The following is a 72,089-nucleotide window of genomic DNA, read 5'->3' as shown; positions in this document are numbered from 1 at the left end:
AACACGAGAAGTAGTTCTCTCTTTACACAACATATACGCTTTGTTCTTAGACTTGAGATTGTCGCATGTACTCAAGATGTGGATCGACTTACTTAGGGGCTATCAAACGCTACGCCGTAACAGGGTAGTTATAAAGGTAGCTTTTGGGTTTGTCAAGAAGCATGCTATGAGACATGGTCAATCAAGATGGGATTTGCCCCTCTCTGATTGAGAATAATATCTCTGGGCCCCTCGAGTAATCGGATCCGAAAATGCATGGCCATGCTACGTACGGTTAAGAGTTAACCTACAAAGGGATTCCGAATCATAGGATCGAGAAAGAGCGGTCGGCTTGAAGCTAGACCAAATATCATGAGGCAAAGGGAATAGCATGTATATAATGTTGTGATGGTTCATCTGATATGATCTTCGTGTGCGTATAGGAGTTGGCACGTCTTGCTAGAGGCCGCTACCGACTATTGGGTCGAGTAGGAGTACTCGGGCCATGTCTATACTTATCTGAACCCATAGGGTCACATACTTAAGGGGCTGGAAGCCCAATTCGGATGTGATCCGAGTTGGATTAGGTTTAGAAATACTAATGGGCCTCGGACCCAGAGGCCCGTAAGGAACCTCTATAAATAGAGGGGTGGGGGCGCCCTAGGGTTTATACCTTTTTGGCGAAACACATCTGCTGCGCCTCCCACGCCCTCACCTGTTGCAACTCATAGACCTAGCAGTCCGGCTTGTGACGCTTCCTCCCTGCACGTGTGGATACCTTGGAGGTGTTGCGCCTGCAGCACTTCGATGAGCCACGACGAGCCGACGATGAGCCGCGGCACGAGGGCGATCTTGCTGCACGTGGACGAGCTGCTGAGGAGCTGCTGGACGTCGACATGATCGACTACGTATGACTACGCTGATCGACTTCGCTGCATCGACGCGAATCTACATCTTCTGCATCAGTGCGTCGAGTGGTAATCCCGTGATCCTTATACGACAGTTTTCCTAGTTTACGCGGTAGAAAATTTTGATTTGCGCTAGTGTAGCCTACCTCGTATTCCTACACTTCGACGATTCCCTCAAGCCTGAAGGCGTCGGTGCAGGAGTACTCTTGATCTCTCCAAAAGGTGAACAGGTCAAATATGTTCTCCAGATCTTTTGGGAAGTCTCAAACAATGAAGCTGAGTACAAAGCACTTTTACATGGCCTTCGTCTCACAATATCACTCGGTATCAAACGACTACTGGTATATGGTGACTTTGCTAGTCGTCATTAACCAAGTCAATGATGAGTGGGATCGCAACAAGGATAACATGAACGCCTACTGCAAGGAAGTATGCAAGCTAGAGAATAAGTTCTCAGGCCTTGAGTTTCACCATGTCTTCCGCGACAACAACGTAGCCACTGATGTCTTATCAAAAATGGGCTCAACTCGAGTAGAAGTTTCAGCAGGCATTTTTGCACATGAGTTTCGCAAGCCTTGTATACCAGAACAAGCTACTCCAGCAACTACCAACAGCAAACCTCTAGAACCCTACCAATAGATCATGATGATCAAAGATGACTGGAGATCACCGTTCATCGATTACATCAAAGAACAAAAGCTACCATTCTCACAACGAGGAAAGAGCTACGTTCTAGTCAGAGATAAGCTCTACAGAAAGAGTGCATCTTCAGGGATACTCATGAAATGTGTCACCTAGGAAGAAGGTCAAGAAATACACAAAGGAATATGTGGTAATCTTGCCTTTTCACGAATGATCGTAGGCAAAGCTTTCAGAGCAGGCTTCTACTGGCCCATGGCATTGGCCGACGCAAAACAGCTAGTCCACAGATGCCAGAGCTGCCAATTATTCGCCAAGCAACAACATGTCCCCGCCTACAAGCTCATCACAATACCTCCAACATGGTTCTTTGCATGTTGGGGGCTTGACATGATTGGTCCACTCCCAACTGCGTTAGGAGGGTTCAATCGAGTACTCGTAGCCATTGACAAGTTCACCAATTGGATTGAAGTCAAACCTGTTACTTGCCCAAAGGTCAACTAAGTCCTCGACTTCCTGGATGAGATCGTACATCGCTACAGTTTCCCCAACAGGATCATCAATTATTTAGGATCCATTTTCAACAATCACGACTTCTGGGAATACTATGAGAATAGTGGAATTGATGTACGATATGTCTCTATCGCTCACCCAAGGGCCAACGGCCAAGTCGAGCGTGCCAACGGCATGTTACTCGAAGATCTCAAGAAAAGACTGCATGACATCGCCAACACAAATGGACGCAAATGGCTCAAAGAACTACCCAATGTTCCGTGGGGACTACACACTCAACCATGCAAGCCTACTGGGCACTCTCCCTACTTTCTCGTATATGGGTCAGAGACCATCCTCCCTGCAGATGTCATGTGGCAATCTCCCGTAGTTGAGCAGTATGACGAAGGAATATTAGAAGAAACAAGGCACCTAGACCTGACAGAGGATCTTGGAATATAGAGCATCTGTGTCGCTACTACCCATAGCAGACTACAAGACATATACCCGGGTCTTCACCCACAATTTATTAAACAACAAAGTTCTTTGGCAAACACTATCCTTGCCTCTGCTCAGCTATTCACAGCCACTCAAGCTCTTCAGCTCTGCGAGCCCCAGCGCTCCGCCTTTGACTTGATTCCATCAAGTCTCTTCAAGTTATCACAACTCGTCGGCTATTCATAGCCACTCGAGCTCTTCAGCTCTGCGAGCCCCAACGCTCCACCTTTGACTTGATTCGATCAAGTCTCTTTGAGTTATCACAACTCATCAACTATTCGCAGCCACTCGAGCTCTTCAGCTCTATGAGCCCCAGGGCTCCGCTCTTGACATGTTTTCATCAAGTCTCTTTGAGTTATCACAACTCGGTGGCTATTCACAGCCACTCAAACTGTTCAACTCTACAAGTTTCAATGCTCTCTCGCCGACTCGTCTCTACAAGACTAAGCAGTTTCACAAAGCCACGACTCACTATGCTACAACGCTCCATGATAACAAGCCATGACTATGGTGCTAGTCACTTGTCTTCCAAAGGCACAAAAACTACCGCAACCATCAGTTATGGAGTACTCAAACTCATACTTGCATTTTTTGCATTAACGAAACTCTGCAGGATTACAATCGACTACCCAATGGAGTCGGGGTATACAAAATACAACACAATAGCACAACAACGACTGCAAGCAACCACTGGCAGTTAGAACAGAAGTCCCAGACTTTTACTATATCACAAGGATACACGAGCCTGGCGACTGCCCGACTACCAAGGTGCAAGCTGTGTCAAAATGCAGAACCTGCACATGAGGAAGCTACAGCTGTACCCTGATCCCTCCCCCTAACAACCGGAAACCAGGTACTCCTTCACTGCCGCTCCCTCGACGGCGACAGGATGAATACCCGACGCAGGATCAGGAAGAAAAGCACCAGGAAGATGAAGTGCACTCTCCGAAGCTGCTCCGTGGACAGCTTTAGTGCACAAGTCCTTACCGTATGCCACACCTGCACCTCTAATCAGGGAGCTGGATAAAGATCGCAGAGCTCATCATCCTTCACCCACAAGTTCCGGCATGGACTGAGCTGGATCGCGAGTTGCAAGATGAGGCACACGGCAAACCCTCCTACGAGGATTCTTCTAGCATCGCAGCTATCCCTACGAGCATAAAAGTCTGTGGAGGGAAGGTGGCTCTAATCTATGAGGAATCTTCTAGCACCGAGGCGCTCATTGGAAGCTCTCTACTATCAAACAACAGTAACTAAAGCAAGCCATCACTATACTGAAGGGCATGATCTTGGTCGAATACCTAGGAGCTCATTTATAGCTGAAAGGCTGCAACTGCCAACTACTTGTAGTTACTGCCCGCTCATGACGATTAGCATGAGACACTAACAAGGGTCAAACAGACGACTTAACTCCACGCATGTGACCACACTGAGCATAACGGACAAAAGTGAAAAGCGTACATGTGCATCCTCTGAAGTACAAAGCAATAATAGCTACATTACCCTCACCAGCAACTCCAATAATTGAAGACCACACCGGATACTACGACTACTTGGTTACTCGGATATTTTTTTCCCGACTACGAGGTCAAACAACAAAGATCATCGATCATATCAGAATTTAAATTTCTCAAAGCAAGATTTACATGACTGAGTTCAAGTACAGCCACAAGTGTTCAGCAAAAAATACAACACGAGTTCAAATGACTAGGGTTCCTCCAAAGATACGAACTCGGTCATCCTTGCCGCAACGGGCTCAGCCTCCTCAAGATACTGCGCATAGGCATCCTCTGTGCAGTTCCATCTCCAGCCGCCAACAAGTTTGCCCTCAGGTAATATGACTTACCACTACAAGGACTTGCTTGCAGATAGTCTTACACACTCTAGCAACTCTACCTAGGGCAGCTCTTAGTCTCTCAACTAGAGAGCGAGGCTCAGCATCATCTTCGGGTGGAGCAATGGCGTTGACTGCATCCTGAGCAGCACTAGTCAACTCTTGGAGATCACTTTCCAGCCTCTCCACAGTTCTAGCATGGCCTCTACAGGACACCATAGCCAACGCCAACATCACTCCCATCTGATCCTTTCTATCCCTCTCGCACTCATACGACGCTCGAGTATCAGCCAGTGATGCCCTAAGGCGGGCAGCCTCATCGACTAACCGGTCGTGAGCATTTCTCCAGTCAAGCAGCTGGCTACTCGCAGCAGCCTCCTTGCTTTTGAGCTCTACGCCAAAACACCACACAGATCAGAATCTATGACTACGATTAAACATACTCAACAACTATGAGTACTCACCTTGATATCTCTGGTTCAAAGATCTATAGCGATTCTCCAGCCGCTCCTGAAGGACTTCATGATCATTCCTTTCAATTGCGAATGATATAGCGGCCTCCTCATGAACTTTCAAGGAATCTATAAGACGGCGACACTCTTGCTCTAGTTGCGCTACCCGCTGTGTAGGTTCACTGCGCTCCTGAAGAGCTCGAGTATTTTTCTGGGTCTTATCATACAGATCCTACAACAACACAACACAATCATCAAGGCTTGTCAAAAATATAATTAGTCGAAGAAAATGGGTTACACACACCTGAAAGCTCTGGATAGCTCTCTTGATCTCCGACTCTGGTGGCAGCTCGAGTACTGGACCCCCAGTGCTGTTGGCAACTTGAGGCTCCGGCTCTTTACTCACAACAGACCCTGACAAGAAAAATCAAGGTTAGCTACTAGGTACAAGGGAACTCCCCTTCAATAACATATCTACTCCAGTAACATACCTGTTGTGCCGACTTAGCCCACTCCTGTCGCAACAACTAGTGCCAAGGCATCAACACTACTCGCACTCACAGTCGATGAAACTTCAGCCGTTGTAGGTGGCACACCTCCAGAACTCTCGGGGATTGAAAGGCCCTCCACTGAGCGGATGACCTCCTGTAGCATATTCAAGTGCATCACCCATAGTCAAGTCGACTATGGGCCCAGAAATGGTAGTCGACGGACCAGCCTCAACCTCCGCCCCCACCTCAACGTGAATAATGTCTTCGGCATCCCTAGACCGATCAAGTCTAATGATTACCATCTGGCTATAGAGTACAAAAATCATTAAACAAAAGAAAAGACTACACAAGTCCTTACCAGGCTGATCACGGCAGCAGACGAACACACCTCTTTTCGACTACCACTGGCTGAATACTCGGCACCGGCACCACAGGACCCATGGGAGGAAAGTCCTCCACTCTTTCACCAAGTCCTGAAAGAACCAAGGTTGAGATTACATATGCACGACTACCAGAACAGATCGCGTACTCACCACCATTAACATCCTCGAGCAACGAGGCGTCAGCAGCCACTTCTGGTGTCTTTACAGTGTCTGCCACTCCATCGGCCGACAGCTCTAATACCTCGTTCACTGAAGCCGTGGCCTCATCACCTACTGGGTTAGTAGCCTACCCGGGGGCTCCCAGCTCAGAGGCTCCCAGCTCGGAGGCTACCTGCTCGGGGGCTGCTGAACCTAAGTTTGAAGGCGCCTCCTCCACGAGTAGCTCTTCAACGGCCACAACACTCGCAGCCGCATCTCTAGCAATTGTGACTACTTCAGCTGAAGTAGCCTCATCATCACCAAAAATCAAGTCGGCGGCCTTTTCAACATACAGACTAACATCATCAGTATTCTGCAAGCAATACAACTAAGTCAACAAGAAACTCAAAGTCCTCAAACAATTACAACGCACGACTACGTACCTTTCTACCGTGTGACCCCTCGGGGGTCAAATCCGAAGCAGTCGTAGCATGCGGAGTAGCGGCTTTTTTCCGCACTACTCGGCGTCTCTTAGCTGGAGGAGCGGAAGGCGCATCTTCAGTATTACCCTCGGCTACCTCCTTATCCTCGGACAGCGTGGGCAAGAAACCAAGCAGCACCCGGGACTACAAACCACCAAACAACATTGTTACTCGGAAAGTACTAGTTGTCAAATCAACCAACTACATCTTCGACTACACAAAATGAACAAACAAAAGCAAAAATACCTTTACCGGCCCATACCAACCGCCGAACTGCCGGAGGACTCCTGGGAGTACTGGCACTCCTTGATAGTTCTTGAAGAACTTACCCAACAATGCCTCCATGTTGTCGTCGGATACGTCTTCAGGGGACATACGCGACGGGTCATCAAAACCCGTGTACTCGAAGCCCCAATGAGCATGCTGCTGCAGGGGCTGAACTTTGCGCTTAAGGAAACTGGCGGCTACATTGATCCCAGTCAACCCTAAAGATCTCAACTTAGAAATCTGTAACAACAAGTCGGTGATCTCATGGGTATCCTTAGGCTTAGTCACCTAGTTGTCCGCATATTTTGGAGCATGGCCGGTGACTACTAGCAAGACAGGATCATGGTTGCCAATATAAAACCACCTCTTCTTCCAATCACTGTGGGAATCAGGCAGATCGTAGTCAAGATACGCACCTGAGTTTCTCAACTGAAACCCAGCTCCTCCAAAGACTTCTGTCCTAGTCGCGTTGGGTTGTGGTTTACACCAAAACAATTTCCTAAACAAATCCAGACTAGGCAAAACACCCAAGTACACTTCGCATAGGTGTACAAAGATAGCCATATGCAACACACCATTTGGATTCAAATGGACTACCTGAAGATTATAATACTTGAGAATACCTTTGAAGAAGTCAGAGGTAGGCACCGCCAGGCCTCTTGACAAAGTGAGCCAGCATCACCGTCTCCTTGGGGTGTTCTTCGAATTGCCACGCATTTCCATATGCGGGCCTCCACTAAAGCTCCACCTTTGGTTGGAGAAGCTTTGCATTAACCAAGGCCTGAACTGCCGGCTCCTTCATCACAGAGTGCTGCCAGGTGACCCCAGGAGGCGGCGGCGCAGTCTGGTTCGTCGAGCCACACTTGGGTGCTGGCAACTCGGGCTCTTTGCCCTTCTTGGATCTGGATCTCAACTTGCTAGTGGTCGCGGCCTCCCCCTGTATCTTCTCAGGTTTCTTGCCCATCTTCTTGGTACGCATCAACTAATCTTGAGGAAAAAAGGGGGAGAAAAAAGCCACTGCGATTTCTCTTCAAAAGATTGGGCGGGGCAACAATGGCAGCAGCGGCGCAAATAGGAGCAGCGGCACTAAGGTTGCAAAAAGGGTGCCAATTGCAGATCTGCTTCAGGTGTGCCAGTAATTAGTGCTGGGCCCCCCTATTATATCAGCAACATTTCCAGATTCCACCCATTAATCAAGCAACGGTTAGATACAACTCAGATTTACCACCATATAGTGTCCAACGGCTACTCTAACCAAGACATTGATCCCTTCACCGACTATAAGTAGTCATCCAAGTGCTCAGGGGCTGCGTATACCGTACCTGTTGGAAAATTTTCTTTTTTTGAAGACTAAGACAAGTCAAAGCCTGATTCTTCGATTCAAACTAAGGCTCGAGGGCTACTCCATATGGAGTGCGATTGTCATCGCACCACCATATAAAAAGTTTCAAGATAGACTACTCGAAGCAAACATCGAGAACTACTAAGAGTACCTTCTAGTCATGCGACAGCTCCAGTACTCGAAGGTTAGCCGCATCGAGAAGTACTCCAGAAGCACCAGGAGGAATTCGAGCAACATCTTCAAGCACTCGGAGCTGTTCCTCTCGACTACAAAGTACTCGGGGGCTTGTCGACTAGGCACCCCCGGGCCCACAAGAAGACTTGTACGGACCCACTCAAGGGAACGTACCTGAAACCTACTCGGATATGAAGACTACTCTGCAAGGCGTGTAGGCTTCATGGACTTCCCGACGACTAGTCGGGTCCTAAGGAAACTATTCTACCAAGTTAGAGTAGGACTCTGTAATGTACTCGACTAGGACTCTTGCCCTATAACCCTGCTTCCCCGACTATATAAGGGCGGGCATGGACCCCCTCCAGACAACAAAGAACGAAGAACAAGATCAATACAATCGACACATAGGGTGTAGGGTATTATGTGATCTAGCGGCCCGAACCTGTCTAAATCATGTTCCTTGCATCACCATCAACTCCTTGATTCCCGACGACACCTACCGCACAAAAGACCACCTTGGGTACTCCCTAAGTGGGTTGCTGATCTAAAACACCGACAGGTACTCCTTCTAACTAGCATTTGTAGTGTTCGTCTGTGTGGTGGAACCGCCCAACATAAACTGGTTTAAATGCGCCTAATCACTGTCGATACAGCAATTATCCGAAACGCACTTAAAACAATATAAGTCCGGTCGTCCGTCGAGTGTCCCTAGGACTCCTCGAATGATCCACGTCACGTCTCATAGCCATACACCAGGATTGTTTCCGCGATGGGAAAGCATCAACAAATATTACATTTTTACATACATACACGAGGTACGAGTTATTACAAGACATAGTTTGAAATAAACTTAACAGTGCAGGTCAGACAGAGGTTCTAGGAATTTAACATAAACGGGTTCAGGTGGGAGATGAGCATTCAAAGATTTCTTCTAAGAGTATTGCGAGACTCGTAACAATACCCTAGTTTTTCGGGGCTCCCTCCTCGGTGGACTCCTGTGGTGCTTCTGAAAACAACCACAAGGGATAACCCTGAGTACGGGGTACTCAGCAAGGCTTACCTGACTAACCAATATAATATTCTTTCCTGGACTATATGATAGCTTTTTGGGTGTACTGGTTGACACACCTTTTGCCAAAGAGCTTACTAAAATTTCGTCCTTAGCTTTATCTTTTATTACACTTAAGTTATTACCTATTCATTCTAAATGATGACAAAAATAACCATTTTTGCAAACAACAAGGTAATAAGTCATACACCAAAACATTAGTGGAAAGATATTGTATTCATGAATTTATACAACGATGCTCAACAGTGATCAAGTGCATTCATAACCGAGAATTGCGACGATTCGGATTTAATTACATCCTGCAGGAGAGTACCCTGATGACTAGTTATGTACGACTGTCCAGGTCGTACGCAACGACCTTTCGATTAGCAAAACCAAGGATTGGGACTAAGACTACCCGGACCCAGGGACGCACCCTCACATGGGACCCCACGTCTGACCCGATTGCCATGTGAGTTTCAGGCTACGCCCCTGCCAATCTCTAGCACGTCAAGCACGGGTACAAAGTATTCCCGATCACAGGGTTTACTAATCTACCGGGCTTTACTGGTCCCATACCCAATAAGTGATCAGATGTCATTCACTTGATCAAAGCTTAAGACAACGATTGGGCCTTAACCAAATTAATCTAGCAGACAAAACTACATCCTTAGCTTCTGTCCGCTTTTTAACTTTCAAGCTACCTTTCCATAAAATAGTATGTATGACCCAACATTTCATCTTAAGGTTTGGTAAACAAATTATTTAGGCAACTAAGCATTTCTAGACTTGGGTTACTTACTAAATGTTTTGAACAAGTGGCAAAGATGTCCTTAAAACAAGGTATGATAATGCACAAGAATGGGTTTCAATCAAATCCTAGACTTAGTGCATTCATATAGAAAATAACCGATAATTGGACACATGAAATAATATTACCAAAATAAGTAGGTATAATGCACCGGGGCTTGCCTTGTTCTGTAAAAAAGTTAGCACTGTCTGAAGGATTGGTCTCGTAGGGGACCAACTCAATGATCTCTTCGAACTCCGGAGATCCTTCTGAAAATTCCGAGAAATCCTCTTCCGGTGCTTCGGTGTCTATGATTAAGCATATGCAGGGGTTAGTAATGCAACTTTTTGAATACACAACTATACAACTTTCCTTCATCATAAAGTTGCAAGCCAACAAGGAACTATACAATTTATCATGATAAAGTTGCAAGCCAACACACAAAAACCCGAAAAGATTAACCCACTATTTTTATTTCCTTTACTAACCTTACCTAAGGCTCTTTCTTTTATTTTTCAAAAACGTTATAATTATTTTCTAGTCTTGAAACCTAATTTCCTATGAGTTAACAATAATTTGTGATTATGAAAATATTATTCCATATTTTATGCATTTCATAAAGATTAAGTATTTATTTAAATACCATAAAAGAAAGGCATTAAACAAATACCTAAATTTTTATTATTTTTCCTAGGGTATAAAAATTTTAATGCATAAAGGAAAATAAAACAATCCTAACAAAATTGGTTTCACTAATTTTGGGCACCCCTAGAAATTTCTGTGATTTAAATGGTGATAACCGGATTTAATCTATTATTCTATAAAAGGAAATCTACATTTTCCCTTGAAAAACCCCCGGCCTACTTTTCTCACGCATCCTCTTCCTACCCCCTCTCTCTTACGCTGGGCCTGCAGCTCGGACCCACCCTTTTCCTATTCACTCTACCCGTCGGCCTATTTCCTCCTCTGCTGGGCTCACTGGACCGTTTTCTTTCCCTCACCTCCTTTCCTTTACTTCATGCCGGCCCACGGCCCACCCTTCCTTTTCCTTTTTCTTTCCGCGCCACTGGCCTGCCTTACCGGCTTACCGGCCTGCTGGACCTCACGAGCCCCCGGCCTCTTTTCTCCAACGGCCGCCCGCAAAGGCACTTGGGCCAACTAGACTCTCAGTCCACTTAAACGTCATCGCCCGGCCGCCCTCCTTCTTCTCCTATCCTCCCTGACACGCGGGTCCCCCTAACACCAGAGCTTTCTTCCTTCTCGCGCCAAAACCCGAGCGCGGCAAGGGGCGGCGCGGCTCGCCGGCCGGCGTTCCACCGGTGACGGGGCTAGGCCGGGGAAGCATCCCCATGCCCTAGCGCACCTATGCGCGGCGGTAGCTCCCCGGGAGGTGGCTGGAGCCATTCTCTCCACGGCGGCGGGCGGCGGCGCTAACGGCCGGCCGTGACTAAGCACGACGACGGCGCGGCCTACCCTATTGACTACACCTACAGCTTCCTAGTACCCCAAGGAACTACCTACGACTGACCACCAGAACGATGGCAAGGAGGTACTCACCGTGAGCAGGAGGTGCGGTGGTGGCGAACAGAAACGACGGCGGTGTAGGGCACGTCGGCAGAGGGACTGGGGAACAAGCTGCTAGGGTTGTTGGTGGGTGTGAGTGGAGGTGTGGACGGAAGGAATCGACGAGAGCTGCGGTGTGGTGGAGGAATTTTGCTCGGCGGCGGCGGCGTGACAGAGAAGGCGGCAGCGGTAAAAAGGACAGGCGGTAAGCGACGGCGGCAGGAGTGGTAGATATATGAAGTTTTTACAGTGCGCATGGTCGACACCGTGGCCTAGCTATGGACTTGTGTGGCGCGGAGGTGGCCTAGCTGTTGAGCTGGACAGCGGGGCAGGAGCACCGGCGGTGACACGTCGTGCTCTGCTGTGTCGCCCCCCCCCCCTCCCCTTGTTTTTCTGACGCTCGAACTTCAAATCCCAATTACGGTTGATTTTGAATCCGACGGTCTCAAAGGCCTTTAAGCAATGTTGCAGATAATCTCGAGCTCTTCAACTTTTATTTTGACTCTTGCCCGAGATAAACATCCCCACATGGTCGAATTTTGAATTCTTTCCTCCATTTAACTGGATCCCCTTGAATACCCTATCAGTTCGACAGTCACTTGATCAGAGTCATTTACCCGTCTTTGAAAATACTTTCAGTGGCCTAAACTCCTTCTTTTTAGTCCAACTTCCATCCATTCGTGTTCTACAACTTTCAAAGATTCCATTTTTCTCATAAACACCTATACCCTTTGCACTACATGTTTCTGAAATTTGCTCCAAACTCAGCCATTTATCACTATTTTCAGACTTAGGAAAATTGCTGATTCAGTGACTTAGCTGAAAATGGCAGAGTGCCAACTTTAGGCCCTAATTTAAATTTGTTCCCTTTGTGGTTCCTGATCAACAACACCCTGGTATTCTTGTCCAAAGTCTATACTTCAATATTGTATAGTTGTCTTGATCCATTTATTTGGAAAATTTAGCAGAAATCAATTTCCAAAATGGACATTGGTGCTGTTTTTCTGAAAATACTATTGTCGGACAATGAACAGTACACTTCGCTTTTTGATTTTTCCTTTGGTTTTCTTGAGATGTTCAAGACCAGGTTTTTGTCTCCAATCTTGATCTCCAAGTTCTAAACACTCTTATCCTTCCATTCCATATTTTTGCCCAATTTTTCTAAATTTTGAATTCAAAATTCAAATTTCGGTCAAATTTGACTCGAATTTGACTTTTAGCCAATTTCTTCTCCCTTTCTCCATAATTTGGCTTTTGGCTTTTCTTAGTTACCTTTGATGACTTAAAACACCAGGTGTTACAACCTCTCCCCCTTAACAGAATCTCGTCCCGAGATTCCAGGGGTTAAATTCTTGGTTTTAAGAATGGAAAGGAAACTGCGTCAGGTCAAACATCTTTCTCTTTTCTGTACAAGGAAAATGGGGTGGTGGCTTTTGTTCATCTGATCTTGATAGTTTCAAACAGCTCGGGATATTTGGACTCTAGGTCTTCAGCCGGTTCCCAAGTAGCTTCATCTAGAGTATGATTCTTCCATTGTACCTTGTAAAATGTAATACTCCGAGTTCGGGTATCTCTTGTCTTCCGATCCAGTATTTTAATAGGCCATTCTTCGTAGGTCAGGTCTGACTCGAGCTCAATTTTTGGATCTTCTAGAATCTCTTCTGGAACTCTTAAGCACTTCTTAAGCTAGGACACATGAAATACATCATGTATAGAAGTAAGTTGGTCTAGTAACGAAAGCTTGTATGCCACCGGACCCTTTCGTTCCAGAATCTCATAAGGACCAATATATCTTGGGGCTAGTTTACCCTTTATTCCAAAATGTTGTACTCCTTTCATCGGGGATACCTTCAGGTACACAAAGTCTCCGATGTAAAATTCCAAAGTCTGTCTCCTTTTATCTGAATAACTCTTTTGTCGAGACTGGGCTATTTCTAAATGTTCATGAATCTTCCGGACCTTTTCTTCAGTTTCCATAACCAAATCTAATCCCACCTACTTCCGACCAATTCAAGGAGGTTCGGCATCTTCGACCATACAAGGCTTCGAAAGGTGCCATTTTAATACTAGCTTGATAGCTATTATTATAGGAGAACTCGGCAAGGGGCAAACATTCATCCCATAGCTTAGAGAAGGTAAGGACACAAGCCCGTAACATGTCTTCCAAGATTTGGTTGACTCTCTCTGTCTGTCCCCCTGTTTGAGGATGATAGGCCGAGCTTCTGATTAGAGTAGTTCCCATGTCTTTTTGCAGTTGTTCCCAAAATCTGGAAACAAACTGGGAGCCTCGATCGGAGATAATTGTCTTTGGTACTCCGTGCAAAGATATGATCCGGGCTATATAGATCTTTGCATATGTCGACACTGGATATGTAGTCTTGACGGGGATGAAATGGGCTGACTTAGTAAGTCGGTCGACAATAACCCATATGGAATCATACCCCTTTGAAGTAGTAGGCAATCCAACTATGAAATCCATGGAAATATCCTCCCATTTCCAGGCAGGGATTTCCGAAGGTTGAAGCAAACCCACCGACTTTTGTAGAATTGGTTTAACTCTCCGGCAGGTATCGCATTCGGCTACATACCTTGCAATTTCAGGTTTCATCCTAGCCCACCAGAATCTTTGCTTTAAATCTTGGTACATTTTGTTGCTTCCGAGATGAATGGCAAACTGAGATAAGTGTGCTTCGTCCAAGATCAACTTTCTTAGGCTTTCATCCTTAGGAACCACTATCCTTTTCTTGAAATATAGTCCCCCATCCTCTTCTTGAGTGAGTTCAGAAATCTTTCCTTCTGCTTTCTGTTGATAAAGTACCTTGATCCAAGGATCTTCTTTTTGGGCTGTTATGACTCTTCCTTTTAGGGTGTCTTGCACAATAATGTTCTGGAGGGCACCTTGTTTTACTATTTCCAAGCTTCAATCTTCTAATTCTTCACACAGGGTTTTAAGGTTAGATGGAACAGTAGTACAGTGGCATTGGGCCCTTCTACTCAAAGCATCAGCCACCACATTGGCCTTACCTGGATGGTAGTGGATTTCCAACTTATAATCTTTAATTAGCTCCAGCCACCGTCTCTGCCTCATATTCAAGTCCATTTGAGTGAAAATGTACTTTAAGCTTTTGTGGTCAGTAAAGATACGACATTCACTACCTAAGAGATAGTGTCGCCATATCTTTAATGCATGGACTACAGCGGCAAGCTCTAAATCATGGGTAGGGTAATGCTCTTCATGATGCTTCAGTTGACGAGAAGCATAAGCAATAACTCTGCCTTCTTGCATAAGAACACACCCTATCCCTGTCCCTGAGGTGTCATAGTACATGTCAAAGGGCTTCTCTAAATCAGGTTGAGCTAGTACTGGAGCTGTAGTTAGTAGCTTCTTTAATGTTTGAAATGATTCTTCACATTCGAGGCTCCACCCGAATTTCACTTCTTTCTTTAACAGTTCCGTGATTGGCTTGGAAATTTTTGAGAAGTTAGGGATGAACCTACGGTAATACCCGGCCATTCCTAAGAAACTCCTCACTTGATGAACAGAGGTTGGTGGTTTCCAATCCAATATGTCCTTGACTTTTCCGGGGTCTACTTCAATCCCTTTTTCGGACAAAACGTGCCTAAGGAATGGAACTTTCTTTAACCAGAATTCAAATTTACTGAACTTGGCATATAACTGGTGTTCCCGGAGTCTATTTAGAACAATACGCAGGTATTGCGCATGTTCCTCTTCATTTTTAGAAAAGACGAGGATATCATCTATAAAGACGACCACAAATTTATCTAATTCTGGCATGAATACCGAATTCATGAAGTACATAAAATGCGCTGGGGCATTTGTTAGTCCGAAAGACATAACCAAGTATTCATATAATCCATATCGGGTTGAAAAGGCTGTTTTAGGTATATCTTCGGGCTTTATCTTAATCTGATGATATCCTGACCGAAGGTTGATTTTTGAAAAGACCTTGGCTCCAGCTAGTTGATCAAATAACAAGTCAATCCGTGCTAACGGATACTTGTTCTTAATGGTTACCACATTCAAAGGGCGGTAATCCACACACAACGTCAATGTGCCATCTTTCTTTTTAACAAATAGTGCAGGGCAGCCCCATGGTGAAGTGCTAGGTCGGACAAAACCTTTATCTAGCAATTCTTGGAGTTGGACTTTTAATTCTGCTAACTCCTTAGGTGGCATCCAATATGGCCTTCTTGAGATAGGAGCAGTGCCAGGTTCTAACTCAATAGTAAATTCTACCGCTCTATTAGGCGGTAGTCTAAGGAGATCTTCTGGAAACACATCTACGAACTCGTTAACCACTGGAATAGATTCTAGAGTCACTGCTCTAGTCTTTTTAACCATCTGATCTAGACAAGGATGAGCGGGTAATTGGAGCTTAAAAGGATGGCCTCGGTCATCTTTCATATTAATGACCCGGTTATCCATATCAATATGAACTTTATGTTCCTTCATCCAATTTACCCCCAAAATAATATCTATTCCTTGATCTTCCAGAATTAAAGGAGAAGCACCCACCTTATTTCCTTCTAAATTCAAAATCACATTGCGAGCTACCTGATTTGTATTTTGCGTAGCTCCAGTAGCTTGAATAGCATATTTGACATTTAAGGTGTGCACTTCTAGTTGGTGTTGCTTAACAAACTCTCTACTTATAAAAGTATGCGATGCACCTGAATCAAATAGAATCATGGTAGGATAATCATTAACAAGGTACATACCTGCCAGAATAGGTTCACCTTCTGGAATCTCCTCCACATTCATATAGTGAGCTTGCCCCGTCTTGGTATTTAGAAATTTGCGGCGAACAAACTTTTGTCCGGTGCCCTGACCAGAGGTTTAAGCCCTCAAATTCACGTTTCCCCCAGCTTTGGGAAAATGACAGTCCCGGGCAAAGTGTCCCGACTTTCCACAGTTAAAACAAACCTGTGGATTTCCTTGAGGAGTAGGGCCGCGAAACCCAAGAGGCGGTGCATTCCCAGGATGAGGAGTATTAGTAGGATTTCTGACATTCCAGGGCTGAAATGGCCTCTGCTGAAAAGAAGGCCGATAAGCAGGTCAAGGAGGACCTCGGTATACTACCTTCATCCTCTATGGGGCATTCCTGAAGGTTCCAAAAGAAATGTTCTTCCTCTTCAAAGATTCTTCTTTCTTCAAAGTTTCATCAAAATTCTCATTTTCTCTTCTGCAGTAATGGCTGTGCTTACCGCAGAACTATAATCAGCAAAGGTGCAGGTGGACAACTTTTCCTGCATCCGTGCATTGAGCCCGCGAAGGTAACAATCTCTCTTTATAGACTCCGTGTTAACATGTTCCGGTGCATACTGGGCCAAGTGATCAAACTCATTGGTGTAATCCAGAATACTATGAGTCCCTTGTTGCAGCCCTAGAAATTGCTCCAGCTTCATTTGCATAATTCCTTCTAGCACAAACTATGTTCGGAAGGCTTCCTTGAAGTTTTCCCAAGTCACCTCCCTTCCGACAGGTTGCCTTGCCAAATAGCTGGTCCACCAGGTCCCAGCGGGACCCTGGAGTTGGAGTCCAGCAAACTCCGCCTTCTAGGTGGTGGTGCACTGGGGAATCATCCAAAATTTCTGCTCCATCGTCTGAAGCCATTCATTAGCCTCTAGTGGGTGCTCGGCTTTCAGGAATATCGGAGGACGAGTTTCCAGAAATTGGGTGTAAGATACACCATGTTCTGGATCCCATCGGTTTCCACCGTTTCCAGTGTTTTGCACAATCATCTGAAGCAGTCGAGCCTGTTCGGCTCCTGAATTTATGAGGCTGGCTATGGCATCAACCAGCGTTGGGGCTCTGGGTAAGTTTTCCTCGTGGCCCCCTGACCCCGAAGCTCGAGGACCTCTCGGATCCGTCATGCTGTCAAAATCAAACAAAGTATTAATATCTAAGTCATAGTTTGCCAACAGTTCCATGAGCATGCTAGTATTTCACACATCACAACATGACTATTGTAATTACACACAAACCACACCTATATACATTATTATTTATATTACATGACCCGGAGTTGGTTTTTACAAAACCACCACACTACTCCGTCCCACTGCGTTTATTTTACATAACTACACCACACACTTCTTGGTCATGATCTTGCCTCAGCCATCATAGGGATAGATGCCTAACTCTTCAGCATTTATTCCTAGCCGGGCCATCGCAGCCTGCAGAATATCCTGGTCCACCGTCATTAGTGTCTGTCCTAGAGGAGCGACAGGTGGGGGCTGATTTACTGAATTCTCACTTTCCGACTCTAGTCCGGGGTCACTTGAAGTGTAGGAGGTATATGATGCAGAAGTGCTGACACCAGAATTTCCCTCCATTTCTTCTGGATCTTCTTCTTCTTCCCCGCCTTCCTGCTCGGCTTCACCCCACTATTGCATAGGTCCATAGCCTTGTGGATCTAACCCGTCTGCATTTGCATGCCTAGGCAAAGTGATGGTTTTCCATTGGAGCTTCATCCAGATCATCTTCCATATCGACATCAAAACCTTCTAAATTTTCATGAGCATACAAGTCGATCTCGGGAGCTGCAGGTGGAGCCATATCACCCTCCACACCTACAATATCCACCAATTGATCTGCTTCTTCTGGGATTGGCGGTTGTGGTTCTTCTGGTGGTGGAGGCGGTGGAACGTTTACTATGTTCTGGGCAGGTACTTGAGCTTGGATTTCTTCTAAGGCTAGACGAAGAGATAATATTTCGTCCAGCTGCTGAAATCTCTCCGCCTCAAGCCTGTTAACATTGGATTCAGCCTCTTCTTTTGCCCTGTCAGTTGGGATACGAGGTAGGCTACACTAGCGTAAATCAAAATTTCTACCGCGTATAACCAGGAAGAACTGCCGTATAAGGATCACGGGATTACCACTCGACGCACTACTGGTGCGGAAGATGTAGATATGCGTCGATGCAGTGAAGACGATCACGTAGTCGTACGTAGTCGATCAACGTAGTCGTACGTAGTCGATCGCGTCACGTCCAGCAGCTCCTCAGCAGATCATCCACGTGCAGCAAGATCGCCTCCGGTGCCGCGGCTCGTCGTCGGCTCGTCGTGGCTCGTCGATGGCTCGTCCAAGTGCTGCAGGCGCAACACCTCCAAGGTATCCACACGTGTAGGGAGGAAGCGTCGCAAGCCGGACTGCTAGATCCGCGAGTTGCAACAGGCGAGGGCGTGGGAGGCGCGGCAGGTGTGTTTCGCCAAAAGGTGTCAACCCTAGGGCGCCCCCACCCCTCTATTTATAGAGGTTCCTGATGGGCCTCTGGATCCGAGGCCCATTAGTACTCCTAAACCTAATCCAACTCGGATCTGATCCGAATTGGGCTTCCAGCCCCTTAAGTGTGTGACCCTATGGGTTCGGATACGTATAGACATGGCCCGAGTACTCCTACTCGGCCCAATAGTCGGTAGCGGCCTCTAGCAAGACGTGCCAACTCCTATACGCACACGAAGATCATATCAGACGAACCATCACAACATAATATACATGCTATTCCCTTTGCCTCACGATATTTGGTCTAGCTTCAAGCCGACCGCTCTTTCTCGATCCTGTGATTCGGAATCCCTTTGTAGGTTAACTCTTAACCGTACGTAGCATGGCCATGCATTTTCGGATCCGATCACTCGAGGGGCTCAGAGATATCACTCTCAATAAGAGAGGAGCAAATCCCATCTTGACTGACCATGTCTCATAGCATGCTTCTTGACAAACCCGAAAGCTACCTTTATAACTACCCTGTTACGGCGTAGCGTTTGATAGCCCCTAAGTAGGTCGATCCACATCTAGAATACATGCGACAGTCTCAGGTCTAAGGACAAAGCGTATATGTTGTTTAAAGAGAGAACTACTTCTCGTGTTGGGTCAGTCCTAGCACATGTCTCCACATGTGTCCACATTATTAGTTCAACATCTCCATGTCCATGACTTGTGAAACATAGTCATCAACTAATACATGTGCTAGTCTAATATTCATGTGTGTCCTCACATGAACTCCGACTAGGGACAACTTTAGAATAACCATACAAGTAAAGAGTTTCACATACAATTCACATAATTGCAAATCAATTCAAGTAGCCTTCAATGGATATTCAATGAACACAATATACAAATCATGGATACAAATGGAATATCATCATCTCTATGATTGCCTCTAGGGCATACCTCCAACAGTCTCCCACTTGCACTAGAGTCAATCTAGAAGGTACCTAATACCCATAGCTCTTACATGCGCATCATGCTTAGCTTGCGGGAGTGGTTTTGTCAACGGATCAGAAATGTTCAGATCCGTGTGTATTTTGCATATCTTGATCTCACCCCGGTTAACGAAGTCTCGAATGAGATGAAATCGCCGCATTACGTGTTTGTTCTTCTGGTGGTTCCTTGGCTCCTTTGCTTGCGCAATTGCCCCATTGTTATCACAGTAGAGATTCAATGGGCTGGACGCATTCGGGAACACACCAAGCTCAATGAGGAAATTCCTTATCCAAACACCTTCCTTCGCGGCTTCCGAAGCCGCGATGTACTCGGCTTCTGTCGTAGAATCGGCCACCGTCTCCTGCTTGGAACTCTTCCAACTAACAGCACCACCATTCAGCGTGAACACAAATCCTGATTGTGACTTAGAATCATCTCTGTCGGTTTGGAAACTAGCATCGGTGTAACCTGTTACAACGAGCTCCTCCTGACCTCCATAGACGAGGAACATATCTTTAGTCCTTCTCAAGTACTTAAGAATGTTTTTCACCGCTGTCCAGTGACTCTCACCTGGATCAGATTGGTGTCTGCTTGTCATACTTAGCGCATATGAAACATATGGGCGAGTACTTATCATTGCATACATGATAGAACCAATAGCCGAGGCATATGGCACTCTACTCATGCGATCCCGCTCATCAGCAGTCGAAGGACACTGAGTCTTGCTGAGATGTATGCCATGTGACATAGGCAAGAACCCTTTCTTTGCCTCTTCCATGCTGAACCGCTTCAACACTTTGTCAATGTAAGTATCTTGGCTTAAACCTATAAGCCTTCTCGATCTATCTCTATAGATCTTAATGCACAGAATATATGCCGCTTCCCCTAAGTCCTTCATTGAAAAACTATTTTTCAGTGAAGTCTTTACGGACTCAAGCATAGGAATGTTATTTCCAATCAGTAATATGTCATCCACATATAAGATTAGAAATACTACAGAGCTCCCACTAACCTTCTTGTAAACACAAGACTCTTCTTCGTTCTTGGTGAAGTCAAACCCTTTGACCACTTCATCAAAACAAATGTTCCAACTCCTAGATGCTTGCTTCAATCCATAAATGGATCTATGAAGCTTGCATACCTTTCCAGCATTTTTCGGATCGATAAAACCCTCGGGCTGTATCATATACACGTCCTCAGCTAGGTTTCCATTCAGGAAAGCTGTCTTGACATCCATCTGCCATATCTCATAATCGAAATATGCAGCTATAGATAGAATAATCCGAATGGACTTAAGCATCACTACGGGCGAGAAGGTCTCATCGTAGTCAACTCCTTGAACTTGTCGAAAACCTTTTGCGACAAGTCGTGCTTTATAGATGTGAACATTTCCATCCATGTCCTTTTTCTTCTTATAGATCCACTTGCACTCTATGGCTTTAACACCATCAGGCGGGTCAACCAAGTTCCAAACTTGATTGTCTCCCATGGACTCTATTTCGGATTGCATGGCACTCTGCCATTTTTCGGAGTCTGGGTCCATCATTGCTTCTGCATATGTCGCAGGCTCATCATTGTCCAACAATTATATTTCTCGCATTTCGCGGAGCCTTGCTGACCTTCGTGGTTGTGGCGGTGCTTCTCTTGCCATGGGTATCTCAACTTGTTTTGCTACGCTAGCATCACTCATTGATTCTTGCCCGATTGGCTCATCTTGAACTTCTTCAAGATGCACTGTCTTTCCACTCTTTTCTCCTTTGAGAAACTCTTTCTCTAGGAAAACCCCGTTCCGAGCGACAAACACTTTGCCTTCTGATCGGTTGTAGAAATAATATCCCAAAGTTTCCTTTGGATATCCCACGAAAATGCACTTATCCGACTTGGGTGTGATCTTGTCTGACTGAAGTCGCTTGACAAACACTTCACATCCCCAAATCTTTAGAAAAGACAAACTGGGAACCTTTCCAGTCCATATCTCATATGGTGTCTTAACTACGGATTTAGATGGTACCCTATTAAGTGTGAAAGCTGCTGTTTCTAGAGCGTATCCCCAAAATGATAACGGTAGGTCCGACTAGCTCATCATTGATCGAACCATGTCTAACAAAGTTCGATTACGTCGCTCGGACACACCGTTTCTCTGAGGTGTTCCAGGAGGCGTAAGTTGTGGAACAATTCCGCAACTCTTTAGATGATTGCTAAACTCGTGGCTCAAATACTCGCCTCCACGATCAAATCGTAAGGCCTTAATTTTCTTGCCACGCTGATTTTCAACTTCATTCTGAAATTCCTTGAAATTTTCAAAGGTTTCAGACTTGTGCCTCATCAAGTAGACATAGCCATATCTACTAAAATCATCAGTGAAAGTTATGAAGTATTGGAATCCTCCTCTAGCCGTCATGCTCATTGGTCCGCATACATCACTATGTACGAGTTCCAACAATTCTACTGCTCTCTCAGGAAATCCTGTGAAAGGCGTCTTGGTCATCTTGCCTAGCAAGCAAGCCTCACATGTCTCGTATGATTCAAAATCAAACGAAGTTAGAAGTCCATCAGAATGGAGCTTCTTCATGCGCTTTTCACTTATATGACCCAAACGACAATGCCACAAGTAGGTAGGACTCAAATCATTAGGCCGAGGCCTTTTAGCACTTACATTACAGACAGGTGAACCATCAAGATTTAAAACAAACAATCCAATCACAATGGGTGCAAAAGCCATAAACATATTATTCTTAGAGATCACACAACCATTGTTTTCACTCGCAAATGAATAACCATCCTTCATCAAGAATGAAGGAGACAAAATGTTTCGACTTAAACTAGGAACAAAATAACAATTATTCAACTCCATAATAAATCCTGACGGGAGGTGGAGTTGCATCGTCCCGACGGTCAAAGCAGCAACTCTTGCATTATTGCCCATGCGGAAATCAACTTCTCCTCTTTCCACGCTTCTACTTCTTATCATTCCCTGCATCGAATTGCAAATATGAGCAACCGATCCGGTATCAAATACCCAAGAATTAATAATTGTATCAGCGAGAAATATGTTGTCTATAACATTAACAACAAGCGTACCTGAGGTAGAAGTACTCTTACTTCCGCCGTTCTTCAACGAAGCTAGGTACTGCTTGCAGTTTCTCTTCCAGTGACCAAGTTCATGACAGTAAAAGCACTCTTTATCTGGAGCAGGTCCAGCTTTAGCCTTGGACGCTGGGTTTGGCTTGGACACTCCAGCCTTGCCCTTCTTCTTCCAAGAATTGCCCTTCTTCTTAAAGGTGGGCTTGTTCTTTACAGCCATCACATGGCTGGTACTAGCGCTTTTCTTAATGTCTACCTCTGCTGTCTTGAGCATACCACACAGTTCATTCAGACCCTTCTCCGTCCCATGCATATGGTAGTTCGAGATGAAGTTCCCATAGCTAGGCGGAAGAGATGAAAGAATGAAGTCAGTGGCCAACTCTTTGCCCATTGGGAAGCCCAGCTTCTCCAATCGCTGAGTGTAACCAACCATCTGGATTACATGTGGTCCTACTGCTGCGCCTTCTGCTAACTTGCACTCCAGAAAGGCTTTGGACACATTGAACCTTTCGGTCCTAGCCTGTGTCTGGAACATGTCCTTGAGCGCCACGATCATATCGTGTGCCTCATGATTTGTTTCGAACTGCATCTGCAGCTCGGGCTCCATGCAAGCAAGCATAAGGCAGCTTACCTCAAGATTAGCATCAAATGCCTTCTTGTAAGCAGCCTTAACGGCAACAGATGCATCATCAGCAGGTACTGGTGGTAGTGGGGTGTCTAGAACATCTTCCTTTTTCTCAGCCCTGAGAACAATTCTCAGGTTACGGATCCAATCCGAGTAGTTTGTTCCATTCAACTTGTCCTTCTCAAGGACCGAACGCAAAGCAAACGATGCGGTGGTGTTGCTAGGTGCCATTTAATCTACAACAAAAGTAATGCAAAATACACTAAGACAAACGTATCCATGATAGAGCAAATTACATTAAACTATTTTAACAGAATCTACTCCCACTAAAATCAATATCCCTCTATTGAAACTTAGTGATTCAGGATCCACAACTAACAAGTCTACTAGTGAGCTTTAGCATCACCGCTAGCAAACGAGGTAGATCGGTAAGCAACTTTTGCTAATCATATCACATATGACTCCTGTTGTTGGGTGACATCTCTATGTCTCGGCGCCCAACCTTTATACCCCAAGGTCCTTAATCGTTAAGATAACCTTGTTAAGCAAACCAACCCTTATGCGTGTAAGTGTCCGACACAAACTCGTCTAGTCAAGGAAAACTAGTGGCACCCTAATTTCATAGACCCACCACTAATTGTACAAGACATGGGACGGTGCAAGTTTTAGTTGGGAGGGCATACTAACTTAAAATTTTCGAGGGATCGTTCTACTTCTAACATCACAGCATGCAGAAAGTAAAACATAAACAGAATAGCATTCACACAGCTTGTGACACAGTATGGCCCGTTTTCATATGGTGATCTCCATCTCCATAGAACCTGTTCACCATGGTGATCTCCATCTCCATGTTCCATGTGCGCCATCCTCCTGGTGATGAGTCCTCCAAGAACTAGAGCATGCTATTACGCCTAATAGCTAGTAAAGAATCTAGTAATGAAGATTACATAGTTGCTTGGATCATCACAGATTGGTACGCAGACCATTAAATACAATAAAGTGACAACACATATGGCTCCTGCCGTGTTGCCGTACGCGTGACACGCAGGTCACGAATAAGTTACACACATGCATCACATACACAAGGGGGCCATACTGATCACAAGATACATACATACATCCTGCAAAACAGAGTTAGGCGTCCTAACGTTCCAAACTTCGGAGGCCCGAAACTCCATCTTCCAAGCCGAATTTGGGAAATCTAATCTCGCCGAAAACGGCAAAGCGGTTGAAATTCATGTGTAACTTTTTCTGTAGATCAATTTTCGTATAAAAATCGCCCCGATCCGAGATCGTACCAAAAAATTACGGCTGATTTACCGAAGCATATGCATACGGCAAAATCCCGACCCCGGCAGTAGATCCCATCTACTATTGCACATCTAATGCGCCTGGCGTGTGACCCTGGATCTCGATTCGACCAATCATATTGATCTTCGCTCACTGCAACTGGATTTACGTGTATCACTTAACTCCGATGGCGGAAACCGACCGGTAGGAGTATGTCGTTACACTACCATTGCAGCAAGGGCACGAGACCAGGACATAGATCAAACAGAAAACTCGCATATCTCCAAATGCACACATCCCGAATCCAAAACTAAGCAGCTACGGCTCTGATACCACTGTTGGGATACGAGGTAGGCTACACTAGCGTAAATCAAAATTTCTACCGCGTATAACGAGGAAGAACTACCGTATAAGGATCACGGGATTACCACTCGACGCACTACTAGTGTGGAAGATGTAGATATGCGTCGATGCAGTGAAGACGATCACGTAGTCGTACGTAGTCGATCAACGTAGTCATACGTAGTCGATCACCTCACGTCCAGCAGCTCCTCAGCAGATCGTCCACGTGCAGCAAGATCGCCTCCGGTGCCACGGCTCGTCGTGGCTCATCGATGGCTCGTCCAAGTGCTGCAGGCGCAACACCTCCAATGTATCCACACATGCAGGGAGGAAGCGTCGCAAGCCGGACTGCTAGATCCGCGAGTTGCAACAGGCGAGGGCGTGGGAGGCGCGGCAGGTGTGTTTCGCCAAAAGGTGTCAACCCTAGGGCGCCCCCACCCCTCTATTTATAGAGGTTCCTGATGGGCCTCTGGATCCGAGGCCCATTAGTACTCCTAAACCTAATCCAACTCGGATCTGATCCGAATTGGGCTTCCAGCCCCTTAAGTGTGTGACCCTATGGGTTCGGATACGTATAGACATGGCCCGAGTACTCCTACTCGGCCCAATAGTCGGTAGCGGCCTCTAGCAAGACGTGCCAACTCCTATACGCACACGAAGATCATATCAGACGAACCATCACAACATAATATACATGCTATTCCCTTTGCCTCACGATATTTGGTCTAGCTTCAAGCCGACCGCTCTTTCTCGATCCTGTGATTCGGAATCCCTTTGTAGGTTAACTCTTAACCGTACGTAGCATGGCCATGTATTTTCGGATCTGATCACTCGAGGGGCCCACAGATATCACTCTCAATCAGAGAGGGGCAAATCCCATCTTGACTGACCATGTCTCATAGCATGCTTCTTGACAAACCCGAAAGCTACCTTTATAACTACCCTGTTACGGCGTAGCGTTTGATAGCCCCTAAGTAGGTTGATCCACATCTAGAATACATGCGACAGTCTCAAGTCTAAGGATAAAGCGTATATGTTGTTTAAAGAGAGAACTACTTCTCGTGTTGGGTCAGTCCTAGCACATGTCTCCACATGTGTCCACATTATTAGTTCAACATCTCCATGTCCATGACTTGTGAAACATAGTCATCAACTAATACATGTGCTAGTCTAATATTCATGTGTGTCCTCACATGAACTCCGACTAGGGACAACTTTAGAATAACCATACAAGTAAAGAGTTTCACATACAATTCACATAATTGCAAATCAATTCAAGTAGCCTTCAATGGATATTCAATGAACACAATATACAAATCATGGATACAAATGGAATATCATCATCTCTATGATTGCCTCTAGGGCATACCTCCAATACTGTCTGTCATATTCCTACTAGCATCCATGAATTCCTTCATTGCCCTAAGCTTCTCTTCATATTCATCTATCCTCCTGGACTGTTCTCTCATGATTTTCTCCATGTCATGTTCCCTTGCCAGTGCTGCTTTCTTGTACAATTCTTTATCGTGTCTGGCACCCATTACCTCCATCTTGACATCCTCATTTCTCTTCCTCTGATTATAATATTCCCTGATGCAAGACTGATGCAGGTTATACATGGCAGTCATATAGTCGGAGGCAGTAGCAACCAAAATGTCATGTTCCACGCGAGAAGAATTCTTCAAGGCTTTGATCCTCCTCTTCCAAATTCCATCATCTTGATGCTTTATAGGATAGAATCGAGTAGAGCTCGACCCTATTTCTACTTTATGTTCCTCTCATAGGTCCGTGAAAGCGGTCATAGCTGCCCTTTCAATTGTATCATTAAACTCGAAGCCTGACTCCATAATTTCATCAAGACGCCAATTGGGGTTTGTGTCTTCATCTAGGATATGGACATAAACAGTACAACACTGCTTATGACAGGTATCCTCCTTCCTCCAATAATACTCTGGAGGGTTATGGAAGCCTAACTCCTGTAGCGTTTTCCATAACAGCTGCACAAACCCTGGCTTGTCTAGGTAATATCCTCGGGTCCATCCGTCCTGATCTGTGTATCCTTCTTGGAACATCCTATAAAAGAAACGGGGTTAGGTCTAACGGAACTCACCAAACCCAAAAGTTTTTAAAGCATGCTTATGCAACATGATGCAACGACTCCTATGTACTCACAGACTCATATACACACTCGTAGAAAAATTGGTGACATCGTAATCTCTCCCTAATAATATACTATCGAGTACTAGCGACACATAGCAAACAGTTAGCACCTGCAAAACAAACAACCGGTTAACACTACTGCCACCTGTGACTCACGTTTTCTTTGTTTAAAGTAGAGTCTCAGTTTTAAATAGTAACATTTGTTGATTATCCCAACCTATGGCTCTGATACCAGGTGTGGCGGAACCGCCCAACTTAAACTGTTTTAAATGCGCCTAATCGTTGTCGATACAGCAATTATCGGAAACGCACTTAAAAACAGTATAAGTCCGGTCGTCCGTCGAGTGTCCCTAGGACTCCTCGAATGATCCACGTCACGTCTCATAGCCATACACCAGGATTGTTCCGCGATGGGAAAGCATCAACAAATATTACATTTTTACATACATACACGAGATACGAGTTATTACAAGACATAGTTTGAGATAAACTTAACAGTGCAGGTCAGACAGAGGTTCTAGGAATTTAACATAAACGGGTTCAGGTGGGAGATGAGCATTCAAAGATTTCTTCTAAGGGTATTGCGAGACTCGTAACAATACCCTAATTTTTCGGGGCTTCCTCCTCGGTGGACTCCTGCGGTGCTTTTGAAAACAGCCACAAGGGATAACCCTGAGTACGGGGTACTCAGCAAGGCTTACCCGACTAACCAATATAATATTCTTTCCTGGACTATATGATAGCTTCTTGGGTGTACTGGTTGACACACCTTTTGCCAAAGAGCTTACTAAAATTTCGTCCTTAGCTTTATCTTTTATTACACTTAAGTTATTACCTATTCATTCTAAATGATGACAAAAATAACCATTTTTGCAAACAACAAGGTAATGGGTCATACACCAAAACATTAGTGGAAATATATTGTATTCATGAATTTATACTACGATGCTCAACAGTGATCAAGTGCATTCATAATCGAGAATTGCGGCGATCCAGATCAAATTACATCCTGCAGGAGAGTACCCTGATCACCAGTTATGTACGACTGTCCAGGTCGTATGCAATGACCTTTTGATTAGCAAAACCAAGGATTGGGAGTAAGACTACCCGGACCCAGGGACGCACCCTCACATGGGACCCCACGTCTGGCCTGATCTCCATGTGAGTTTCAGGCTACGCCCCTACCAATCTCCAGCACGTCAAGCACGGGTACGAAGTATTCCCGATTAGAGGGTTTACTAATCTACCGGGCTTTACTGGTCCCATACCCAGTAAGTGATCAGATGTCATTCACTTGATCAAAGCTTAAGACAACAATCGGGCCTTAACCAAATTAATCTAGCAGACAGAACTACATCCTTAGCTTTTGTCCGCTTTTTAACTTTCAAGCTACCTTTCCATAAAATAGTATGTATGACCCAACATTTCATCTTAAGGTTTGGTAAACAAATTATTTAGGCAACTAAGCATTTCTAGACTTGGGTTACTTACTAAATGTTTTGAACAAGTGGCAAAGATGTCCTTAAAACAAGGTATGATAATGCACAAGAATGGGTTTCAATCAAATCCTAGACTTAGTGCATTCATATAGAAAATAACCGATAATTGGACACATGAAATAATATTACCAAAATAAGTAGGTGTAATGCACCGGGGCTTGCCTTGTTCTGTAAAAAAGTTAGCACTGTCTGAAGGATTGGTCTTGTAGGGGACCAACTCAATGATCTCTTCGAACTCCAGAGATCCTTCTGAAAATTCCGAGAAATCCTCTTCCGGTGCTTCGGTGTCTATGATTAAGCATATGCAGGGGTTACTAATACAACTTTTTGAATACAAGACTATACAACTTTCCTTCATGATAAACATGCAAGCCAACAAGGGACTATACAATTTATCATGATAAAGTTGCAAGCCAACACACAAAAACCCGAAAAGATTAACCCACTATTTTTATTTCCTTTACTAACCTTACCTAAGGCTCTTTCTTTTATTTTTAGAAAACGTTATAATTATTTTCTAGTCTTGAAACCTAATTTCCTATGAGTTAACAATAATTTGTGATTATGAAAATATTATTCCATATTTTATGCATTTCATAAAGATTAAGTATTTATTTAAATACCTAAAAAGAAAGGCATTAAACAAATACCTAAATTTTTATTATTTTTCCTAGGGTATAAAAATTTTAATGCATAAAGGAAAATAAAACAATCCTAACAAAATTGGTTTCACTAATTTTGGGCACCCCTAGAAATTTCTGTGATTTAAATGGTGATAAACGGATTTAATCTATTATTCTATAAAAGGAAATCTAAATTTTCCCGGAAAAACCCCCGACCTACTTTTCGCACGCATCCTCTTCCTACCCCCTCTCTCTTACGCTAGGCCCGCAGCTCGGACCCACCCTTTTCCTATTCACTCTACCTGTCGGCCTATTTCCTCCTCTGGTGGGCTCACTGGGCCGTTTTCTTTCCCTCTCCTCCTTTCCTTTACTTCATGCTAGCCCACGGCCCACCCTTCCTTTTCCTTTTTCTTTCCACGCCACCGGCCTGCCTTACCGGCCTACCGGCCTGGTGGACCTCACGGGCCCCCGGCCTCTTTTCTCCAACAGCCGCCTGCATAGGCACTTGGGCCAACTGGACTCTCGGTCCACTTAAACGTCATCGCCCGGCCGCCCTCCTCCTTCTCCTATCATCCCTGATGCGTGGGTCCCCCTAACACCAGAGCTTTCTTCCTTCTCGCGCCAAAACCCGAGCGCGGCAGGGGGCGGCGCGGCTCGCCGGCCGGCGTTCCACCGGCGACGGGGCTAGGCCGGGGAAGCATCCCCATGCCCTAGCGCACCTATGCGCGGCGGTAGCTCCCCGGGAGGTGGCCGGAGCCATTCTATCCACGGCGGCAGGCGGCGGCGCTAACGGCCGGCCGTGACTAAGCACGACGACGGCGCGACCTACCTTGTTGACTACCCCTACAGCTTCCTACCCCAAGGACCTACCTACGACTGACCACCAGGAAAGAGAACGACGGCAAGGAGGTACTCACCGTGAGCAGGAGGTGTGGCAGTGGCGGACGGAAATGACGGCGGTGTAGGGCACGTCGGCGGAGGGGCTGGGCAACAAGCTGCTAGGGTTGTTGGTGGGGTGTGAGTGGAGGTGTGGATGGAAGGAATCAACGAGAGCTGCGGTGTGGTGGAGGAATTTTGCTCGGCGGTGGCGGCGTGACAGAGAAGGCGGCGGCGGTAAAAAGGATAGGCGGTAAGCGACGGCGGCGGGAGCGGTAAATATATGAAGTTTTTACCGTGCGCATGGTCGACACCGTGGCCTAGCTATGGACTTGTGTGGCGCGGAGGTGGCCTAGCTGTTGAGCTGGACAGCGGGGCAGGAGCACCGGCGGCAACATGTCGTGCTTTGCTCTGTCGCCCTCCCCCCCCCCACCTCTTTGTTTTTCTGACGCCCGAACTTCATATCCCAATTATGGTTGATTTTGAATCCGACGGTCTCAAAGCCATTTAAGCAATGTTGCAAATAATCTCGAGCTCCTCAAATTTTATTTTGACTCTTGCCCGAGATAAACATCCCAACATGGTCGAATTTTGAATTCTTTCCTCCATTTAACTGAATACCCTTGAATACCCTATCAGTTCGACATTCACTTGATCAGAGTCATCTACCCGTCTTTGAAATACTTTCAATGGCCTAAACTTCTTCTTTTTAGTCCAACTTTCATCCATTCGTGTTCTACAACTTTCAAAGATTCCATTTTGCTCATAAACACCTATACCCTTTGCACTACATTTTTCTAAAATTTGCTCCAAACTCAGCCATTTATCACTGTTTTCAGACTTAGGAAAATTGCTGATTCAGTGACTTAGCCGAAAATGGCAGAGTGCCAACTTTAGGCCCTAATTTAAATTTGTTCCCTTTGTGGTACCTGATCAACAACACCCTGGTATTATTGTCCAAAGTCTATACTTCAATATTGTATAGTTGTCTTGATCCATTTATTTGGAAAATTTAGCAGAAATCAATTTCCCAAATGGACATTGGTGCTGTTTTTCTTAAAATACTATTGTCGGACAGTGAAGAGTACACTTCGCTTTTTGATTTTTCCTTTGGTTTTCTTGAGATGTTCAAGACCAGGTTTTTGTCTCCAATCTTGATCTCCAAGTTCTAAACACTCTTATCCTTCCATTCCATATTTTTGCCCAATTTTTCTGAATTTCGAATTCAAAATTCAAATTTTTGTCAAATTTGACTCGAATTTGACTTTTAGCCAATTTCTTCTCCCTTTCTCCATAATTTGGCTTTTGGCTTTTCTTAATTACCTTTGATGACTTAAAACACCAGGTGTTACAGTCTGGACCTTTTTCACACCATCTTCGCTCCTCTTGTATTCGACAAATGCCTCCAGTGGTCTCTCAACTTTGGCCACACATCGAAATCCGGAGTTCGGCCCTCATTAAATTAGTTGGCATCCAGCATCTTCTTGAATTTCTGGAATTGTGTGGCCATCTTCTTCAGCGTCCACGCTTTCACATCCTTTTTAATATATCCTTCGGGAAATGTGAAATGTCTCTTGACATCTTCCCACAGCATATTCTTTTCTGTATCCGGGAGCGCGTATGGAATAGTTCTCTTGCTATTCCATTTTTAATGCTAATGGGCACGTTGTCCTTTACTATTGTCCCGATCTGACTCATGTACTTCTCTGCCACTTTTTCGGGAGCAACCGGCCTGACCTCTTGTGTGACTTCCGTGATGACAAGCCTCCCATCCATCACCCTTGTACGACCTCGGGGCTTCTTACGGTTCGTCAATCCAGATGGCTAACAGTTCAAGATTCCTTAATTAGTACATAGTAATAACGAATAAGACACTATAGATGTGGTAAAACAATGGAAATGATATATACCTCGCCGGAACCTTCCGCTACGGTAAGGTTTTGCTGGGGCTCGGGCTCTTCATTGCCATCATCGGAACCTTTCACCACGGCAAGGTTTTGCTGAGGCTCGGGCTCTTCATTGCCATCACCGGACATGTTGGGGAACATGCCCACCTGGTTACCCTCTTCATCGATGTACATTATGGGAAGGTTGGAGCCACTAGCATCACCAGCAATAATCCGCTCCATTAGATACCTTGCGGTCTCGTCGTCTGTCATCTCAACTACTTTAAACACACATGAAATTGTAGTTACATGTACGTTAAGGTATATACATGAAATCATTGAACAACCATGGAAAAAACAAACTGATTGAAACGTACACATGAAACCATACACGAAATGAAATTTACATGAAAACTTACAAGAAATACACAAGAATGTCTTGAATGAAACTTAATTACCAAAAATGTATTTAATGTGTTACATGAAATCATAGTTACATGTACGTTAAGGTATATCCATGAAATCATAGAACAACATGAAACCATACATGAAAGTCTTGAATGAATTCGACCAAATTTGAAGTGAATCTAGAAATTTCTACTAATTCTTACAAAATTCTACCAAATTTGAAGTGTTTATACAAATTTCTACTAATTTCTAAGACTTTCTACCAAATTTGAAGTGTTTATACAAATTTCTACTAATTTATTGGAATTTCTAGAAAATTTCTACTAATTCCTACTAATTTTAAGAATTTTTACCAAATTTCTACTAATTTTTGAAGGATTTGTACTAAATCATAGTAAGCATTTATACTACAAATTTCTACTAATTTTTGAATCATTTATAATAAAATGTAGTAATTTGTAAAAGTTATACAAAATTATACTAAGCATTTGAACTAAATTATACTAATTTCCTACTAACAATAGTAATTTCCTACTGCGTTTCAACTAATAATAGTAATTTCCTATGGAATTTTTACTAATCTAACGATTTTCTACAAATTCCAATTGATTTTCAAACTAAAAAATAAAAAAGGGCCCTTGCGTCAGCAAGGGCCCCACCGTACGTGCGGGAGCCAGGGCCGGCGGGGGTTAGGCGGTGGTGATGGGGGGAGGGTGCCGTATGGCGGCTAGGGTGGCGGGACGACGGCGGCCGGGGTGGTGGAGTGGCAATGCACAGGACAAGGAGGATGGGGCGGCGACGGGGATGGAGCGAGGTGGCTGCGACGAGGGCACATTCCGGCAGTGACGACGGGGACGGAGCTGGCGATGAGGGCGGAGATCTGCAGCAATGATGGGGACAAAGGCGATGACGACGGGGATAGAGGTGGCGACAAGGAGGGAGGCGACGGCGATGAGGGGGCGCGATAGAGGAGGTGGCGGGCCGGGGCGATGGAGGACGCAGCGGTTCGAGCACGGGCGAGGCAGCCGGGACGGTGAGTGACGGCTCCAAGGGCGATGAGCAAGGAGGAGAATGGCGGCTGGCGAGGGAGGCGGACGGGCGTGGATCTTGGTGGCGGTGAAAAATTTGCCCAAGTGTTGAACGGTGAGGGGTAGAACATGACTATTACTTTTGTCCCCCCTTTCCTTTTATCCCAGCTCGTAATTGAACCCAGGACTAAAAGGGGATTTTGTCCCAGGTGCGAATAGGAACCAGGACAAAAGGTCCCCCCTTTTATCCCGGTTCCAGTTTGCAACTGGGATAAAAGGGTACGTTCCGGGCAGGAATCAAAAAATACCCTTTTTATCCCGGTTCCAGTTTGCAACCGGGATAAAATGGGGGGGCCTTTTGTCTCGGTTGCTATTGGCACCTAGGACAAAAGGGTCTTTTCCCATTTTTCGTCTCCTGCCTATTTTTTGGAAATGGATTTTATTTATATTTTTACTGGATTTCAGGATTCAAAAAATAAAAATTTTACATATTTCGAACATGTAAAAATATATTCAATTAGCAAGTATATTGACAATAAGTTTGAATGAGTCATTAATTTTATATCAGTTCTTTTAGCTTCTAAAATAATTATTTTACTGCATCGCTATCATCAAGAAATTATTCAATTACACGATTTCAACGCGCGAAAAATTAATTTATGTATGTGGTTAACATTGTTCATATTGATCTAATAAATCTTCACCTCAACTAATTTAAAAAGATATGAAATCATACATACGTTAAATTAAAAATTGTATCAAGTAGTACATGAAATCATAGAACTTTACAATGTAACTTTACATAAAGGTGAAGCAAATTTAGCGCATTACAATATAATGTTTAAAAAAATTTCTTCATGAAAGTTCCTTGATCATGATCACAACGTAAGTACAAAGCCTCTTCTTTGGATAGCAAGATTCCTGGGTCAACTTCAACAACGAATGGAGGCATGCCATCAATCTGATCATAATCATCTGATTGGTCTATTTTGTCCTCGACACCCAAGATTTTTCTTTTACCTGGAAGAACTATGTGGCTCTTTGGCTCCCATGGCTCTTCTGGATTTCTCTTGGGTTTGCTAGACATGTCCTTCACATAGAAAACCTGATGCACATCATTGGCAAGTACAAATGGTTCATCATTTTATCTAGTCTTGCTCAGGTCCATTATTGTCATTCCGTACTGATCTTTGGTTACGGTAGCTAGCTTCACCCATTTGCAACGAAACAGAGGGATGTACAATGGTCCGTATTCGAGTTCCCATATCTCCTCTATGAAACCATAATATGGATCCTTGCTACTATTTTTGTCTATGGCATCTATGCGGACACCACTATTCTAGTTCCTGCTTTTCTGGTCCTGGGCTCTCATGTAAAATGTATAACCATTTATCTCACAACCTTGAAATTTCATGATTGTGCTAGCAGGTCCCCTGGCTAACCAAGTGAGCTGGGTGAATCTCAGAGTTACCCATAAGTTGTTGATGCAACTAGGAGGGAGAAGTTTCCATGTGATGATGTGTAAGCCAACCATCAGATTTCGTCGGGTTTTTGGAAAGTAGCATCTGCCTGTCCTGCTTGATATACAAAGCCACAAAGGATGACTGTTGTAGAACAATGTAGTGTGCCTTGTCGAATAAATCAGTATCATTGCTCAAACTTGATTGCCGTCCAAGGGTGCCATTCCCTGCAGCCTCCCTTTGTGGAGCGAAGATGGAACCCCAATCGAGTCAATTGAGTCCATGAAATCAACACAAAACTCAATCACCTCTTCTGTTCCAAATCCCTTGGTGATGCTTCCTTCTAGACGAGCACGATTAAGAACATAGTTTTTTAGGACTGACATGAACCTCTCAAAAGGCCACATATTGTGCAGGTATACTGGTCCGAGAAAACCAATCTCTTTTACTAGGTAAACCAGGAGGTGCATCATAATATTGAAGAAGGATGGCGGAAATACCAACTCAAAGCTGACAAGATATTGCACCACATCATTCTATAGCTTTGCTAGCTTGGATGGATCGACTGCCTTCTGCAAAATCGCATTGACAAACGTGTATAGCTTTACGAGCAGCAATCGGACATTCTCTAGTAGAACACCCCTCAGTGCAACCGGAAGCAACTAGGTCATCAACATGTGGCAGTTGTAGGCCCTAAGATTTGTGAAATTTTTTCTTTCATATTTATTATTCCCTTTATATTTGAGGAGTACCCAAATGAGACCTTCATACTATTCAAGCATTCAAACATGCTATCCTTCTCTTCCTTGCTGAGAGTGTAACTACTAGGATGTAAGCAGTGTTGTCCATTATCTCTCTTTTTCGGATGTAGGTCATCTCGTTGCCCCATGGCTTTCAGGTCCTATCATGCTTCCAATTTACCTTTTGAGGTCCCATAAACACCCATAAAGCCTAGCATGTTCATGCCAAGATTCTTCGTCAGGTGCATCATGTCTATTGCATTGCGGACCTCTAAGATTTTCCAATAAGGTAGCTCCCAAAATATTGACTTCTTCTTACACATGGGTGCACGTCCATTATCATCATTCGGAATAGGTTGGCTACTAAGACCCATTCCAAAGATTACCATTACATCCTTTATCATCTCAAAGACACGCTTTCCATTATGGTGTGAAGGTTTTTTATGATTGTCTGGTGCCCCTTTGAAATGCATCCCGCTCTTTCTCAGCTGGTGGTGAGCAGGGAGAAATCGATGATGACCCATATAGACAACCTTCTTACATTGCTTCAAATACATGCCGTGTATGTCATCTAAATAGTGGGTGCAGGCTTGATATCCCTTGTTTGTCTGTCCTGATTGGTTACTCAATGCAGGCCAATCATTGATGATTACTGTTGTTGTCAAGATTAGTGGATCAAGACCACAGCAAGTGAATTTGTTTTATGCACGAAAGGCTCGGATGGTTGCGTGAGAGGACACAAGGTTAGACTGGTTCGGGCAGGAATAGCCCTACGTCCAGTATGAGGAGCTGCTCGTGTTACTCACGCGAGGTCTGTAATAGGGGTTACAAACGAGCGAGAGAGGGAGCTGGTCCCAAGTCTCTTGGGTGTGCACTGATGCTCGTGAGGAGAGAGCGTGAGTTCAGTGGGCTTTAGAGTCGTCCCTATCTTGGACCCCCTGGTTCTCCTTTTATAGCGCAAGGAGGGCACAGGGGTTACAGGTGAGCCAAGTGTATGGAGAAGTAAAAAAGATAAGCTAAGTAGAGTAAAATGGAGGGAAAAGGACTGAGTTCCTGGTGCGCCGCCTTGCTCTCCAGGCTTTGTCTCCCGTCAGCGTGGCCGCCGGAGGGGGGCAGCTGCCGTTGCATCCTGTCGACGATGCTCCAGTCAACCATCATTGCCAAGCATGATGATGATGTCCGGCCGCCGTCACTGTGCACGTCGTGGGGGACGTCCGTGTAATGACTTCGGTTAAAATCCTTCGCGTTAATCTTAATCCGAGTCCCTGATCCCCTGTCTCAGTTTATCAAGTCTAAGTGCTCAACCTCCCGATCTCCCGACCCCCTGTGATCCGACCCCTCGCCGTCTTCCCCCAGTTCCGACCCCGCCGACCCAAAACCCACCGCCGGATCTTTCTAAGTCCTCCCACAACGCCTTCCTTAAATCTGAGCCGTGGAGCACCGAGACTGACCGGTGGACCCACGAGATCTTTCTCCCAGATCTCCCGCGACAGGCGCACTCGAGTTGCATGCTTGCTTCAGAGTTTCCTAGCCGCGTGGCTCAACTTCTTCGACGCCCGCCGCTCCGCCTCGTCACCGGCCACGACCGGATGGATTCTCGCTCCCACTTCCCCAATCGCGGCGGAAGCTCCTCTGCTACCCTTTCTGCAGCACCTCGCCGCCCGCGCCCATCATCATATCGCCAGATCCCGGCTGCAGAGCCCGATGCCGCCCGTCTTTTCCGTCACCTCTCCACAGTCGCGCCGCCCGGTCCTCGCTACGCGACGATTCCTCCTCCGCCAACCCAGACCGCGGCAGCGACAGCTCCTTTTTCGCCTTGTCAAAAGCTCCGCCCCGCAAATCTGTTACTCCGCGCTCGCCTGTGCGACCGTAGCCGCTTGTCTTCTCACCTGTACGCCCTCATTTCTAGCGCCGTTTCCCCGGTCACTTCCATCAGATCCACCGCACGACGACGCCCACCTCCGCCAAATCTAAACCACCGGCAAACCCGCACCTGCGCCGCCCTGACATCGGTGCCCAACGACCGCCGGTGTCATCCCCGAAGTCCTGCTCCACCGCCCTCATCGCTCAATTGTCGCCCCGGCAGAGCACTCCATCGCTCTTCCCCGGCCTTCACGCCGCTCCCCCTTCTCTCTTCCGCACAGCTATAAAATGAACTGCCGGAGCCCCGCCGGAGTTCCCCTTTTGCCATCGCTGCCCTCCCGTTTGCTCCCTGTTCGTGCTCACAGCGCCACCACCTAAGTCTGAGGAACTCTCCTCTCCGCTCAAACACCACCTTTCCCCCCCAATCCACCAGCAACTACTTCCCATGCTGCACAAGAGCTTGCTTGTGATCCACAAAAAGCACCGCCGACGCCAGAATACCACCGGACATCCTCGCCGCTGTCCCAAGCCTGTTCTTTCCGACCCCAAGCCTCATCCGTAAGACGAAGGTAAGTTACCGACCCTTGTACGCCTCGTCCGACCCCTCCTATCCGACCGACCTCGGTTCCATCTCGCATTGCATTGCATTGCATTCGTGTAGAGCTGCGTCTCGCCGACGGCTTCTACGAGCTGCACCCGGCGCCAGAACACAAAGGTGTAGCCAAGCTCCTACCTCCAGAAGCCGAAGCCGCCCAAGCAGACGAGCAGTTTCCCTCCTCCTTGCTCGAAGGCAAGCCCCGGATGCATGAATCTCCTATGTTTTACCAAACTTGTGCATGCCTTCTTTAACATGCTTGTGCATTTACGTATAGGAGTTGTTTGGAACCATAGATGCATAACTTAGCTCCCTTGATCTGAACACTAGCTGTTGGACCGAGTAGATGCTTTGCTTAAATAGGAAACGGTAAAAGCCGAGTGATTTCCTGCCACTCGCGAGTTGTAGGAGTTGGTTGTTCCTCTTCTGTTACGACTATAAGGACGATGGACGGGGCAGGGTTTTGGGTAACTCTTTGGTGGTCGGTTGATCGCCCCGTCTGTCTACGAAACTTGCTAAGGCCCGACAGTGGTGGTGTTCGTGATCAAGTATTTGAAAGTACTAATCTCATACCTAGTATGGGATGGGGAAGCCTAGTACCTGATTGAACTAGGGCATGGCTTATACCCCTGCTGTCCCTAGAACGAGGTTCCCATGGTGCATCATGTGGGTGCAAGTGCGGTCACAGTACGGTAGAGATCGGGACTGTGGAGCATTGCATGCCAAGGGAAGTTTGGACCTGACACGCGCCTGGGAATTGATGGGGACGGCCGACACAGGAAGCGACCCTTGTGGTGCGCGGATGTCGTGAGATTAGGTTCGCCATGCATGGTTAAGAAACTCGAATCGATTCGTCTGCCTCTCACAGTTTGAGACTGCTTGATCGCTATGTCACCCTGAGTAAGTAAAGGAATCTGATGATGACATGGTCTTGATGATGATGTATATATATACCTCTGGTTGGTTCTATGTTTGTTTAGAAGTAGGTTGCAAACTTAGACCCGATAATAAACTTAGTACCTGAGCTAAAACTGGAAAGTAGGGATACACCTAGCGCTTATGGCAAACAAACCCCTCAGCCAAAAAGCCTTGCATGTCTAGAAGTGGTGGAGTAGTGTACTCCCTGTCGGTTAAGTCTTGTTGAGCTTAGTAGCTCAGCCTTGTTGTGGCTCTTCTTTTTCAGGTGAAGTTGCTGCCTCTGAGCCTCCCTCTGCTGGCACTTGGCCGCCCCAACTCCCTCCAGGTTGGACGGTTGAGTGGGATCCCTCCTCGGACGGCGAGGAGAGGGATCACTGATGTCCCGGTTGGCCTCACCAGGGATATCCGACCCCGACGCAGTAGCTTCTGCGCGTTGTTTTACCTTCTGTTGTTTTTCTTCTGAACCTTGTGAACTCTGATGTTGTTTTATGGCCAAACTAAATGGGTAATTTGTTAACTCAGTGGACTTGTTGTATTCTCTAGAACCGCTCACCTTCGTGTGGGTTTGCTATTCGGTCCTGTTCAAGTGGTTAAATCGGATGAAATCCAACGACACTTCGTGTTTACTTAGTTAAGGCATGAGCGTCGCGTATCAAGCGGCTTAATCATGACTAATCAAGCAAATCCGAAGTGGATCCGCCACAGCTGGTATCAGAGCCGGTTTAGCAAGATAGAGAACACAATAGGCCCTAATCACTTCTTTAAAAGATAAAAGTTGCAAGCAACTCTTTGAAAAAAATCTCGTATGATCGTTAAGGATGACTTTAGTACGAGAGGCCCTAGGGGATTTTGGGGTTGTTTTTAGGTAGCTAATATCTAATTGGTTATCTTGCTAACCCTTCCAGCACTTCACCACGTTTATCATACGTGTGCCGAGTTCCGCATCACGAGTATGCGAGGGTTGATAGGGAGTTCTATTCAAAGGGCCCTATCATCGCGGTTGTTTCACCCACGTTTGTCATACGTGCGCAGGTTCCGTATGTTAATCCATACGAAGGTTGGTATGGTTCGATTCCAACGAGCCTATCATCACGGTTGTTCGCCACGTTTATTATACGTGTGCTGATTCCGCATCACGAGTATGCGAAGGGTTATACGGTTCCATTCCAAGGGGACCTATTTCCACGGTTGAGTGATGTCCATACAGCCTTGAACGCATGGGTGCCGTTCCTATAGTGAACGGTAATGTTTGGGAACACTTTCGTGGGTGCGGGCACGAAAGGTTCATGTGGTTGTGTTTTTTGCAGGTACACTAACCGCGATCGCTTAGGAAACGTTGAAAGAACCGACTAGTTATTATAGGGAGAGACGTACTAGTTGCCTTGCCACCGGCACTAACCACGTAAGACCAAGTTTTGGCACTTGTTTTGGTTAAGAACGAGGTAGGCCGTGCATGCGACATCAGCTAAGAATCTGTAAAGTCACCCTCCTCAAAAGTAACCTTGCTCGGAAAAGCTCTTCCTTGGTTCTAAGGATTTCTAGTTTCTTCCAGCTTGTTTTCGTTTAAAATCTGGATACTTTTTCTGTCCGACCCTTGGCCTTAGAGTTCATCTCACGTTGTTTTGGTTCTTGGTTCCAGATGGCCGCCCCCGGACATGTCCTGTACGGCGCAGATGGCACCTCCCATTTGACGTGTCTGCACTTCGAGGGTTTTCCCGCTATCTTGTGGGACACCTTGAAGTGGTTCGGGTACCAGTCTCCACCTTTGTATGTGGGACGGTTGTACCTGGAGCGAGGCATCCAAAGATGCAACGTGCAGGCAGTAGTACCTTCCCCTCCTGTGCGGCCCGACTGGCCCCAGTTTGGAATCTCAGCATACAGCCACACACTGGAAGGCACCTGGGAGTCAGCTGCTCTGCAGCTCCTCACTCAATTCTGTCAGCTGCACCCGCTGGAGGTCACCCTAGACCCCATCGGCCTGTTCCCTGCCAGGAACTGGTTGGAACCGGCGTGGCTCGACCGCGTCAGCAACATCAAGGTGTTGGCCACCTCCTACTCGATGGTCACCATCTCCACCAATATCCGGTGCATGTCAGCTCTATATCGACTGATTGAGCTCCAAGGATGGGCCATGGCTGTCCTTGCTCAGATCGCCGCGGATACCCAAGGACACCTCCAGGCCGCCAGAAGAGACATGGTGGGCCAAACATATCAGCTCATCCAACGAGGCATTCAAATCCATGACATGCAGGATCGAATCTCTGAGCTTGAGGGAGAAGTAGCCGACTTGGTGGACGGCATGATCGAGCTGTCAGAGGAAAAGATGGAAGTAGAAATGGAGCTGGCAGTTGCTAATGCTCATTTGGACGAGCATCACGCTGAGCTCGATGACATGCATGCCCTCCAGATGCAGCTGGAAGCTCAGGAAGACCCTAAGGAGGTTGAGGAAGCGTCCAGTATGGACATTGAAGAGGACGATGCCCCTTCTCCAACTCACAGCGTTCCCTCGTAGATGGAGAGTTGCAGGGAACCCATTCTTTTGTTGTACTCCTCGGTAGCCTAAATTTTGGATAGTCCTGTAATAGGTTAGCCTTGAGTTGAGTAGTCTTTATGTTTTAGAACCCTTTTGTAAAGATCCCAGTGAAATCAGATCCTAAGTTTGACCCTTGACTCTTTGCAAAATGTTGGAATGCTAAACCATGTGAGTTTGTGCTGTGACCACGCACACCGTTTTCTGTGGGTCTGTCCAAGTTTGGCCGACCCCGGGTCGCGAGGTCGGATGCGCCCGACCCCTCGAGGCTGTTCCCCGCCTCGCCCGGCCCCTTTTTGTGTGGATCATTTTGCCGACCCCTTTTCTTGGGATGTTCGCCCAGCCCGACCTTAAGGTCAGATGTAATGGAATTCCTGGAGTCTGGGTATGGTTCGCCCGAAGTCGTGTGCAGGGCTAAGATAAATGCTAACTAAGATGACGAGTGGGAAGAGTGTATCTCCCTTATGAGGCCGTGTGTTGCATTATCAGCAAGAGTTGCATTGGAGAATTTAACTTGTGCGTTCCCATCTGTTGGAGTACTACTAAGATTATGAATTTAATGGAACGTTAACTCTTGCAGATGGCTCATCGCACCAGATCTGGTTCTGTGCCTGGCAGCAGCGAGCAAAGACAGCATCTTCCCCCACCCCCACCCCCATCTCCACTAGAGGCAATCTTAGCGGCTCAAACCGAGCTGCTGAGACATCTGGTACAAGGGCAACAACAGCAGCAGCCCCATGGTGGAAGGGCTCAGCAGCAACCTCATGTTGCTCGTTATGAAGACTTCTTGGGGACGCAACCCCCATTGTTCCAGAAGACCCAAGATCCGCTCGATGCAGACGCATGGGTTCGCACCATCGAATCCAAGTTCGAGCTTCTCACCGCACAGTGCCCTGACCACAATAAGGCCCGGTTTGCGGCTCAGCAGCTACGTGGTTCCGCCCGGCTATGGTGGGATCACTACCACGCCATGTTGCCAGCCGACCATATCGTCAGCTGGAATGAGTTAAGGACGGCGTTCAGAGCACACCACATTCCGAAGGGTCTCCTGGAGCGCAAGCTTAATGAATTCCTAGCTCTTACCCAGGGAAACCGAGATGTGTTACACTACGCTCAAGCCTTCAACGATCTGTGTCGTTATGCTGGATATCACGCGGACACCGACGAGAAGAAGCGGGACAGATTCCGCAGAGGGCTAAGCTTGGAGCTCAGAGAAAGGTTAAACCCGATAAGGGTGGATACGTACAATGAGTTGGTTAACTTGGCCATCTCACAAGAGGACTGCATGAAGGCTCTGGAAGCCGAGAGGAAGAGGAAAGCCCCACTGCCAACGCCCAACCCACCTGCACAGCGTTTCAGAATGGTTCCACCCCAGGCGCCCAGCCGACCCCAGCAGTCGGGAAGATGGATTGCCCGACCCCCGCCAGCAGCAGTGCCCCGTTTTCCTGGTTTCCAACCACAGGCGCCCCGACCAACCCTGCCGCCACCCCCACGCCCTGCAACGGGTAACCGCTGTTTTGCCTGCGGTGATGTGGGGCATTTCGCCAAGGACTGCCCCAGAAATCAGAGCCCGCACCCCGGGCAGAGCAATGCAACGCTCAACAAAGGGAAGAGGCCCAAGGTGCAAGTTTGCCAGGGTCGACTGAACTTCACCCACGCAGCAGAGCTTCCTGAAGGTGCGCCGATAATGACGGGTACCTTTCTGATTCACAGTTTTTCAGCTTTAGTTTTGTTTGACTCAGGAGCTTCCCATAGTTTTATCGGGAGAAAGACCCGTGACAAGTGTGGGTTACAAGAATGCCAAACCAGAGGGTCTTTTAGAATATCCACCCCGGGTGGAATAATCACCTCTAATAGGATGAGTGTCAATGTGCCTATTCAGCTAGGTGAAAACCTTTTTAAGGAAAATCTTATCATCCTTGACCTGGAAGGAATAGATATCATCCTTGGAATGGATTGGATGACCAGACACCAAGTGGTTCTAGACCCAGCTGCCCGAACCCTCCACATCAACTCGCCCTTTCATGGCAGTTCTACCCTGTTCTTGAAACATCCTAAGTCTGCACTTCCCTGTGCATACCCTCTCTCGCAAGCCCGGCTAGAAGGCCTCCCGGTTGTCTCTGAGTACCCGGATGTGTTCCCAGAGGATTTGCCCAGCATGCCGCTCGATAGAGACATAGAGTTTGCCATAGAGTTGATTCCCGGCACTGCCCCTATCTCCAAAAGACCCTATCGGATGCCGCCAGCTGAGCTGGCCGAGTTGAAGACCCAGTTGCATGATCTGTTGGAAAAAGGTTTCATCCAACCCAGTGCATCACCCTGGGGTTGCCCGGCCCTGTTTGTGAAGAAGAAGGATGGCAGCCTACGCATGTGTGTAGACTACCGACCTCTCAATGCAATGACTATCAAGAACAAGTACCCACTCCCCCGCATTGATGTCTTGTTTGATCAGTTAGCTGGAGCTAGAGTGTTCTCCAAGATCGATCTTCGTTCAGGTTATCACCAAATCAAGATCCGACCATGTGACATCCCTAAGACTACCTTCTCCACAAGATATGGACTCTACGAGTACCTGGTCATGTCTTTTGGACTCACCAATGCACCCGCATACTTCATGTATCTCATGAACTCGGTGTTCATGCCCGAGTTGGATAAGTTTGTGGTGGTATTCATTGATGATATCCTGGTGTACTCAAAGAGCGAAGAAGAACATGCCAACCATCTTCGCGTAGTTCACCAACGGCTGAGAAATCATCAGCTCTATGCCAAGTTCTCCAAATGTGAATTTTGGTTAGATAGTGTCAAATTCTTGGGACACACTATCTCTAAGAATGGCATAGCCGTCGACCCCAGCAAGGTACAGGAAGTCATGGACTGGAAGCCTCCTGCCTCAGTGCACCAGATCCGAAGTTTCCTTGGACTGGCAGGCTACTATCGGCGTTTCACACCGGACTTCTCCAAGATAGCTAAACCGATGACAGAGTTGCTGAAGAAAGAGGTCAGATTTGTGTGGAACGACAAATGTGAAGAAGCCTTCAAAACCTTAAAGCGCTTGCTGACCACAGCCCCAATTTTGGCCCAACCCGACCCCTCTAGGTCGTTTGACGTGTACTGTGACACCTCTGGCACTGGACTTGGGTGTGTTCTTATGCAAGACAATCGAGTCATTGCCTATGCCTCACGGGCATTACGACCTTACGAGCTGAACTACCCAACCCATGATCTTGAGTTGGCAGCAGTGATCCATACCTTAAAGATATGGAGACATTATCTGATGGGCACCCGCTGCAACATCTACACCGACCACAAGAGCCTCAAGTATATCTTCACCCAAGCCGACCTCAACATGCGCCAAAGAAGATGGCTAGAGTTGATAAAAGACTATGATTTGGAAGTGCACTATCATCCCGGCAAGGCCAATGTGGTGGCCGATGCACTTAGCCGCAAGACCTTTTGCAACTGCTTGTTGGCAACAACCTTCACTGAAACTTTGTGTCATGAGATGGGAAACCTCAGTTTGGAAATTGTTTCCCATGGAACCCTCGACCACATCGCCCTTGAGTCTGTTTTGAAAGACCAAATAAGGTCCGCACAAGTGGAGGATGAGGAAGTAAGGCGGATCACCAAGAAGATTTCCTTGAAGGATGAAGGATATAAGCAGTTTCGATAGGATGAAACTGGAAAAGTGTATCATGGAAACCGACTGGTTGTACCAGCCGACCCCAACTTGAGGAAGCGGATCCTAGACGAAGCTCATCTCTCCAAGTTCTCAATCCACCCAGGCAGCAATAAGATGTACCATGATCTACGCCAAACTTTCTGGTGGAGCAAAATGAAGCAGGAAGTTGCCCGGTATGTTTCAGAGTGTGACACCTGCGAATGCGTCAAGGCCAGTCATCTAAAGATAGCAGGTACTCTACAGCCCCTACCTATTCCCTCTTGGAAATGGGAAGATGTCAGCATGGATTTCATTGTTGGACTGCCTCTTTCATCACAGCGACATGATTCTATTTGGGTTATAGTGGATCGTCTCACCAAGACCGCCCACTTCCTTTCTGTCCACACCACCCACACGGTCAAGCAGTATGCAGAGCTGTACCTCGACCGCATAGTTTTCCTACACGGTGTGCCTAAGACCATCATCTCTGATCGAGGAGTTCAATTTGTAGCACGCTTTTGGGAACAGCTAAAAGCATCCATGGGCACCAAACTCATCCGTAGCTCCACCTATCATCCTCAAACCGATGGTCAAACCGAAAGAGTCAATCAGATACTTGAAGACATGTTGAGAGCTTGTGTCATCCACTATGACAAAAATTGGGACAAGTGCCTGCCATTAGTGGAGTTCGCCTACAACAATAGCTACCAAGCCAGTTTGAAGATGGCACCGTTTGAAGCCTTATATGGACGAAGATGCCGGACACCATTGAACTGGTCCAAAATGGGCAAGAGACAAGTTTATGGCCTTGACTTAGTGGTAGAGGCCGAAGAGCAAGTGAAGGTAATCCAAGCAAATCTCAAGGCTGCCCAATCCCGACAGAAGAGTTACTCCGACAGGCGAAGAAGACCCCTACAGTTTGACATTGGTGATCATGTGTATCTTCGGGTTTCCCCAACAAAAGGAGTACAACGGTTTGGAGTGAAAGGGAAATTGGCTCCCCGTTACATTGGCCCATATGAGATTGTGGAAATGTGTGGACCCGTTGCCTATCGGATCCAACTCCCAAAGCAGCTCTCGGCCATACATGATGTTTTCCATGTGTCTCAATTGAAGAAATGTGTCCAGGTCCCAATTGAAATCTTGGACCAGGAGCAGCTTCAAATCGAGCCTGACCTAACCTATGCAGAGTACCCGGCCAAGATCCTTGACCAGAAGGAAAGGCGCACCCGACGCCAAGTGGTCAAAATGTACAAGATCCTCTCGAGAAACCACACGGAGGATGAAGCAACGTGGGAAACAGAAGAGTACTTGGACAAACACTTTCCAGGTTTTCTTTCCAGCCAAGGAGGTAAGGGCTACACACCCCCCCCACCGGTTGCTTCTACATCTGAATCTCGGGACGAGATTCTTCTTAAGGGGGGTAGGCTGTAACGACCTCGGTTAAAATCCTTCGCGTTAATCTTAATCCGAGTCCCTGATCCCCTGTCTCAGTTTATCAAGTCTAAGTGCTGAACCTCCCGATCTCCCGACCCCCTGTGATCCGACCCCTCGCCGTCTTCCCCTAGTTCCGACCCCGCCGACCCACAACCCACCGCCGGATCTTTCTAAGTCCGCCCACAATGCCTTCCTTAAATCTGAGCTGTGGACCACCGAGACTGACCGGTGGACCCACGAGATCTTTCTCCCAGATCTCCCGTGACAGGCGCACTCGAGTTGCATGCCCGCTTCAGAGTTTTCTAGCCGCGTGGCTCAACTTCTCCGATGCCCGCCGCTCCGCCTCGTCGCCGGCCACGACCGGATGGATTCTCGCTCCCCCTTCTCCAATCGCGGCGGAAGCTCCTCTGCGACCCTTTCTGCAGCACCTCGCCGCCCGCGCCCATCATCACATCGCCAGATCCCGGCTGCAGAGCCCGATGCCGCCCGTCTTTTTCGTCACCTCTCCACAGTCGCGTCGCCCGGTCCTCGCTACGCGACGATTCCTCCTCCGCCAACCCAGACCACGGCAGAGACAACTCCTTTTCCGCCTTGTCAGAAGCTCCACCCTGACAATCTGTTGCTCCGCGCTCGCCCGTGTGACCGCAGCCGCCTGTCTTCTCACCTGTGCGCCCTCGTTTCTAGCACCGTTTCCCCGGTCACTTCCATCAGATCCACCGCATGACGACGCCCACCTCCGCCAAATCTCAACCACCGGCAAACCTGCGCCTGCGCCGCCCTGACATCGGTGCCCAATGACCGCCGGTGTCATCCCCGAAGTCCTGCTCCACCGCCCTCGTCGCTCAATCGTCACCCCGGCAGAGCACTCCATCGCTCTTCCCCGGCCTTCGCGCCGCTCCCCCTTCTCTCTTCCGCACAGCTATAAAATGAACTGCCGGAGCCCCGCCGGAGTTCCCCTTTTGCCATCGTTGCCCTCCCGTTTGCTCCCTGTTCGTGCTCACAGCGCCACCACCTAAGTCTGAGGAACTCTCCTCTTCTCTCAAACACCACCTTTCCCCCCCCCCAATCCACCAGCCACTGCTTCCCGTGCTGCACAAGAGCCTGCTTGTGATCCACAAAAAGCACCGCCGACGCCGGAATATCACCGGACATCCTCGCCGCTGTCCCAAGCCTGTTCTTTCCGACCCCAAGCCTCATCCGTAAGATGAAGGTAAGCTACCGACCCTTGTACACCTCGTCCGACCCCTCCTATCCGCCCAACCCCAGTTCCGTCTCGCCCGACCCTATCTGTTCCGCCGACCTTTCTCCGCCTCGCCCGAGGGCTCGACTGTATCTTTTTCCTTGAACCGAGGGTGTATGTGTAAAACTTGGGGACTTTTCAGCGTTGAGTCTGAGGACCCCTAGCACATCTATTCCTCTAGATTAAGGGTCCGATCATAAGTTCCTCCCCATCCGACCCTTATATCTTGATCTCCACCAACTCAATCGAACCTCCCCACCTTCCTGTAACTTGCCGCAAGTTTCTGGGCTCAAACTTGCAAGTGTTGCTGTTGAAATACCCGTCTAAATGCTAACCAATGCATTGCATTCGTGTAGAGCTGCGTCTCGCCAACGGCTTCTACAAGCTGCACCCGGCGCCAGAAGACGAAGGTGTAGCCGAGCTCCTGCCTCCAGAAGCCGAAGCCACCCAAGCAGACGAGCAGTTTCCCTCCTCCTTGCTCGAAGGCAAGCCCCGGATGCATGAATCTCCTATGTTTTACCAAACTTGCGCATGCCTTCTTTAACATGCTTGTGTATTTACGTATAGGAGTTGTTTGGAACCATAGATGCATAACTTAGCTCCCTTGATCTGAACACTAGCTGTTGGACCGAGTAGATGCTTTGCTTAAATAGGAAACGGTAAAAGCCGAGTGATTTCCTGTCACTCACGAGTTGTAGGAGTCGGTTGTTCCTCTTCTGTTACGACTATAAGGATGATGGACGGGGCAGGGTTTTGGGTAACTCTTTGGTGGTCGGTTGATCACCCCGTCTGTCTATGAAACTTGCTAAGGCCCGACAGTGGTGGTGTTCATGATCAAGTGTTTGAAAGTACTAATCTCATACCTAGTATGGGATGGGGAAGCCTAGTACCTGATTGAACTAGGGCGTGGCTTATACCCCTGCTGTCCCTGGAACGAGGTTCCCATGGTGCATCATGTGGGTGCAAGTGCGGTCACAGTATGGTAGAGACCGGGACTGTGAAGCATTGCATGCCAAGGGAAGTTTGGACCTGACACGCACCTGGGAATTGATGGGGACGGCCGACACAGGAAGCGACCCTTGTGGTGCGCGGATGTCGTGAGATTAGGTTCGCCATGCATGGTTAAGAAACTCGAATCGATTCGTCTGCCTCTCACAGTTTGAGACTGCTTGATCGCTATGTCACCCTGAGTAAGTAAAGGAATCTGATGATGACATGGTCTTGATGATGATGTATATATATACCTCTGATTGGTTCTATGTTTGTTTAGAAGTAGGTTGCAAACTTAGACCGGATAATAAACTTAGAACCTGAGCTAAAACTGGAAAGTAGGTATACACCTAGCGCTTATGGCAAACAAACCCCTCAGCCAAAAAGCCTTGCATGTCTAGAAGTGGTGGAGTAGTGTACTCCCTGTCGGTTAAGTCTTGTTGAGCTTAGTAGCTCAGCCTTGTTGTGGCTCTTCTTTTTCAGGTGAAGTTGCTACCTCTGAGCCTCCCTCTGCTGGCACTTGGCCGCCCCAACTCCCTCCGGGATGGACGGTTGAGTGGGATCCCTCCTCGGACGGCGAGGAGAGGGATCACTGATGTCCCGGTTGGTCTCACCAGGGATATCCGACCCCGACGCTGTAGCTTCCGCGCGTTGTTTTACCTTCTGTTGTTTTTCTTCTGAACCTTGTGAACTCTGATGTTGTTTTATGGCCAAACTAAATGGGTAATTTGTTAACTCAGTGGACTTGTTGTATTCTCTAAAACCGCTCAGCTTCATGTGGATTTGCCATTCGGTCCTGTTTAAGTGGTTAAATCGGATGAAATCCGACGGCACTTCGTGTTTACTTGGTTAAGGCATGAGCGTCGCGTACCAAGCGGCTTAATCATCACTAATCAAGCAAATCCGAAGTGGATCCGCCACAGTCCAACTTTTGTAGTCCCGCGTGCTGACCGGGAAGCGCGGCCATCATATCTTTGCCGCTGGACCGTGCGCAGAACCAGGCGGCGCTCCCTCCTGTGCCGGGGGACACGGGTAATGAGCACCCTCTGGCAAGCAGGGGAGGCCGCGGACTAGGACGGTGCTGCTGTAGCCTGTGCGGTCATGGCTACAGTGTTCCGCCCGAGTACTGTGACGAATCACGTTGAGGGGCGCGGGCACCTTTCTGCGCGCCAGAGCCGCTTCGCATTAATGGCGAGGTTGATGGGGACTCACGAGATCTGCGCCCTCCTCCGCTGGTCTGCGCCCGAGGTGGATCCTTGTCTTGTGGGCCCGAGTGAGTCCGACCCCCTGCGCCCGGGGTCGGGCGAGGCGGAGCCTTCCGGCAAGGGGTCGGGGGCATCCGACCCTAAGACCGTGGGTCGGGCGAGGCAAAGTTTTGCCGGCGAGGGGTTAGGCATGTCGGACCCTGGGACCATGGGTCGGGCGAGGCGAAGTGGAACACTCCCTGCTCATGCTGAGTCGGCGGAGATCACCGTCGCTGCAGGTGGGCCCGAGCCTTCATGATTGTTGTTTAAGGGGCATAAAGAGGTCATTAATATTTACCCCCAACAGTTACGAACAACAATGCTCGTAGGTTAAAGATCTCTTGTTTATCCTCATCCCACAGATGTACGCCTTCTTCCTTCCAGAGCTGTAAAAGTTCATCAACCATTGGTCTTAGGTACACGTCAATGTCGTTGCTGGGTTGTTGTGGGCCTTGGATAAGCGTTGGCATCATAATAAACTTCTGCTTCATGCACAACCAAGGAGGAAGGTTGAACATATATAGGGTCACAGGCCAAGTACTATGACCACTACTCAACTCACCAAATAGATTGAATCCAAACCTTATGTTCCTTGCATCATTTTCAAAGTCCGGGAGTGCTCTATCAATTGATGTCCACTAGGCCCCATCTGCAAGGTGTCTCAGCATCTCATCTTGCTTACGTTCTTCTTTGTGCCATCGCATCAACTTAGCATTCGCCTTGTTCCTAAACAAGCGCTTCAAGCGTGGTATTATAGGGAAATACCACATCACCTTCGTGGGAACTCTTTTCTTGGGAGGCTGCCCCTCGACATCTCTAGGATCATCTCGCCTGATCTTATACCGCAGCGCTTCGCACATGGGACAAACATCCAGTTCCTCGTATTTAGCACCACGATAAAAGATACAATTATTAGGGCATGCGTGTATCTTCTAAACCTCCAATCCTAGAGGGCAAACAATCTGTTTAGCTTCAAATGTTGTAGACAACAATTCATTATTCTCGGGAAGAATCTTCTTGACATTTTTCAACATCTCTTGAAATGCCTTATCGGACACACCATTTCTGACCTTCCATTGCACAAATTCTAGTGTGGTACCCAATTTTTTATGGCCCTGCTAGCAATCTGGGTACAACAATTTTTGGTGATCATCTATCATGCGCTGCAACTTTTGCTACTTCCTTCTCAGTTTCGCAATCTCTGTGTGCATCCCGTAGCACCTAACCAAGGTCATTAGTAGGGCCATCTTCTGCAAACTCATCTTCATCAGCCTCATCCATTGTAGTATCTGCAAAAGCTTGGCCTGCAGCCCAGTCTGGAATGTTGTCATCATCCTCCTCCTCTTCGTCGTCTTCCACTACAACCCCTCTTTTGCCGTGCTTGGTCCAAACCAAATAGTTAGGCATGAAACCCTATCTAAACAAGTGGCTATGAATAGTCCCCTAGGAAGCTTGTGACTAGTCCTTCTTGTTACTGCATTGGAAGCATGGACAACATATGAACCCGTTCTCTGGCACGCTTTGGCCACTTCGAGAAAATAAAGCAAGCCATCAATAAACACCTTGCTCCGTCTGTCTGCATTATACATCCATTGTCAGTCCATCCGCATCGTATTACGCATGAAAATGGATTACATATGAATGGATTATGCATGAAAATGGATTACGCTTTTTTTCCTTTTTTGTATTTCTGTTGTACACAATTAATTTTAATAGAATTTTTAGCATGCAGGTCTATAATATCTTGCCAACATTATAAGTATTAGGTTATATGGTAATTGTTTTTTTACCAATTCAAATATATTGTTTCTTCATCCTTCAACGATTACAAATATTAGGTTCTCTTGTTGCGAATAAGTGTGTCATTTCCATTTCGCATCAAAATTCATCTTTACGTGCCTATTGATGGTTATTTGATACGCTTTACGACTTATCTACATGCTATCACAATTGAAAACATGTCAAACTTTGTAGTGCAAATAATGTTGAAAGTTTAGATACAGATAGAAATAACATATTTAAATTTTAGATCCAAACAATATGATACACTACGACAAACCATCCATTGAGTATTATCTAGGAGGACTTTAAGCATCCTTGGGTGGCGAAGACGAAGGTTCCACTGACCCAGCCTCATCCTGTGGTTTATTTGTGCCTACTGCAACGGTAGTACTAAGTGGACGTGAAACACCTGGGACTGATGGTGGAGCATAACGACCACCAAAAGGAGGTTCCTGACCCACCGCAACAGCATTTTCATGATATCTTTGCAAATAACAAAGCATTGCTTTCTCCCACGTACTCATTTTCTTCGCCTTATCATGAGGGCCAACTATGGTTTTCCAGTTGCCGCGAGAGGAACGAGATCGCCCCCACCATCACCACTACCTCCAGCAGCAGAAGCCATCTCTATGTTCAAAAATTCATAACTTAGCACTGCAGAACTTGTTGAACTTGAAGACCGTGATCATCTCGGCGAGCATGTTCTACACCGGGCGGTACCGTACTTCACAATGGAAGAGCTTCGATTATACGAGGAAGGGGACACGGTCTTCCATGATATCCGTTGCTGTTCTTCCTTGTAGAATCGGAGCTCCTCCTTGACGTCCGTTACCGCTCGGCGGAAAACATGCTCGCCGAGATGAACATGGTATGCAAGTTCAACAAGTACAGATTTGAAAAACCATATTGAATTTGACAAGATAAACCGTTTAGATAAGGGTATCATCATTCTTAAACCGCTGCAAGAATACATACTATATATGACACATATGAGATACTAATTTTTTCCTCATAATTAATATTGAAATCCTCTCAATTCTACCTCACATTTACTTTCCAATATCCCTCACATTCTAGCTCAAAATCCGCTCCATTTTCTACTTCACATTTTAGCAAATAAACTATCCATCTCCATTCTACACATCATGTTGTTTTAACTAATACGAATCGTATATAACAAGCAAACTATCCATCACATTCCAACTCAAAAACATGTATAAATACAAATCCTCTTCATTCTCCCTCTTTCTAACAAATAAACTCATTTTTCTCCCTCTCTAAAGCATAAATCAAAGCATAACAAGAGGATGAAGTAGCTAACCTTCACAATACTTTGGATGAGTGAAATCCTCACGAAAATGAGGGGAAAAAATTCGAGCAGCGCCTCCCCTAGGCTTGCTTCGGTGCCATGGAGAGTAGGTTAAACTCTCTGTCTTTGTGGAGTGAACTGGCTTGGGCTAGAGGAGGAAGAAAAGCATCTGTCTTGGGATTTAATGGGGGATGAGTTTTTATCCTGGTTTAAAACTCCAACCGGGATAAAAAGGAACACCTTTTATCCCAGTTGGAAACACCAACCGGGACAAAAAGGTGGCGCTTTTGTCCCGGTTGGAGACTCCAACCGGGATAAAAGGGGAGCGCCACCGACGCCTGGATTCTGACCGTTACAATCGGGATAAAAGGGGAGCCTTTAGTCCCGGTTGCAAATACCAACCGAGAGTAAAGCTCTGCCCTATTCTAGCCTACCATGGCGCGCCCTCTTTTGTCTCGGGTCAACTTTAAACCGGGACAAAAGGGGTGCATGGAAGGTGAGTTCTATGAAGTTTAATGGATCGCCGATCCATCATTGACGACATTAGGTTATAATGAGGCATGCACGGTTTATCTGATAATCGGCAGGTAGCAGTTCTATGGACGCCTTTTCTCCTTGCCGTCCTTGATCAGAAGATCCTACAGTACCTTGTCATCCAGGTACTCCGGCTCGATTACCTGCTGGCTGCTCGCACCACCTCCATGCTGTGGATCAGGGGCAGATTCAGAACAAGACTGCGTCCCGGGTTGAGCTGCTGATTCACATTTCCTGAACCTCTTTTTCTCTTATTAAGATTATAGTTTTTTAGCTAAACACCACATATGTTAAAGGAGTTACATGGACTCGCCCCGGGCTGCAGCCCGGGCAGTCTGGGCCCTAGATCTGCCCCTGCTGTGGATGCTGGGAAGATGACAATCCGCGCACATAGTTGTGCGTCTCGGCGGGGAAGTTGAGCACGGCGAGGTGCCCTTGCATGCGGTACGCCGTGCGGTCATACGCTCGCGCCGCTTCCTCGGCCGTATCGAACGTGCCGAGCCAGGTGCGCATGCTCTGTCGCAACGAGTCGTGGATCTCCGCGGCGAACTTGCCCGACGGGCAGCGTCGCACGCCACGGTATTTTGTCTTGCTGCCGTCCTTGCCATCATCAAAGCATCCGCAACCTTCCATGAACTGATCGTTCAGGCGATCTTACAACAGATGATGAACACTCAAGACAGTGAAGTTTTCTATAATTTGCTTGCTAGGTCACACCAAGAACAAGCCTGTCATTGGGACGCTAGCTAGTTCTGTGGTTGAATCACTGCTTGCGCTGTGGCAGCAATGGGGATCTGTATTTAAGGTAGTGGCTAGCGTGATGATATGCTCTAATGGAAGGAAAAAGCTCAGGACAAAATAAGATGCGAATTCTCGCAAGTGAGAAGTGACTGAGGTGACGTTGTGGACGATGTGGCCTCTTATTCATCTCTTTTGACTTTTGAGTACCCATATATAGTTGTGCTGACCAAGCCCATTTCATGGGTAGTACTATCTTCCAAAAGGACTAAACGTGTTAACTGAGACGAAGTCTTTCAAATATAAGGTTGGGAATATAATTAATACAAAGATAGAGCAGAGAGTGACCATGGAATATAAATAGCTTGGCAACATGACTATGGGGCACATGATAAATGAGGTAAAAACATGGTTCAAAAGAAGTTATATAATATGAAATATGGTTATAATCTAATTAGTACTCACTCCGTTCAAAATTCTAAGCCATTCTAATTTTTTTGAATGTCAAATCATATCAAATTTGATCAAATTTATACAATAAAGTACTAACATTTATGATACCAAATAAGTACTATTAGATTCTTCATTAAATATATTTTCATAGTATATCCATTCGGTATCATAAATATTTATAATTTTCTTTATAATTTTGATCAAACATAAAATAGTTTGACTCTCCAATAAAGAGGGAGCACTACGCTAGGCTTTGGATCCATTGTAATAAGCTGTAAATGGATGGATGATAGATCGTATTCATCCGTAATGTGGTGTCTTTGTTTTGTTTCTTTATTAATGTTTGTTTCTCTATCTTAATAACTATCGCACAGATAGTTCTCGTAGGACACCTGTTTAAATAAATGTAGAATAAGACGGGACGGAATCATATCATATCACTTGTCTGTATATTGGTAATATATAGCTAGGTCTCGTGCTTGAATCACTATACATTAATAAAAATTATTGGCACAAAGCTAGTTTTGACATCAAACCATGCATGGTGCGTGCTAGACCCAATATAATTAACCGAATATATAGTACACAGTTCCATTCTTGTGTGTTGGTGGAATGTGCAGTGCATGGGCATGCAGTGTCAGGCATGTGTATCGGAACACTCTCTGTTCCTACCAATCATGTACTAACATCTTCCATATCAGGTTGATGCTTAATTACCTACCAATACTGAAAGTTGCCTGGTTTTCGAAGACTACATGTGTTGCACATTTGATTTGACGAATCCGATGCGTTATTTGCTACGCAACAAAGAAAAAGTTCGCGATTCTGCGCTGCTCTAGCTCAGCTTTATTGTGTATCCGCCTTTCCCATATAAAATATATATTATTGTATTCAAGTATATAGTGTTGGAGGGGAAATATTGCATGCGCGCGCTTAAAAAAGAAACGGATACCCTTTAGTGCATTGTGCGGTCGTCTTTTATTCTAGATGGCAGAACAGTTGTTTTTGCATTGTACTATCTTTCCTAGTAAATATGAGTCAGTTTATGACCCTGATATTCAAATTATATTTCCAACAGATGAAATAAACACTCAAATCACTCTTAGAATAACGAATTGAATTGGTGATGGTCAAACACCCCAAGCGGAGATTCGGTGGAACCTCCTTTTCGAGATTCAGCCTAGGGGAAGATTCGCGTAGACAAGACCACATACGGTGCTTAAGCGAAATATGGGACAGTCATTTGGACAAGTTTGGGCCACTCAGAAGTATAATACACTATGTACAGTGCTTTTGTAGGAAGATGAACAGTACAATGCTCCCTTTCAACTGAGATCCAAAAACAGCCCCTTGCGTGCCAGCTTGGGGGAGCCGGTCATTTCCCGTGCGAATGCTCACCGCCCTAACAACACCGGTTGTAGGTATACCACTGACCAGTCGGGGAAAGACGTGCTGTCCCTTAGCACCTTGGAGTGGCCGCCCCCTGCCGCATCACTAGCCCTTTCCCTCTGACACATAGCTCGCGGGGAAGGGAGGAGGGTGACAGCCTTGGTCGCACATCTAGCTAAGCATGGTCATTTATTTTGACCTGAACTCGACTGACCGACCCGTCAGCCAGCCTCAGTTTTTCTCATAATGACGATGTTTTAAGGGGAAGGGGCGCTTTTGATAGGAATTGTCACTGGTAGAGCTACATATGTCTGGGTCATTTCTATTAGGGTCAAACAGTCATTTCTATTAGGGTCAAACAATCACCACCGACAGGAGCTTTAGTTCCAATTAGTAATATTAATTGGGATTAAAGAGTCTCCTTTAGTCCTAGTTGTAACAGCTAGAAACGGTTAGGAACGACGACAGAACCTCGTGGAGGATTTAGTTCCAGTTGGTAACACCAACCGGGATTAAAGACCACTCATTTAGTCTAGTTGGAAACATCAACCGGGACTAAAGCTCACCATTTAGTCTCGGTTGGTAATACCAACCGCGACTAAACACTCGCGCTATAAATAAACACCTGCGCTATAAAAAGTGGATCTGACCAAGACTAGATACAATGATGAACCGTTCGTCCTTGCCAATGATGTGCATCAGGTTTTCTATGTGGAGGACATGTCTAGCGAACCCAAGAAAAAGTCAGAAGATAAAGAAAAATCATGGGAGCTAAAGCGCCACATAGTTCTTCTAGACCAGTCAGATGATTATGATTAGTTTGATGGCATGCCTCCATTCGCTGTCGAAGTTGACACAAGCATCATGCTAGCCAAAGAAGAGGCTCCGCACTTACACCGAAATGATGACGTCAAGAAGAAGTTTTTTAACGTTACATTGCAATACACTGTATATGGTGCACCTTTATGTAATGCTCTATGGCTATCAGAATCTTTCAATTATATTGTAATGCTCTATGGTGAATCTTTATTCGATCAATATAAACAATGTTAACTTAATCCCATACATCAATTGTATTTTTTCGCGTTCAAATTATTTAATTGAATAGTTTGTTGATCAATTGATGCATTAAAATAATTATTTCAGAAACTTAATAAACTAGTATAGAATTAATGACCGATTCAAACTTATTTTAAATAAACTTGCTAATTTAATATATTTTTGCAGGGTTAAAATATGTAATTTTTTTATTTTTCTTGAACAACAGCAGTAGAAAACAACTTAAAACATATATAAATTAAAACTACAAAACTAATTGCAGCACAAGTAGGAAATGAAAAGGAGGGGCCTTTAGTCCCGGTTGCTAATACCAACCGGGACTAAATGGGATTTTTTCTTCTCCCGTGCTTAAAGCCCCATTTAGTCCCGGTTCGTATTACCAACCGGGAGTAAATCCCCCCCTTTAGTCCCAGGTGCTAATATCATTGGGACTAAATGCCCTTTAGTCCTGGTTGTAAACTCCACCCGGGACTAAAGGGGAGGTATCAACATCTCTTCTCCGTCCCCTTCAACCTCCTCACTTCACTCTCCGATCCTCCGTCTCTCGTCTGTACTCTGCCCCGATCGCCACGTCCTCCACGTCGACGTGCCGTGCTACCCCATCTTTCTCCACTGCCGCCACTCCCCGCGCCTCTCCATCATTCTCTCCCCCGACCACGCCTCTCCATCGTCCTACACCCCGGCCATACACACCCTCTCCATTGTCCTTTGTCCCAACCGCACCGCCACCACTGACCTCGACGATCTCCTTCGCCTCCGTGCCCTGTGGCTCCTCGGCGGTGTCCTCTTGGCTCGGCACCCTGCTCCTCCCTGAGCGCCACACCGCTGCCAGCCGTTGGCCCTTCTCCTCCAACCGAGCCCCTCTATGACGCCCGCGCGGCCCCAACGACACCCTCCTCCTGTGCCGCCATTTTGCCGCAGCCCCTGTGCTACCGTCCCGATACCCCAGCCTGCCCCTGCCGCCCGTCAGCCGGTAAGTACGGCGCCAATCGGGCACTGACATAAGCCCCCGGTTTGCTAATGCAAGTCGGATTTTTTTAAGTAGGATTTTAGTATATTAAATTAGGAAATTAGTAGAATTTAGTAGAAATTAGTAAAAATTAGTACAATTTAGTAGATTAGTGGAAATACATTGAAAATTAGTATCTATAATTTATTAGTAGAAATTAGTATAAATGCTTAGGAAATTAGTATAATGTAGTAGAAATTAGTATAATTTAGTATAAATGCTTGGGAAAATTAGTATAATTTAGTAAAAATTAGTAGAATCTAGTAGAATTTATTAGATTAGTGAAATGCGTAGGAAATTAGTATACTTTAGTAGAAATTTGTATCATTTATTATAAATGCTTAGGAAATTAGTAAAATTTAGTAGATTAGTGGAAATGTCTTCAAATTAGTATAATTTAGTATAAGTGCTTAGTGAATTTTAGAAAGTTAGTACAATGTATGGTTTTATGTGTATTTATTTCATGTAAATATTTTTAATGTTTAATTTCATGTAAGTTTCATGTGATAAATTGTACAAGTTTTATTGTATGGTTTTAAGTGTATGTTTTCAATCAAGTGTCTATGTATATATATGATTCTATATATGATAAGTTTTGTATGATTTTATGGTTTTGTATGATTTCATATATATACATTTAATGTACTACTTGGGACAATCTTTAGTTTAATGTATCAATGATTACATGTGTGCTAACTAATGTTATTATTAGTTGAGATGGGAGACGAAGAGGATGAAAGGTATATAATGGAGTAGATTATTGCTGGCGATAGTGGCTCAAACGTTCCAAGAACCTACACTAACGATGAGGGTAGCTAGGCGGACATGTTCCTCAACATGTCTGGTGATAGCAATGATGAGCCTGAGCATGGTGTTGATGACAATGCGGAACAAGATATTGCCATGATGGAAGGTTCCAGCAAGGTATATATCATTTTCATTGCTTTAACCCATCATCCATAACTTCATAATGATTTTTACTATGTACTAATTAACGAATCTTGAACTTTTAGCCATCTGAATCGATGAAGCGAAATAAGCTGCGAAGTCGTAAAAAGATAATGGAGGGAAATCTTCAGATCACGAAGTGACAGAAGAGGGCCAGCCAATTGCTCATGAAAAAGTTGCTAGAAAGTTTGTGAGTAAATGTGGAGATATTGTAAGGGACAATGTGCCCATCAACATTCGAGAATGGAAGTCTAGTAAAGAAGATGATCCATATGTGCTCCCGCATACACAGGAAGATATGTTGTGGGCAGATGTCAAGAAACACTTCACACTTCCTAACGACGATGATGAAAAAGATGTGAAAGACTAGACGCTCAAGAAGATGGCAACCCAATTTCAGGCCTTCAAGAAGAATCTGGATACCATCTATATCAAGAAGGGTCGACTCCAGATTTTGATGACTGACTAAAGTTAAGAGATCACTGGAACTCATTTCTAGAATACAAGAAGAGTGAAGATAGTGCGAACAAGGTTTGTGTCAACTCAAGCAATGCCAAGAAGAAGGAGTACCATCATCGTCTAGGTCAAGGTGGTTACAGGAGTGCAATTCCCAGATGGAAAAAGATGGAACAAGACCTACTCGATCGAGGTATCCAACCAGCAGGTGTTGGCTAGCCCGATCGATCGAAGCATTGGTATTACGCTCATGATGGTACCCTTAGTCCTAAGGATGGGACACTTGTTTTCAATGAAACAATACGTGAGAAGGCCCCCATGCTTATCAAAAACGTTGAAGATTATAAAGAAGAAAAGTTCAAGCCTGAAAGGGAGAACGATGAGCTGACTTTGGTGCTTCGGAATCCCGAACACCCAAGACGTTGCCGAGGCTTCGGGGTGGTTCCATGGAAGTATGCTTTCCGTAGGGACATCGACACGTACAAAAGCGGGAAGAGAAGAAAGGAACAACAAGAGGAGAGGTGGCGGCGTATGTTAGAAGCTAAAGTGCATGAACAAGACGTAAGAATGTAGGAAGAAATTAATCGATGAGTGGCCCTGGCAGTTACTGAGATAGCCCAATCTGGAGCACTGCCAGATCCGAACATCATCGTAAGCCCTTCTCAACGCCGAAGCAGTTGTGCATCCATAGGGGTCCCCGATGAGAACATGCCAAGCTTACCCATGGTTGTGCAGGACAACCAATGGTACCCTATGGATGACATCACTTAGCACACCTCATGTGAGCTACACAGACCATTTGGCAATCTCACTATTAAGGTATACATATATATAATTTATACAATTATCTCAATTGATCCACACCTCAGGAGTTTAATAACTTCTTTATTTCTCCTATATGTATAGGTGGTGTTCGAAAGTGGTTTACAAATCCTACGGGGGCATACAAGCCATGGAATGGTGATTCCACCTATCTACTCCACCGTTGGGGTGGAGCAGATTTGTGACCGTAAATATGAAGGCCTAGAGCTTGGCTTCCTAGGAGTTGATAGAGAAAGGACACTACGAGATGCACTTCACAATATCATTCATTGGAGCAAATGTTACATCATCATCTTCGACTAGGAGGGGCACCATTTCTTCCCATGGATCCCCCGTAGCCACCATCTCCTTAGAACTCAAGACCGTCATCTCTAGCACATCCACCTTCAGGACCATCATCACCACTAGAACCGTCGCATCCTGCTCAATCACCGTCTCCAGCACCATCTAATCCAGCAGGTGGGAGTGACGATGACCAAAACACCCCTCCTCAATTACCGTCCGTAGCACTGGGACTAAAGTCTGGTGCGAGCAAGGAACCATATGCAGCACCTCACAAGAAGTCGCGACCACCACCTTCCAAGCCAAAGTAGCCAAATGCAAAAGAACTGAGGAAGAAAACAAAGAAGTCTGAACCTATTATGAAGCTACCAGGTGATATGACTCCTAAGGAATTGGAGGAGGCATCGCAAGCATATGTAAGGGAGTGGTTTGAAAAAATGGTTGCAGAAAGAAAAGCGAAGGGAGGAGGGTCGATATCCTAGGCTGCAATTAGGAAAAGAGAAGAAGGGCCTGGTGGCCAAGTTAGGCTGGAACTAGGAAAGGGAAGGAGGGGGCCTTGGTTGGTTTTTTGTAGGCCTACTAGCCGATTGGGCCCAAAAGTCAGTTGGGTTTTCCATTTTTAACATGAGTGTCGACACGGGCCTCCAGCATGTTGTCTAGTGGGCCTGATGCCTTGGGAGTTCGTTGACCAGGCCTTACAGCATCGAGCTTAGCTTTGGCCGAACAGCTAGTTGTGTGGCATGATGATGGTGATCCATAGGTAGCCAGCATCAAGCCCTTCAACACAACCCGTTCGACGACATGTGCGTGGCCCATTCAGCACTTCACCTGATTGCTTGTTAGGTGTAGAGAAAATGCTTGCTTCCTAAAAAAAAGAACAAACTTCCTTGTATATATATGTTGCCTGTTTGCCTGTCACACCCTAAAATTTTTGAATTTCAGGATGTGAATAAAATAAATAATTATACAATGATTTTCTCATAATTTTAAAATTTTTCCCAACATTTATTTTTCTTTACATGAAATTTAGTATAGGAAAAATAATTGTTTGTTTTTCTAAATTCAATAATGTTGTTCTGTGTCTGTGCATTCATTCCGATGCATCTTGGTGTTTCTTGAGTGCAAAGAGTTTCCAAAATACGTTTAGACGTTGTCCAGATCCTTCTGTGAATTTTCCAGCTTTTTCTGGAATTTACTCTCCTTTTCCTAGAGCTTAATCCAATTTTTGAGAGGCTCTAGAATCCTTTTCACAAGCTCCAAGTATTTTATTTGGACTCCTCGTGTGCCAAGCTATCTCTACGAATTTTCTTGGAATTTTTGGAATTTTCAGAGTATTTTTAATGGCTTAACTGATTTATCTAGATTTTTCTATATTTATTTGTACACGGGAAATGTTTCTAAAAAGAAAACCTTTTCCTTCGGGACGAGCCCGTGGGCCCGATCCACTTCGGCCCATCAGCAGGCCCAACACAGCCCACGGACACAGCTGCTCCCTAGGAGCAGCACGCGAGCCGCCGCCGCCGCCAGCCTTTGCCTGGGCGTGCGTGCCAGGCGATGCCGCCTGCCGCACCCTATAAAGCCGCCGCAGTCGCGCCCTACTCACCCTGCTGCCCCTGCTCCTTTGCGCTGCCACCTTGCACCGCCACCCAACGTCGGCCAAATCCCTGCTCTGCTAACCGCTAGCGGGGCCGAACGCCACCGCCGATTTCCGCCCACCTGTCCGCATCTACCTACCGTCAGAGGATGCCAACGCGACGAGGAGGTTCTTAGGGTCAAGCCGCACGTCCTCTACCAGTTGCAGCCATCCTATCGCCATCGGAGCATCGCTACCGTGTGAGAGCCCGAGCCGGCCATCGTCTTGCTCCTGCCAGCCGATTCCGACTGCCTCCGTCTCTCTCCGCCGATGGTAAGCGCATCCCTAGCATCCCCTTGATCTCCTCTCCTTGTTCCCCACCTTGGTCGAGCTACGCAGCACCCCCAGCGCCGGCGATTTGCACCACCAGAGCTGTCGGGCGCCATGGGGAAGAAGATGCTGGTTTTGCGTCTAACCGCCTGGAGAACCCTGTAACCCCGAGAGAAGTTAGATCCCTGCAACCGAGCCCAAGCCATCACCTTTAAGAGATGTAACCCTATCCCTATCTTTATTCACGAGCACTGTTCCTTGTGTCTTGTGAATCTTCTCAGCTAACCCTCCTGATCTACCTACGATTAATTACGACTAGGCCCTTGCAATCTTGTTTAGCTCGTGGAATCTATGTTTTAGCTCCGTTCTAATCCGTTCAAGTTGCGTTAAGTTCATAATAACATAAAATACACGTTAGTGGTAATATTTTCATTCATGCATGTTTTTGAAAATAAATTTGTTATTAATTTGAGTAATGCCTGATAAACATGTTTCTTCTCTAAATAAAATCTACTCAGAGTTATACACCGCTTTTCATAATAAACATCAATTTGATTAATGCCTACTTCATATCATTTTCTAAATAAAAGCCAATTAGGTTATATATCAGTTTTTTATAAACGAAAGTTAATTTGATTAACGCTTATCTAAATAATTCTTCCAATTAAAAGCTAATTAGAGATATACCTTGGCTTTTCATAAATTAAATTCAATTTGATTAATGTTTATTCAATTTGCCTTCTAAATAAAAGCTACATAGGTTATACCTCGAATTTTCATAATTAAATGTTAATTTGGCTAATATCAATACAAATGTGTTTTTAATCTAATCTGCTTAGTTGGACTCGAAATATAAACTTATATGCTTAGATGCTTTTACATGCTTCTTTTAAAATCAAATGTTTAATTGCTTAAATTGTACTTAAATATTTATAATAAAATTGGACTAAGTTTTACATCGTCTTTTCTTATGAAAATATAAATATGACTTGATTAATTCTAACTAAGGATATTTCTCTGAAATATCTTTACATTTTTTTCCTCAACTAAAATAAATGCAGCATGTAGCTCTTGTCTTTTCCTTTATAATTCAGATCTCTCGATAGTTTTATCTTTTCAACCATAGTTCCATTCTCAGCGTTTCTTGCGTTTGCATGATCACAAAATCGAGCCCTATCCTTTATTACGCGCTTTTAAAGCTTTTCTTTTGTTTTGGTATATTGTTCTTAGTTGTACTTGTTTTTTGTTTTGTATGCTTGTGTTGATGTTTGCTTTGAGTAGAAGGATCACTGTTCGGAAGATTTGAAGATTTAGAGTTCCAAGAGAGCAAGAGCTAAAGAGTAGTAAGAGTAAATTTTTCATTGGAGAAAGGCAAGTGTGTCCTTGTGCTTTGATCCCAATAACTTTACTTAATCACTATTGCATATGCTTGCATTTAATTTGATGGGTCCTATTAAGATTTGCCTAGTTTTTATGTTCATTCCTTGTCAATCTGGGTTTATCCTTCTATTGGGTAGCTATGCTTAGTCTGACTGGGTGATTCAGCATGACCGGCATTGATGCTACTTTTGGACTCCAACAGATAACAATGTTGTTGTTACGGAGATACTTAGTGTTTGGTTCAACCAAGGCGCGGTAAGTTAATGTCATTAGAAAGCAGTGTTATCTGTTATAGTTGGAAAGCAGCATTTGGTTGGACAAATACGACAGTGGTGAGAATGAACAGTACGAATGAAAGAAGATTTAGTCCCAAGTCCGATCAGATACCACGTGAATGGGCCAAGTTCCTGCGCAGTTATTATAACCACGACAACTAAATCAATGGACAGTTGAGAGGGAGGGTACTTTTGGCCACTGTAGGATCAGATACACTGCTACGGAATCAACATTTAGTGTCGATCCCAAACCCCTTTAGTACGCTTTAGTACCGGTTGTCCTATATTAGTATGAAAGGGGATTAAGGGCGCGTTTGGCCGGGCTCCGGGAGCGGCTTCTCCCGAAGTCGTGCCAAAGGGCGCCGGATGGCTGAAATGGCTCCGGCTCCGCCGGCGGAGCCTTAGGAATCTCGCTCTCTGGAGCCGTTTTGGGCTGACGGAGCCAAAAAAAGAGGCTCCCGCGGCTCCTCCTCCTCGTTGCCCACTGTTGCCTTCGGGGAGGGCCCGCAGGCAGGCGGAGGGACCTTCGGGCGGGCGGGCGAGCGGCGGCAAAGCTCCGGCGGGCGGCGGCCGACGGCGACGGCGGGGGCGGAGACGACCGGGAGGCGGGGGCAGGGATGGCCAGGCGGAGGCGACGGCCGGGAGTGGATAGGAGCGGCGGTGGGATGATAGGGAAGAGAGAGAAGAGGGAGTCCGGCGGTGGTTAGATAGGGAGGAGAGAGAATGAGAGAAAAAATAGGAAAAGGGATGGGAGGAGAGAAAAAAATAGGAAGAGAACAGAAGGAAAATAAATATGAAGAAAAGAAAAAAAAAGAAAAGGAAAATGAAAGGGTATTATGGGTATTTCATCTTATCTAACCATTTTAAACTATACGGAAGAGCCGTTTTGCCAAACGCTTTTTCAAAAGGAGGAGCTAGAGCCGGATAAGCCACTCCACCAGTGGAGCCAGAGCCAGAGCCGTTTTCGGAGGAGCCGGAGCCCTGCCAAACTAGCCCTAAATAATCAGTACTAAAGGAGGTAGTTAGTACCGGTTGAGGTCACCAACCGGTACTTAAATTGGCTGCCATGTCACCTGTAGCCTACGCTAATTTAGTATCGGTCTGGTATTAAATAATTTTTTCTTTTTCTTTTCTTATTTCTTTTATTTTTTGGTTGTTTCTTTATTCTATATTTATATTTCGTATTTATTTCGTTTATGTATACTAGTTCTAATACGCAATATATAAAGTTATATTTGATATATAATATTACATTTGAGATATAATAATTATATATGGAAATCTTGTACTTACACATATATTAAATATTACGTTGCATCAACATTTCAAGTTCAACATTTGGATCAACTATTCTGAACTAAAGTCCTCACGGTGATGCAGATTTGATCCATCATTATGGAAATCTCCTGTTCGATTTACTACCTCATCCATAAGAAATCCATAGAGTTATTCTTTAATTGTCCTGATTTTTTCCATCTTAAGGAGTGCTTCCTTCATGTGCCTCATCTGTGTCATTAGCAAAGTTATTATATCAATTAGAATTAATATATTGTTAAGAATTTTGTCTATGCACTGTGAGTTTGTGGTCGATCACACGCTCGGACCTACAAACATGGATGGACTCACATTCAGCATCTGCATAAATTATTCCCCTGGTTCTATATCAAACACTATATATATTAAAAAGGTTATGAAATATTTGTTATTTTCAAGGAAATGATACGAGATGTACAAATTCAATACATACCAGGAATTCGAGTCTCATATAAAGTCACCTGAACTTAAACCGTAGGTACAGGAAGGGTACTATTGGTCATTGTACACCACCATAGCGGTACTATTCATCGAAGCAATGTGGATCACCAGGGTACTATTGGTTACTGTACAACACAACAGCAGCACTATTCATTGAAGCGATATGGATCACCGTTTATCACTGCAGCAGCAGATTTGGATGGAAGATTGGATGGCTAAGCAGCGTTAAGTTGCAGTGGCAGTGGCCACTGCACTTTATTCTGCGTTTCCAAATGACCCGATTGCACTATGAACCGACAAGGGGGCAAAATTTTCATTGCCACATTGTACCGCTCATCTGGCCTTTTTAATGTCATAGGCACAGATAGAGAACTTAGTGCAGTATATGCAAATCTTGCAGTTTATGACAGCTAATATACCAAATAATACAGGTTCAAGTGTTGCTTGTTTACAATCATTGCTACCCCTTGCAAAAACTTGTCCTGCAATCAGCACGTGGGTGCTTCATCCATCTTATAGTATTTGCAGCCACCGAGTGCAAGAAAACTACGATGTTGGCATCACCAAGTAATGCAGCTGGGCGCTTAACTACGTCGCAAATGCCACGATACAGGCTGATTTATCTTCTCTGGAAATTGATAACCTTGATGGAAGTCGCATATATGGCGAAGAAGAAAAGAGAGAAGCAAGAGAGCACTGCAACTGTAACACCAGTCATCCCCTGTTTGAATCCCAGACTTTCCTCCAGGAATTCCTGCACCGTCCCATCGAAGCCAGGGCCAACTATCCTTGTTTGCACATCGCCCAACTGCGATGTAATGATGCCTCGCAGGGTCCATGCCACCGGGCAGATGTAATAGAACCAGATCCACCAACCTGGGATTCTCTGCATGAATGGCAAGAGAAAGAGGAACTGATAAACATTGAACTGAAGGATTCCCTATGTTATACCATCAATTTACTACATTGACCAATGAAATTGGATGCATCATACAAACTAACGTTGAAAAACAGGTTACCTAGTCACTTTCAACACAAGCAGTTATTTCTTTTGTGGGGCTAGAAAACTTAGATTATTAATCTACAAACAAACTCTTAGTTTACAAAGTTAAAAGGCAACCTCTTAGGATTGCAGGAATTTGTTGAGTAAGATTTTAATTGTTTAAAATTTCAAATAACAATTCAAAGCATAATGATGTAATACTTCAGTCACTTACAGACTGGGGGATAAGGAACCCAGAAAGAAGATTCCACAAGGAGTAAAATGCTGATGACACTACTGCTGCCATTTGTTGTGTTGGGGTCAAGCCTACTGCCACCATTCCGTAAAACGTAAAGTAGGTGAAAGTAAGGAACATGAAAACAAGATATAAAAGCAACTTTCCTGCAATTAAAGGTTGAATTTTGTTAGGCTACAAACATGGAGAGATACTGTAGTACAGAGAACACACAGGCAAAATCATGTGCAGAAAGCATGAAATTCTTCAATGAATGTTTTTCCTGGATGACAAGTAACTTGCCTATGTTCCTCTCATAATTGATCATGAAGTAAGTGATGAGGCCAAATATCAGTGTCTGAACTGCAATGTAAGGAATCTCTACAAGACCCTGTTGATTTCAAGCATTGTTAGACACTGGGATCTATAGGGACAACAACAAAGATTGGCATGAGCAAAAGCCACGAACCTGTGCTGCTGCATATGGGAACGATGAGTACATTCTAGCAGCCCGTTCCCTGTAGTAGACCGTTCTCTCAGTGGACACCACAGGCTGCACAGATGAGGCGTTATTTACACCAAGAAACAGGCATGCTGCATAAAGAGCTCCCATGACAAGCATCAAATCTTCTGTTGTTTCTCTGCATAGTTACATTGGCATTAGTCTATGAATCATGTTCTCTGAACTCGGTCTTTATTTGTAAAATAGACTAGCATACATTTCGAGCGGGAAATGGAGTTGACATTTTTATCTAACAGTCACAATACCATGTTCTAAGCTCATGGCATTTCTCAACACAAAATTCTGGAGCTCACATTTCCAATGCTCAGTCCATTCTTACATCCTCTAAGCTCTTAATTAATCAAACAAGAAACAATTAAGAAGTACTTCACTTGAATACAAGTTATTTAGGGCCTTGGCATGGCCTTGAAGGTGACACATCCAGTAGTGATTTCAATAAATTAATTGTTCAAATAAAGAGTTACATATATATTGTGAAAATAGTTGTCATGATGGATATAGTAACTCCAACCTTATATTGTCCATTTATGATGCTTTATACATTTATGATTAAACTAAACAAGTTTTGACAACCCTTAAACGAATTACGTTTTGGATCAGAGAGAATAAATCAAGAAAGAACAAAATCTGACTGAACCTGTATGCCTTATCACATATCTGACTGAACCTTTTCTTTTAGTTTAAGATATGAAAAGTGTTGCTTTAATGTCATTGTATGATTTCAAGGCGTGAGACACTACCTCATTTGTTGTTTGCTAAATTTTTCAAGGCTTAATTTATTTGTTCAACACTGGATGGTTGGAGAGACAAATTAAGTTAATAGGTACAACTTCAGCATAAGATAGAACTAAAAACAAAAAAGAACAGAGGCCCAAGAAAGAAAATAATATGGTGTTTATTCATGTGATAAGTTGGACATGGAAGTATATGGATATCAAACGCCGTAGTTTATACTCATACACATCCCATCTTGCATTACTTAACTCCTACAGTGTAGGACAGCCATGAGAAATATATTGCCTATGGCGTCCTTGTGTCATTGACAGAAAAGTGGAATATGCCAGAGAGAAAGATTTACCTTTTCATCCCAACGTTCCAAAATATTGATCCAAATATGAGAGCAGCAATGGCTGTGAAAAATAATCGCACAACATTGTACTCTGGACTTCTCCAGTAAATAAGGCTTTGCTTACGCAAGCATGCTTTGAACTGAGTTAGAAAGTTTTGTGAAAACTCCGATGAGAATTTCAAAGGCTTCATGCCATCAGCTGGAGCACTTAATTCTTCAATTATTGCTTCCACTTTCCTAAATTACAGTGGACAAGTTTGTTAAACTAGTTCTCAAAAGTTGCATAAATTTGGTATGTCTTTACAGAAATGATTTGAAAGAAAATCGGTTAGGTCAGAAAAAACACAACAGAAGGATTATTTGAAGTCCAGTAGGAATCACCTGAACTGATCTGAGTTATTGTACACTGTTGCAAAATCTAAACCAAGGCTCTTTTCACATGCCTGTGTGCTGACTTGAAGCATCCAGGTTGCTGGATTGTAGCCTTCAGGGATACAAGGAACCCCAGGAATGGACTGTGTTGACAATATTTAACACATTATGAACTTATGATCATACAAGAGTGAGGAAAAAGTGGATGCAAACAAGTCCAAAGATCAAAACTTTATTTAAAGTGGATGCAAACAAGTCCAAAGATCAAAACATTATTTGCTTTCAACCACATGTTTGTGGATTTTTTAAAAACAATATTTATGTACATGGGCACTAAATTTTATTACTTAAAGTTTTCAGCATCCATTTCTATATGGCTAGGTATATACCCAGAAATATTAATTTGTATAATAAGGCAATATAAAAAGTTATGCATATTTATGTACACTAATTATCATATATGTGATATGTTTTCTCAAAAAATGGTGTTAATTGCTTCCAAGAGGCCATATGACAGTGCTACAAATCTTGAAGCCAGTGATGCAACTGACCGCGCTTCAAAATGTGATAAAAAACTGACAGAGAGAGATGACCATATGATCGGTTATAGGTGGGGAGGAATTCATCTATAGAGAAACAAACTTGAATGATATGGGAACAGTTAATTCACCTTATTTGCAATATCAAAATAATTCATCCCTATCTTTCTAATGCATGTGAGCTGAACCCAGATTAGTTGGGGTGTGGATGTACGCCAAGACCACCTAAGTTTGATTCCTTATCGGGGTGAATGAGTGCCTATATTTTCTCCTAGGCTGGTCTAGTTTTTTTTTTCTCCTCAAAGATTCTGGCTCCTAATGAAAAACTATATAAATAGTGTAGAGCAATGTAAGCCTTGAATTCTGAACTGGTTATATGATTACCAGAGATTCCAGATAATCTATATCTCTGTCCCTATGATGTGCTAATACCAACAGTTAGCATGGCTTCTGTGTGTGCTCAGTTGCAACGGTATCTTAATGCCTGGGGCATGAATATGCTAGTGCAGTACCAAATAATTCATAGATGACCTAGGTTTTAATCCGTGTATTTCGTCGCTACGTAAGAAACTTTTAGTACCCTGAAAACCAAATGATTTAAGTGGCATACTTTTAAACTGCAGCACCTGTGAAGTATATTTATCAATACAGGAAACACTGTTGTACATTCTCTGGATACATTAAGCTTTATTAGAACAAATTGTTGTTTAAAATCATTTGCGAAGTAAATAGAGACAAAAAGAGCACCTGAAAGTAACCAATCATATCAATTGAATTGACACCCAGAGAACCACCATATATAACACGACCTCCACGTTTCAGAAGAAGTAGCTGGAATAACATGAGTAGTTAGCAAAGGGGGGCAAAAATGGTGAGCAACTGCAGCCAAATACAAAAACACCAAAATGTATACCTACCTCATCAAAAGCTTCAAAGATATCAATACTGGGCTGGTGTATGGTGCAAACAACAGTTCTTCCAGTATCAACAGTATTTCGAACAGTACGCATCACAATGGCAGCTGCTCGTGCATCCAAACCAGAAGTAGGCTCATCCATAAAAATAATTGAAGGATTTGCAACTAGTTCAACAGCTATTGTAAGGCGTTTCCTTTGCTCTGTTGACAATCCCGTATAACCCTGTCTCCCTACTAATGCATGTCTCAGTTGATTGAGCTCTACCAAAGCCATAACTTCCTCAACAAATTCCTGCAGGATAATTGAAAGTGGGCATCAACTAAAATAACTATGTGCTCCAGAGTAAAAGGAGTTTGTGCAAGTAATGAACATACATGTCTTGTTTCTCTAGTTATATCTTTGGGAAGCCGTAAGATTGACGAAAACCACAAGGACTCTTCAACTGTCACTTGTGGTGAGTGGATATCATTTTGCTCAACATATCCTGCTATCCTGGGAAAGGTTCTTTGTTCTTTCTTATGTCCAGAGATCCTGATGTCACCTTCGATATATCCTCCTGTTTTTCTGCCAGCTAAAACATCAAGAAGGGTCGTCTTTCCAGCACCACTTGAGCCAACCAGTGCTGTTAGGACACGGGGCCTAAATACCCCACTTACTTCAGACAGCAACTGTAGTCTTTTCTCAGGTACACCCCTTGCTTTTATTTCCTATGTATTAAAATACTGTCTTAGCAGAGGAACAGCAACAATAAACATATATAAATAAATAAAAAGTTTAAGAAGAATAACCTTGGGCATATCTACAAAATAGTTCACATTGTGAAACGTCATTGTTAGAGGTAGAAATGGTAGTATCATTCCCTTCTTATCTTCTCCTTCAGTCTGCCCTTTAAACTCATAACTTCTACCATTATTTTCTGCAATTCATTTCAGGGTAGAACTGTTCGTTGTTACTGCCAAAGTACTGAAATCATACATACCATGCGAATAAACAAGAAAGCCAAGTTTCATTTCGTTAAAGTAGAAGAAAGAAAATTGTACAAGACCAGAGCCTTACAAAACATTACAACATTCGTGCCACGTCCTTAAGAATCAATCCGACCAAGAGAATAGACTAAGCAAAACACACCTAGCCTATTCCCAAGAACAGACTCCA

General features: G+C 45.2%; 2 protein-coding genes across 2 annotated transcripts in view; one reads left to right on the top strand and one right to left on the bottom strand.

Annotated features, from left to right (window-relative positions):
• Positions 1 to 42,214: 42,214 nt before the first annotated feature.
• On the top strand, positions 42,215 to 54,174 carry LOC140221164 (uncharacterized). Its single transcript, XM_072290487.1, has 4 exons — positions 42,215 to 43,328; positions 52,789 to 52,853; positions 53,882 to 53,953; positions 54,103 to 54,174. The coding sequence occupies exons 1-4, from the start codon at positions 42,215 to 42,217 to the stop codon at positions 54,172 to 54,174; spliced, it is 1,323 nt and encodes a 440-aa protein (XP_072146588.1).
• A 12,414-nt stretch (positions 54,175 to 66,588) lies between these two features.
• LOC117835505 (ABC transporter G family member 51) overlaps positions 66,589 to 72,089 on the bottom strand; it is a 13,304-nt gene continuing 7,803 nt past the window's right edge. Inside the window, exons 15-24 of the mRNA XM_034714846.2 lie at positions 71,723 to 71,850; positions 71,309 to 71,641; positions 70,935 to 71,225; positions 70,765 to 70,848; positions 69,488 to 69,621; positions 69,116 to 69,343; positions 67,984 to 68,155; positions 67,818 to 67,905; positions 67,515 to 67,681; positions 66,589 to 67,183 (exon numbers count right to left, since the gene is read on the bottom strand). Of these exons, the coding sequence (XP_034570737.1) occupies positions 66,917 to 67,183; positions 67,515 to 67,681; positions 67,818 to 67,905; positions 67,984 to 68,155; positions 69,116 to 69,343; positions 69,488 to 69,621; positions 70,765 to 70,848; positions 70,935 to 71,225; positions 71,309 to 71,641; positions 71,723 to 71,850 (1,892 nt within the window). The 3' untranslated portion in view covers positions 66,589 to 66,916. The remainder of the gene's footprint in view (positions 67,184 to 67,514; positions 67,682 to 67,817; positions 67,906 to 67,983; positions 68,156 to 69,115; positions 69,344 to 69,487; positions 69,622 to 70,764; positions 70,849 to 70,934; positions 71,226 to 71,308; positions 71,642 to 71,722; positions 71,851 to 72,089) is intronic.

This window comes from Setaria viridis, chromosome 9, assembly GCF_005286985.2.
Source record: "Setaria viridis chromosome 9, Setaria_viridis_v4.0, whole genome shotgun sequence".
NCBI lineage: Eukaryota > Viridiplantae > Streptophyta > Magnoliopsida > Poales > Poaceae > Setaria > Setaria viridis.
This window is presented reverse-complemented; position numbering and strand designations above follow the sequence as displayed.

Bases quoted from the DNA above. Each gene is read 5' to 3' on its own strand.
- LOC140221164 (XM_072290487.1), top strand. From the start codon at position 42,215: ATGGCTCATCGCACCAGATCTGGTTCTGTGCCTGGCAGCAGCGAGCAA. The intron at 52,854-53,881 runs GTATGCAAGTTC...GATAATCGGCAG, and splicing joins TGCTCGCCGAGATGAACATG to GTAGCAGTTCTATGGACGCC. The intron at 53,954-54,102 runs GTACTCCGGCTC...ATAGTTTTTTAG, and splicing joins TACAGTACCTTGTCATCCAG to CTAAACACCACATATGTTAA.